This window comes from Loxodonta africana, chromosome 11 (assembly GCF_030014295.1).
Source record: "Loxodonta africana isolate mLoxAfr1 chromosome 11, mLoxAfr1.hap2, whole genome shotgun sequence".
Taxonomy (NCBI): Eukaryota; Metazoa; Chordata; class Mammalia; order Proboscidea; family Elephantidae; genus Loxodonta; species Loxodonta africana.
The window spans coordinates 19,345,685-19,417,202 of record NC_087352.1 but is presented as its reverse complement, the minus strand read 5'-3'; the positions used below and the strand labels follow the sequence as shown (position 1 = coordinate 19,417,202).

The window sequence follows — 71,518 nt, the reverse complement described above, 5'->3', positions numbered from 1 at the left end:
TAACTTTAAAGCCTATTTTGTCAGAAATTAATATTGCCATTCCTGCTCCTTTTTGATTGTTTTTTGCTTGATATATTTTTTTCCCATCCTTTGGGTTTTAGTTTGTTTGTGTCTCTAAGTCTAAGGTTTGTCTGTTGTAGACAGCATAAGATGGATCTTGTTTTTTAATCCATTCTGCCACTCCTTGTCTCTTTATTTGTGCGTTTAGTCTGTTTACATTCAGTGTAATTATGGGTAGGTATGAATTTTTTTTTTTTAAGTGCTATCATTTTGATGTCTTTTTTTGTGTGTTGTTGACAGTTTCTTTTTCCCACTTAATTTTTTGTGCTGAGTAGCTTATCTTTATATATTGTCCTTTCCTCATATTCATTGTTGTTAATTTTGTTTCTGCTGAGTCTCTATTTTTTTTCTTGTATTTTATTTTGATGTCTTAATTTCACCTTCATATTTAAGAGACAGTTTTGATGGATATATGATTCTTGGGAGGCAATTTTTTTCCTTCAATTTTTTAAATATGTCATCCCATTGCCTTCTTGCCTGCATGGCTTCTGCTGAGTAGTCCGAGCTTATTCTTATTGGCTCTCCTTTGTAGGTGACTTTTCGTTTATCCCTCGCTGCTTTTTTAATTTTCTCATTAACTTTGGTTTTGGCAAGCTTGGTTATAATATGTCTTGGTGACTTTCTTTTAAGATCTACCTTATGTGGAGTTTGATGAGCATCTTGGGTAGATATCTTCTCATCTTTCACAATATCAGGGAAGTTTTCTGCCAACAAATCTTCAACAATTTTCTCTGTGTTTTCTGTTATCCCTCCCTGTTCTGGTACTCCAATCACTTGTAGGTTATTTCTCTTGATAGAATCCCGCATGATTCTTAAGGTTTCTTCATTTTTTAAAATTCTTTTATCTGATTTTTCTTCAAATATATTAGTGCCAAGTGATTTATCTTTGAGTTCAGAATTTCTAGCCTCTACTTACTCAATTCTGTTCTTCTGAATTTCTATTGAGTTATCTAATTCTGTAATTTTATTGTTAATGTTCTGAATTTCTGATTTCTGTGTGTCTATGGATTTTTCCAGCTTATTAAACTTTTCATTATGTTCCTGAATAATCTTTCTGAGTTCTTCAGTTGCTTTATCTGTGTGTTCCTTGGCTTGTTCTGCATATTGCCTCTTTTCCTTCCTGATGTCTTGAAGGGTTCTCTATATTAAACTTTTGTATTCTGCATCTGGTAATTCCAGGAATGCACTTTCGTCTAGAAGATCCCTGGGTTCTTTGTATTGCGAGCCTGTTGAGGTGATCATGGTGTGTTTCTGTATGTGGCTTGACATTGACTGTTGTCTCCGAGCCACCTATAAGTTATTGTATTAGTTTATGTTTGCTTACTGTGTCATAGCTGCTTGCTTTGTTTTGTTTTGCCATACCCCATGGGTTGCTTGCGTGAGCTAGCTTGATTATTTTCACATTTGGAGCTCTGGTGTCCTGTCCCCAGCTGGCTAGAGCTGTTATGAGGTATATCAGTCTAGGAGTCCATTCAGTTTTCTTGTATGAATTCAGCTCAGGTTTCCAGGTAGCTGATATCAAGTGTGTGGTACAGGCTCTGTACTACAGTCTTAGAGGGGCAGGGGTGATTGGCGTATATACCCGTATCTGATTGCAGCAGGGGGTCACGCTCTGAACGGGGCAGGGGGCTGAGAACTGACCCCCAAGTGTCTCTGAGGAAAACGTGTCTCTGTCCCCTAGAGCATACTGGTGGGTGGGTTCTGCAGAGGAACCATGGGCACCCAAAGTTTTTGGTTGTAAGGACTGGGAGGTACCAGTTATCTTTGGACCCCTGTCGCCGGTGGCTTGGTGACCTGAGTGGAGCTACCAGTCCTTAGGTTCCTGATGTGGGTAGGTGAGGACCTTGTTTAATAGGCAAAGCAATGTCAAATGTCAAACACCCACCTTTCCACCACACCGCTGAAATGGTTGGAGTTTGCCAACAAGGGCCTATTCTCCCAAAATAGGCCCACACAGGTCCATGCAGAAGGGAAAGATGCTCAAGGTCCACAGACGGTTTATTCCTGGGCAGAAGTTGCTTCTGTACTGAGCTCCCCCAGTTAATGGAGCTAGCAAATTATCTTTTCCCCCCATTTGCAAATTTTTTCCTTTCCCAAGGCCAGGAGGACGGCTGCAGGTGCTCATCAGGGTGTATCTCAGGCCTGGGGATTCAGCTGCTGAAGCTGGCTTGGTGGTGGGAAGGCGTGGTAAAATATACGCAAGTACTTAGCTTTTGCAGAGAACGCCCTTCTGCTCAGGTTCCGGAGGTGTGAGTGGGCTGTGTGGCTGGCTGCTTCTCCCTGAGGAAACAGCGGCGGAATGCTAGGACCAGCCTGCCCCCGCCGCTGCCGCCGCCTCTGCCCCAGCTGTTCCAGGAATGGTGCCTGATGGCTCCCCGTGATTCAGGTCCGGTAACTCCTCTCTGCTTCTGAATGGTCTGTCCTTCCCCTGCCCTTCAGTTCATTGTCTAAGCTAGCCTTTGAAGCTCAGGGCTCCCAGCTTGTCACAAATATACTCCTTTCACTTGTTTTTTCAGGTCTTTGTTGTAAACAGGGCTCCAAGGAAGCGTCTGTCTATTCCGCCATCTTGGCTCTGCTTCCTGGCCTGTTTTTTCTAGCTAATGATCCTGGACTTTCAATCTTAGTAAACTTCCCTCTCATCTATTCCTCTGTCCATACTCACACATACTAAAATTTTTCCAGTTGATCTCCAAATATCCTTTACTGCATTTGTCCAATCCAATAAGGAATCCAGGACCACGTATTGTGTTCAGTTGTTGTCTTCATTAGGTCTCTTTTACACACTTTTGACGTAAACATCAAACAAATGTGGAACAGTGGACCTGGGGCACATTCACTCCCCCCTTAGCAACACAAAGACCCAGAATTATCCTCTCTGAGCATCAGATTTTCCATGATGTGGAAAAGTAGGGCACACTCCTTTTAGATGGAGAGACATTTTGTGAAATATAGTTTCAAATATATGACACTGTCTCTGGATATGATAAGTAGTGAGGGGCCCCAGGAAAAATCCCTAGAGAGAGGAGGTATTAGTTTCCTAGGGCTGCTATAACAAAGTTCAACAAACGGATAGCTTAAAACAACAGAAATGTGTTGGCTCGCAGTTCTGGATGCTGGGAGTCCAAAATCAGGGCGTTGGCCATCTTGATTCCTTCTGAGGCTCTGAGAATCTGTTCCATGACTGTCTCCTGGATTCTGGTGATGGCTGGCTACTTTTGACATTTCTTAGCTCATAGATATATCACTTCAATGTCTGCCTCCATCTTCAGGTGGTCATCTTCCTTCTGTGTCTCTCCATGTCTCTTCCTCTTTTCTGTATGGACAACATCCCTACTGGATTAGGACCCACCCTATTCCACTATGACCTCATGGGAATATAAATGATAACATCTTCAAAGACCCTATTTCCAAACAATGCCAGGTTCTTAGGGAACAGAGGTTTGGAGTTCAAGATATCTTTTTGGGGAAAACAATTCAGTCCATAACAAGCCCCTAGTTTGTGAATGAATGAATGCAGTGAGTGAAGCATTGCTTCCCTCACCTCATCTAAATTCTTCTCCTATGCCTCTGACACTCAGACAGGCCATCCTGAGTCCCACCCCGGCAGGCTGACCTTCACGAGGGTCCAGAGGCTGTGACTCCCAGGCATCTGGCCAGGTGATAACTACTTCCCCAGAACAGACCATCGTGCACAAGACCAGGAGACAGGACTTGGGGGCTCTTGTCTTTCATTCCTGCCTTATGCAGGACAAGCCTCTTGCCTTCCCTGAACCTCAGGGTTCAAATGTGATGTGCAGAAATGGAATTGGATAATCTGAAACAACCAGTCCCAACAGAGTCTAAAGTTCCTTCTCTGCAGGTTTTTCTTTACATTTTGTTATCATCACTGTCTTCCTACCTCAGCTTTCTCTGCCCCCCTGCATCTTTGGCTTTACTTTTCCCTTTCGGAGGGACTCCACACGGCAGACTGTCTTAGGGAGGGGCCAGAGATGCTGGCGCCGCCAGTGCTGCTGCCCCCGCTGTGGGGAGGTGAGTGGGCTGAGGGGGTGATGGGTTCTGCTCAGGGGAGGTCCTGGAGCTTGAAGCTGAGTCTATCTCTCTCCTAGGATCCCTGACTCAGAGTTGGAGAATCAAGCTGGAAACACAGGAACCTGTGACAGTGCAAGACGGCCCGTGTTTCCTTGTGACCTGTAAATTTTCCTACCCTAGGGGTTCCTATGGATACCACTCCGTGTTTTGGTTCTGGTAAGGGTCAGATACACACTGTGATCTTCCAGTGGCCACAAACCAACAAGGACGAAAGAAGCAGGAAATGACCCAGGGGCGATTAATCCTCCTCAGTGACTCCCTGGTCAACAACTGCTCCCTGAGCATCAGAGACGCCAACATGGCAGACAATGGGATGTACTTCCTTGTAATGGACAGTTACTTTTAGAGATACTCATATAAAGATAAGATGTTCTCTCTGAAGGTGACAGGTATGGTAGGGGCGCAGGAAAAGGCCCTAGGGTGTGGTGCACCAGAAGTAGAAAAAAGATGGTTCTGCTCCTTATGGGGGTAGAGACAGTCATGACAAGACCCTGGGGGCTGGCTGACAACATACTGAGGGGCTCTGATCTCTCTCTCTTTCCTAGCCCTGACTCAATCACCCAACATCCAGATCCCAGGAATCCTGGAGTCTGGCCACCCCAGGAATCTGACCTGCACTGTGGCCTGGGCCTATGAGCAGGGGACATCCCCCATCTTCTCCTGGAACTCAGCCACCCTCACCTCCTTGGGTCTCCGGACCCATCTCTCCTCAGTGCTCACCCTCTCCCCAAGACCCCGGGACCATGCCACCAGCCTCATCTGTCAGGTGACCCTCTCTGCAGTTGGTGTGACTCTGAAGAGGACCATCCACATCAATGTCTCCTGTGAGCACTGGGTGGGGATGCCTGGGTTGCTGAGGGTGTGGGGCCATGGTGGGGCTGTGCCTGGGCTTGGCACCTGGGACCAGGTAGCCAAGCAGGAAGGAGCCTTCTTAACTGTTTCCATGGCTTCTGAGGGAAAGGCCCAATGCCCACTCATTTCTCACCATGGATGATGAGGCTGCCACATCTTCTATCCCAGATGCTCCACAGAACATGGTCATCACAGTCTTCCAAGGAAACAGCACAGGTAGGAAGGAGCCACTCCTCTCCAGGGCTGGGGTAGAAGTGAAGTCTCTGGCAGCTCTGGACAGACCTTAGGTCTCAGAGCTCCAACTAACCAAGAATTGCGTGTCGTGTGAGAAACCAACTGTCTTAATTACTTAGCACTGCTATAACAGAAATACAAGTGAGTGCCTTTAATAAACAAAAATTTATTTTCTCACTATTTAGGAGGCTAGAAGTACACATTCAGGATGCCGGCTCCAGGGAAAGGCTTTTTCTCTCTTGGCTTGGCTCTGCTCATGTCCTTTTCTCTTCGAGCTTCTGTTCCTGGGCAATCTTCAAGTGACTTGGCATCTCTCTTCCCCCATCTCCGCAACTTAGGTTGCTTGTTTAATCTTTTTTATATCTCAGAAGAGCTTGATTCCAGATACACCCTAATCCAGCCTCATTAACATAACAAACATAACCTAGGCCCCATGGACATAACCTAATTCTGCCTAATTAATATAACAAACACAGCCCACTCGCAAATGAGATTATAACCACAGGCAAAGGTTAGGATTTTCAAGACATATATTTGGAGGACACAATTCAATCTATAACATCAGCTGATGAAGGAGAACAGAGGGAGAAAGCCCCCAATCCTGTCAACTCCTGGAAGTCAACCTTTTGCTCACCTACAATTCTCTTTTGCCAGTTCCAACGGAAGCTGTCCTATCCCTCTCACTTCACCCGGTTCTCTGATGTTTTTCTTCCTCCTGATGTTTTTGGTTTTGATGTTTCTTAAGTTCTTTCTTAGCCCATTAACTGCATTTGTTTACTGTATGCCTGTTCTAGGCACTCTGTCCTACACCAGTCGAACAGCTAGGGAAACCCTAGGAAAATGATCCTGACCTCTCCTGAAGGCCTGAGGCCTCCCCAGGGTTAGTGTGGACATCATGGGAGGAGAAAGACAACAGGCTTGACCTGGGCATAGAGGGGAGGACAAGGCTGTCAACATCCCATAGTACTCAGTCCTCTGTCTCTCCCTATATCTCTCTCCACGTCTCTCTCCGTATTTCTGTCTTCTTTCATCTCTTTCTCTCTCCATGCCTCTCTCTCTATTTTTCTCTCTGGAAGTCAGTCTTTTGCTCATCCACAATTCTCTTTTGCCAGTTCAAACAGAACCCGTCCTACCCTCTCACTTCACCCTCTTCTCTAATGTTTTTCCTTCTCCTGGTGTTCCTTGAGTTTTTCCTTAGCCCATTAACTGCATTTGTCTACTGTATGCCTGTTTGAGGTCCTCTGTCCTCCATCAGTCAGACAGCTGTGGAAACTCTAGAAAAATGATCTGGGCCTCTTCTGAAGGCCTGAGGCCTGGATTCTACCCACGCCCCCAGGGCTAGTGTGGGTACCACAGAGGGAGAAGGACACTAGGCTTGATCCTGGCAGAGAGGAGGACAGGGCTGTCAGCATTCCATAGTGCTCACTTTCTATCTTTCCACATCTCTCTCTACCTCTCTCTCTCTCCATATTTCTCTCTTTCTTCATCTCTCTCTCTCTCTCTCCATCTCTCTATCTCCGTATTTCTGTGTTTCTTCATCTCTCTCTCCATATTCCTCTCTCTCTCTCTCTCCGTATTTCTTTTTCTCCCTTTCCATATTTTTCTCTCTCTCCCAAAGCCCTCAAGATCCTGGGAAATGCCTCATCTCTTCTCATACTGGAGGGCCAGTACCTGTGCATGGTCTGTGTTACTGACAGCAATCCCCCTGCAGAGCTAAGTTGGATCTGAGAGTCCTCAACCCTGAACACCACCCTCATCTCCAACACTGGATACATGGAGCTGGCTCAACCAGGGACTGCAGAAGAAGGCGTGCTCACCTGCTGAGCTAAAAACCAGCTGGTCTCCCAGCAGGTTCTTCTGAATGTCTCTTTTCACTGTCAGATTGGAGGCATCTGGGGAAGGACTCCATGTCCTTAGAGGTCCCCTGCTGAGCCCTCTCCTTCATCCCCAAAGATTCCCCACAGCATCTCAGTCCCTTCTGCTCCTGGAAGGCCGAGGATCTGTGCTGCAGCTGCTCTGTTGGAGCCTAGCCCGGCCCCCTCCTTGCACTGGAGGGTTGGGGATGGGACGGTAAAGGGAAATAGCAGCAACACCTCCTTCACAGTCACCTCCAGCTTGTCTGGGCCCTGGGCCAACAGCACCTGAGCCTCAGTGCTCAACTCAGCCTTGGCCTCAGACTCTGCTGTGAGGCCCAGAATGTCCATGGAGACCAGAGCATCACTGTCCTGCTGCCACCAGGTCAAGTGCCTTCAAGGGAAGAAGAGCCTCATCCCTAGAGAGATGGAGCATGGAGGAGAGGCACCCAAGGCCAATACAGAAGTGGCTGGGGATAAGACCCTCAGTCCTTTGGCTGGTGGGAATGTGTGGTGTGCTGTGAAGAGGCTGCTCAGGGTCTACAGAGCAAAGGGATGCCAAGTGACTGAGTCCTGGGTGGGCATCAGACACACTAACTGAGGGCAGAGAGGAGTGGGTGGTTGGGAGGATAATGTGCATTGGGATTGGCATTTAATTGAACCTCAAATTATCTGTAGGGAAACCAGAACCCAGGTCAGGTTCAGAAGTCCTAGGAGTTTGTGGAAGAGCTTGCAGCATGGCCCTGCTTTGTCTCTGCCTTTTCTCATCTTCAGGTGAGAGTGAATGGGCTCCTGGGGTGGAGGGATACATCTGGGTTGGAGAGGATGCGTAGGTTGTACGATTTCAGAAAACCTGTTCTGGAAGAACCTGAAGTGTTTGGAAGGGAAGGAAACTTCCACCTGTAATCAGTTGGGCCAATGTGGGGTCTCTCCCAAACTTCTAGTCCAGCTCTTGAGTTAGGAGCAGCACCTGGAGACTAGACCCTCCTCCATCTATCCCAGTCACCATTTCCATGTTCGTCACAGGTACTAGAGGGATGGTCTTCCTACTCCAGGTCCCAAATTGCAAGGCTGAAAAGCCCTGGGATCTTCCCTCAGAGTGAAGACTCAGAGGGAGAAATCAGCTAAGACAGTGGAAGCCAAGAATGAAATGAACCTGGTCTTGGGTTCAGGATCATGGGTGAGTGATAGGGAAACCTCCCATTCAGCATTACCCCTTTTGGACACCACCCTTAGGCCCTTACCTATTAGCATTCACATTTAGCATTCTCTACCTAAGAGTTCCACATCTGGAGTCTGGGAGTTATTTTCCCTTTAGTCTCATTCCTTGGAACTCATAAATTATCAAATTCTGTCTATCCTTCTTTCTAGATAGAAGTCAGACTGGTCTCCTTCAGCTTATCTTACTCCTTTGCTCACTGAAGTTTCATCAACTCTCTCCTGGATCCCTCAGCCCACCTCACATTCTTACCGCCATCTCTTCTCAACACAGGTCACTGGGAAAATCTTCTGGAAATAATTATTGTTTAGTCCCTCCATCATTTGTATACTTTAGATGTCTCAGCTAGCTCCCTATGTTTGGAGAAAGCACCAAATGCTTTGGCGTGGTATCACGCCCTTTCCCATCTGTTTCCTCCCCTCCATGCCTTTGCATTGTGGTCCACCTCACTGTTCTTCATTTCCCTAAACAGGTCCCGAACAGCAGTGACAATGTTCCCTCCTCTGGATTTGCCACTAACTAGGTCACTACTTCTACTGGCAAAATCATGCTCATTATTCAAGACGCAAATGAAATATTATCCTTTCCCTGTGAAAACCATGACCACCCCTTCCCAGCAAGATGCTGTTACCCTCTCCTCTGTGTCCCCACATCCCAGGGTACATCCCTGTTTTGTGAGGTTCACCATGTCATAATTGCAAACACAGGGCTGTCCCCTGCCACCGTAGCGTCTCCCCGAGAGCAAGGGCCAGGTCTGATACAGGCTCCTGCTGGTCTCCCTCAATGCACCCTGTTCCCATCACCTCTCGTATGTGTTCTTGTTGTAGGATACCATCGAGTCAGTTTCAATTCAACGTGACAGAGTAGAGCTTTCCCATAGGGTTTTCTATGGTGTAATCTTTATGGGAGCAGAGAGCCAGGTCTTTCTCCTGCAGAGCTGCTGGGTGGGTTCGAACTTCCAGCCTTTTGGTTAGCAGCTGCGTACTTAACCATTTTGCCACCAGGGCTCCACCTCTTAGGTGAAGAAACACCCATTGCCATTGAGTTGATTCTGACTCGTAGGAACTCTATGGGAAAGAGTAGAACTGCACTTATAGGATTTCCAAGGATGGCTGGTGAATTTGAACTGCCGACCTTTTGGCTAGCAGCTGAACTCTTTTTTTTTTTTTTTACTTTTTATTGTGGTTTAAGTGAAAGTTTACAAATCAAGTCAGTATCTCATACAAAAATTTATGTACACCTTGCTATATACTCCTAGTTGTTCTCTCCCTAAGGAGATAGCACACTCCTTCCCTCCACTCTCTCTTTTCATGTCCATTCTGCCAGCTTCTGATCCCCTCCACCCTCTCATCCTTCCTGCAGACAGGAAATGTCAACATAGTCCCATGTGTCTACTTGATCCAAGAAGCTCATTGCTCACAAGCATCATTTTCTATCCCATTGTCCAGTCCAATCCCTGTCTGAAGAGTTGGCTTTGGGAATGGTTCTTGTCTTATGCTAACAGAAGGTCTGGGGACCATGACCACCAGGCTCCTTCTAGCCTCAGTCAGACCATTAAGTCTGGCCTTTTCCCGAGAATTTGGGGTCTGCATCCCACTGCTCTCCTGCTTCCTCAGGGGTTCTCTGTTGTGTTCCCTGTCAGGGCTGTCATCAGTTGTAGCCAGACACCATCTAGTTCTTCTGATCTAAGGCTGATGTAGTCTCTGGTTTCTGTGGCCCTTTCTGTCTCTTGGACTCAAAATTACCTTGTGTCTTTCATGTTCTTCATTCTCCTTTGCTCCGGGTAGGCTAAGACCAATTGATGTATCTTAAATGGCTGCTTGCTAGCATTTAAGACCCCAGACACCACTCTCCAAAGTGGGATACAGAATGTTTTCTTAATAGGTTTTATTACGCCAGTTGACTTAGATGTCCCCTGAAACCATGGTCCCCAAATCCCCACTACTGTTACGCTGGCCTTGGAAGTATTCAATTTATTCAGGAAACTTGTTTGCTTTTAGTTTAGTCCGGTTGTGCTGACCTCTCCTGTATTGTGTGTTGTTTTCCATTCACCCAAAGTAGTTCTTACCTGCTATGTAATTATTGAATACCCTTGTCCGTTTCTACGTCCTTCCTCCCTCTCATAACCATCAAAGAATATATTCTTTGTTTAAACTATTTCTCGAGTTCTTATTGTAGTGGTCTTATACAATATTTGTCCTTTTGCAACTGACTAATTTCACTCATCATAATGCCTTCCAGATTCCTCCATGTTATGAAATGTTTCACAGATTTGTCACTGTTCTTTATTGATGCGTAGTATTCCATTGTGTGAATATACCATAATTTATTTTTCCATTCATCCATTGATGGACACCTTGGTTGCTTCCATCTTTTTGCTATTGTGAACAGTGAGGCAGTGAACATGGGTTCGTGTAACTGCTCTTATTTCTCTAGGATATATTCCAGGAAGTGGGTTTGCTGGATCATATGGTAGTTCTATTTCTAGCTTTTGAAGGAAGTGCCAAATCAATTGCCAAAGTGGATGTACCATCTTACATTCCCACCAGCAGTGTATAAGTGTTCCAGTCTCTCCACAACCTCTCCAACATTTATTATTCTGTGTTTTTTGGATTAATGCCAGCCTTGTTGAAGTGAGATGGAATCTCATTGTAGTTTTGATTTGCATTTCTCTAATGGCTAATGATCGTAAGTATTTCTTTATGTATCTGTTAGCTACCTGAATGTCTTCTTTAGTGAAGTGTCTGTTCATATCTTTTGCCCATTTTTAATTGTTTTTTTTTGTCTTTTTGTAGTTGAGTTTTTTGCAGTATCATGTAGATTTTAGAGACCAGACACTGATCAGAAATGTCATAGCTAAAAACTTTTTCCCAAGCTGTAGGTAGTCTTTTTACTCTTTTGGTGAAGTCTTTGGATGAACATAGGCATTTGATTTTTAGGAGCTCCCAGTTATCGAGTTTCTCTTCTGTATTTTTAGTAACGTTTTGTACACAGTTTATGCCATGTATTAGGGCTCCTAACATTGTACGTATTTTTTCTTCCATAATCTTTATCATTTTAGACTGTATATTTAGGTCTTTGATCCATTTTGAGTTCGTTTTGTGCATGGTGTGAGGTATCAGTCTTTTTTTCATTTTTTTGCAGATGGATATCCAGTTATGCCAGCACCATTTGTTAAAAAGACTGTCTTTTCCCCATTTCACTGACTTGGGGCCTTTGTCAAATATCAGCTACTCATATGTGGATGGATTTATGCCTGGATTCTCAATTCTGTTCCATTGGTCTATGTATCTGTTGTTGTACTAGTACCTGGCTGTTTTGACTACTGTGGCAGTATAATTAGGTTCTAAAATCAGGTAGAGAGAGGCCTCCCACTTTGCTCTTGTTTTTCATCAATGCCTTACTTATCCGGGGACTCTTTCCCTTCCTTATGAAGTTGGTGATTTGTTTCTCCATCTCTTTAGAGAATGTCATTGGAATTTGGATCGAATTGCATAAAATCTATAGATCACTTTCGGTAGAATAGACATTTTTACAGTGTTAAGTCTTCCTATCCATGAGCAAGGTATGCTTTTCCACTTATGTAGGCCTCTTTTGGTTTCTTACAGAAGGGTTTTGTAGTTTTCTTTGTGTAAGTCTTTTACATCATTGGCTAGATTTATTCCTAAGTTTTTTTTTTATCTTCTTGGGGACTACTGTAAATGGTATTGATTTGGCGATTTTCCCTTCGAAGTTCTTTTTTGTTGGTGTGGAGGAATCTACCTGATTTTTGTATGTTTATGTTGTATCCCGATACTCTGCTGAACTCTTCTATCAGTTTCGGTAGTTTTCTTGAGGGTTCCTTAGGGTTTTCGGTGTATAAGATCCTGTCTTCTGCAAACAGAGATACTTTTACTTCTTCCTTGCCAATCTGGACACCCTTTATTTCTTTATCTAGCCTAATTGCTCTGGCTAGGACCTCCAGCACAATTTTGAATAAGAGTGGTAATAAAGGGCATCCTTGTCTGGTTCTCGATCTCAAAGGGAATGCTTTCAGACTCTCTCCATTTAGGATTATGTTGGCTGTTGGCTTTGTATAAATGCCCTTTATTATGTTGAGGAATTTTCCTTCTATTCCTATTTTGCTGAGAGTTTTTATCATGAATGGGTGTCGAACTTTGTCAAATGCCTTTTCTGCATCAATTGATGAAATCATGTGATTCTTGTCTTTTGTTTTATTTATATGACGGATTACAGTAGTTGTTTTTCTAATGTTGAACCATCCTTGCATACCCGGTATGAATCCCACTTGGTCATGGTGAATTACTTTTTTAATATGCTGTTGAAATCTATTGGCTAGAATTTTGTTGAGGATTTTTGCGTCTGAGTTAATGAGGGACATACGTGTGTAAGTTTCTCTTTTTGTGGTGTCTTTACCTGGTTTTGGTATCAGTAGCAGCCAAACTCTTAACCACTATGCCACTAGGGCCCCTTCTCATAGGTACATGTGTATATTTAATTCATCTCAGGTCAATTACATCAGTCATTAAATTAGCAGTGATCCTTGGTTCATGATATTCTTTCATGATTGATCTACTCATGGACCTTTTCTATTTTCTTTCCTATTTTGTTTATAATAGAAGCCATTAATCCGTTACTCAATCCAAGAATGGGGATGCTGATAATAGCTTACATTTACCGGTGTGTTTCTTTTCTTACCAACCCTCTTGCTATCTCCATCTTGAGTAGCCTCTATCCTGAATTCTGTTTATTATTCCTTAGGTGTTACCTCTTGTTTTTCTCCCAACTCATGGAATTACACCTAAGCAATATATTGATCACATTTGCTTATTTTGGGACTTTCTAAAAAGGGCATTATGTTCAATGTAGTCTTTTGGGACTTGATTTTTCCACTGGAGGTTACATTATTAAGATCCATTCACAGTGTCATATGTATATGTAGTTCATTAATTTTTCCTGCCATATAATAAATCTATCATGTTATTACAACACAGTTTATTTATCTGGTCTCATGTTGATGATCATTTAGATCATTTCCAGCTATGGGTGTTATGAACTTTATTGTTTAATGTTGCCGTGTGTTCATATGTAGGAGTTTCTTGGTTATATATCTAAGAATTGAATTGCTAGATCACAGTAAAAATGTACATCTTAACAAGGTAACACCCAATGGTTTTCCAAAGTGGTGGACCAATACACCTTGCCGCAACTATGTCTGAGTCGTTTTGTTGATTCACATTCCTTTCTATGCTTGATTTCCCCAGACTTCTCTTTTTGGAAATAAAATTGGGATAACACATTGAGGTTTTCACTTACACTTTCCTGATTACTAAATTTTTTGCAATTATTTGTGTGTTTTTATGGAGTCAAGAATACATAAATGTTGATCTCTTCTAAGGAATGGCTGTTCACCGCTATCACCCATTTTTAGCCTTAGTAGTTTATTCTTTCCTTACTAATCTATGTGTAGGAAGTCATTACATGGTTTTAATGCCAGTTTATTTTAGCTACGTGTATTATAAATAACTTTTTTTTCCAGTGCGTAGCTTGTCATTTTGCTTTTCTTAAGGTGACTTGCTGAACCTAAGTCTTTAATTTTGATACAGTCATATTAGTTAAACCTCTTATATAGAGTGATTTTGTGTCTTTTAAAGAAAATATTTTCTGCTCTAAGATCAGAATCATATTCACCTATATTTTATTCAGAAATTTAAAATTTTTTTGCTTTTGACATTTAGGCAATTTAAGTCTAAATTATTCCAGAGTTGAGTTCTCTGTATTGCATGAAGTGGGCGTCTGATTTCATGATTTATGTATGGAGCTTCTGCTTCTGTTTATTCCTTGAACATATTTATTAATAGGTATTTTAAAAATTTTGTCCTTAAAGTCCTTCATTTCTGAAATTTTGGGCCCTGTTTCTATTGACTGCTTTTCTCCTTGTCATAGCTCACATTTTGTAGCTTCTTTCCATATTAAGTAATTTTGGGAAGGATGCTGGACATTATGTTATATTGTTGATTATCTGGATATTCTAGTATTCCTTTAAAGGTTGTTGAGCTTTCTACTGGCAGGCAGTTAATTTACTTGTGGATCACCTTGACCCATTCAAAGCTTTTAGTAAAAGCTTTATTAGTGTGAGTTTATATTAATCTTTCCTCTATCTTCCCCATAATTGTTCTTTCTCAAATAGCATGTTTTTTCCTCAGATTTATAGCAACTCATAGTATACATATGCAGCTGAACATTCAGCCAAAGACTCAAGGAAATCACTGTACAGATTTTTTCTGAAGCTGTTTCACCAGAGTTTCTATCAATTCTTTTGTAAAGTACTAAAGGATGGGCAAATATAAGAGAGGGTGTCTGGCTATCAAGTATACTGCAGAGCCTGGTCTCTGTCTGTCTTCTAGTATCTGTCCAGGAACCACCTATGTGACCCCTAACCTTGATTTACGTTTCAAATATCTACCATCACAAACTTAAAGCTTGAAATGCGTTTATTTTCTACGTATTTGATAATTGCCTCTCCTAGAAAGCCATCAGTTGCACAATATCTGGGACTGTGTCTACTTTCATCAGCACTCTACATCCAACACTGAGCGTACTACCAGGCAATTAGTAAGATGGCAGGTCCTGTAGTTGGAAAAGGCTGGTTTTGACTCTGGACTCAGTTGTGCATTTATATATGTGTGTGTCTTCAAGCAATGTATATAACCTCTCTTGGCCTCATGTTTTTTCATTTGTAAGGTGACTATGATAAGATTATCCTCTGTACGGCATTTTTTCAGAACATGTGATTAGTATAAGCACACACTAAGGGCTGGCCAATCTGAATTATTAGGTGTTTTTGAATAAACGAAAGGATAAATGTCAAAAGTTTCATTAGTCCCCATTCCATTCAGGTCGTTGGCTGCTTTATCCTAGACCTACTGCCTTGATCTGAATCCATTCTCTTCATTCCACTCAAGGACACCAGCACCAGTTCAGGGTAGGCATCCCTTCAGACCACCAAGCCCCTGATGGGGCTGGCCCTATCTCAAGAGAGAAACAAGAGCTGCACAATGCATTCCTCAACTTTAGGAAGCTGAGGCTGCAGGAATGGGAGGACACGGACACTGAATCATACGCACAGATAAAGACACACGTATTAGAAAGTGCTCAAAGTCACAGACTTGAGTGTGAAGTGCATGGTCCCTCTCAGGTTTTAATTCTTTAAAACTGAATGGACTTCTTGGTGATGGATTATATGAATGTTCTGGCATATGTGGATTTCTGTCCAGGAGATCTGAGTTCAAATCCATCAATGTCACTTATTGAGCAAGTCACTTTGTATCTCTGTGCCTCACCTTGCTGCTCTGTAAAGCAGGAAAATAAGTTTTATATAATCAGGTTATTTGGAGTCCCTGGATGGTGCATAAACTTTTTGACTACTAACCAAAAGGTTTGTGATTCAAACACGCCCAGAGGCACCTCGCAAGAAAGTCCTGCCGATCTGCTTCCAAAATTGACGGCCTTGAAAACCTACGAAGTGGAGTTATATTCTGCACACATGGTGTCACCGTTAGTTGGAATCACCTTGACGGCAACAGGTAACCGGCTCCTGTGAAAGATCAATGAAAGAGTACATATGACATCTCACAAAATTCCTGACACAGAGCATGTGGTCAGTGAATGCCAGATTTTTCTTCCCTGAACAGAAAATTTATGGTGGCAATTTTTCCCTAGTTTCACAGGGGTAAGTCCCAGAGGCCATAGCACCAGCTGTCTGTGTCACTCCCATCTCAAAACTCTTCCATTACTCACCCCAAGTAAAGTTCCTGTCCTTCATCTTTGTATTCAAGACTACATGCATGGCCTTGACCATGCAGACCTCTCCAACCTCATTTCTGACCAGTCACCTATATTCCACGTCAATACTAGCAGCTTCCTTTTAGATCTCCTAGCTTCTGTTCCTTCAGTGAAACTGAAGAACACCGATGAAAAACAATGACTAAGGGAAATTCTTAAGATTAGCTGGGCAGGGAAGGGCAGATTATGTTGAAAAGACCACAGTAAGACTGACAGCTGATTTATCAGTAGCAATATTGAAAGTCTGAATACAATAGAAAGTTATCTTTAATGTCCTGAGAGAAATAAATGTTAGTTTACATCATACTTAATGAAAATATTTTAAGACTCAAGGTGAAATTAAGATATTAAAAAAAAAAGTATCCATGCAGTGCAATGGACTGCTCTTTCTATGGCACTTCTCACCATAGTCTTGTATCTCCTACCCAACTCATTGGGCAGGACCATGCCAATAAGGTCTACGTGACCCTAACAAAGAGATTGGTCAGTTTTCCTATCTTGCTAGGCTTGCAATGAGCCATCCCAGAGGCAGGAAATAGAGGATCGCACCACCACCAAGGAAGAACAACCAGGAATGGAGTATATTCTTTGGACCTGGGATCCCTGTGCTGAGAAGCTCCTGGAACCAGAAGACAGACAGAGAGAGAAAGGGCTGTAACACTGAAGACAGCAAGATGGTGAAAAGCAGCAGCAGAGAAATGGTAGCAGCAGAGGCAGCAGAACCAGGAGACTGGCAGGAGACCAGCAGGAGATGGAGTGGGGGCTTCCTGGTCCACAGGGTGAGAAAGCTGAGTGCCTTCAGGCAGGAGGCTTGCTGGAGTGGTAGGGTGCCTTAGACACTTGACTGAGCTAGGTTTACTGACCCATGGAGCTTCCGGCTGAGGTTTACTGGCGGAGTGGGGTGCCTCAGGGCACCTGTCAGCAGAGCTAAAAGGGCTTTCTAACACTTGTCTGAGTAAGGTAGAATTCAAGGGACCAGAGAGAGGCAAACCTGTGGGCAGAGCTGAGAAGAGGCTGTCCTGATGGAAGAGCTGGATCCTTATCCCTATTAAACCCCATAGCTGTAACTATTGTCTGTGGGTTCTGTGTGGCCATTGCAATGAGTTATTGAATTCAGTAGAGAAGTAGAGAGTGCCGTGGGAGGAATGGTTGGTTTCAGAATTGGTAAGACGGTGGAGAGAAGAGGCATATCTGACCTCTGCCTCATAGAAATTGGTCTTGGGTTGTTGATCTTGATTCTCCTTCTCCCTTGTGAAGTTAGAGGAAGTCAGACACTGCTGTCACACCATTTTTACATTTCGCTTTCATAAATGTGATATTTTTACAAAATGGAAAAATATGTTACCCACATCTTTAGCCGTGGTTCAGTGTAGATCTGTATTTCTTGCCATCTCTGAGTTCAGAGGAAAAGAACAACCAAATGTACTAATGAAATTCTGCCACTAGGATAATTTCCCTTCAGCACTGTCTTTCAGGTTTACTGTGCTTGAGCTTGTAACAGCCCACTTCCAGCTGTGCCAGCATATTGTGAGGAGCCATTTGCAAACCAGGATGGAATGTTTTCCTCCTCAGACAGTGGTCATAAAGAACTGTCCATGAGATTGTAGGTGCTTTTTCACATAAATAGGATGGTACACCAGGAGCAGACTATGTAGGAATCTGTGCCACCTACTCATGTGACTTATTTGTGCTTTCAGAACTGCTGAAGCCCAGTGTCATATACACATTTCACTTGATAATGGATTTCTGCTGTAGATGCCCAACCTTTTGGCTCGGTGAGTCATGTAACACCTAGTTCATGATGGGTCGTTCAGATCATATATTCATTTGGTATCCTAAGGCCAGGCGTTCAGTCTCTACCAGGGTCAGGGACTTTATCAAAAGGACCTCTGTGTTCTAAAAACAAACAAAAGAGAACATGACTTTTAAAAAAGATCCCAGAGACTGCATACGGCATTCTTAATTGTCACAGGCACTGCAAGTATGATTTGATTTTCTGACTTATAAACCCCAGGTTGTAAAGTTTCTTACGCTACAGGCTTGAGCTGTTTCAGAGCTTTCCCTTGCAGTGCAATTAACTCAAAACTTGAAGCCTTAAGTTGGTATTTGGTAAATAGTTTAGAGCACCTGATCAAATATAGTATATAAAAAATCTCCGCAAAAATCCAAATTATGTAGTTTTTGACTATGACGTGACCTAAGGGATAAGAGCAGAACTTATAATTTGCTTTGTGTCTATTTTTCCAGTAGAGTTAGGATCAAACAGTGCACCGCTTAGTCTTTGTAGTCATTATTGCCACCATAGCAATGAGTAACAGTAGTCACTTTGCCCTTCAAGGTATATGCTTCACAATCTCTTCATCACAATCAACCACAGGTGATAATTGAATTAATCAGGATGTCATTGCCTGTGGAATTGCATGAAAATACTTAAGGAAGAAATAATGCCAAAGTTTCCCAAGTTTTCTTAGTAAATAAAGGAAGAGGGAACCTCATTTCATGAGGCAAAGTATACACCTGATACAAAAACCTGAACATTAGAGGAAAAGAAAATTGCAGACCAATACTCTTCATGAACATAGGAAAATTCTTACTTAAATATTAGTAAATTTAATTCAACATGTATAATGTATATGGTACATCATGACCAAGTGGGGTTTAACATTCAAAAATCAGTATCATTCACCACCTTAACATCATAAAACAGAAAAGTCATATGTGCCTGTCAATTACTGCAGAAAGTGTATTTTAGTAGACATTTTTGATTCCTTAAAAACTCACCAAGTTAGAACTGGGGGAGGGCTTCTTCAATCTGATCAAGGGCATCTATGAAAATCCTGCTTCTAGCATCATAGTTATTGGTGAAATGTTGAAAACTCTCCCCCTAAGGATGGGGTCAAGGCAAGAATATCAGTTCTCACTTCTTCTGTTGAACATTTTTCTCTTATTTACAGTGAAGTATGTGAAGAAAGGCAGTCTGTTTAGAAAAAAAAATGAAAACTTCCTTTATTTTGCAGGTGACATGGTTATGGTTGTAGAAGATTCTGAAGAATCTACAAAAAAAAAGTTGTATGCAAATTAGACATCAGAGAAGAAAAACCCAGAGAGTGAGGACAGTGACACTGTAACATCCAAGGACAGGTCACAAGAAGCTTTGAAGCTTTTGCCTGGGTGTCTTGGAATGCTCGGTCTTTTGATGCCCCCTCTCACAGCCCAGCCACCATGCTGAGAGAAGTCCAAGACACACAAAGAGCCCATGTGTAGCCTCTCTGGTCAAATTCTAGCTGAGCTCCCAGCTGATAGGAGCATTAACTGCCAGCTACTTGAATAGGCAGTCTTGAATGTCTCACCCAGCTGATTTATCCCCAGCTTCCATCTTGAGACCCCAAGTGACAACCACCCAGCTAAGCCCAGTCAACTCAAAGAACTTGGGGGGGGGGGTTTGTTATATAACAATAGATGACTAAAACGACCATATCCTGATGACAGGAACGTAACTTTTCACAAGCACTTTGGAAAGCTTTTTGGAAAACTTTACTAAGTGATTCTGTTCCTACATATTTTGTAACAGAAATGCATATATATGGGTATCAGAGAGAAAGTACAAGAATCTTCATAGCAGTTTTCTTTATAAGAGCCCAAATTAGAAATAACCAAAATGTCCATCAAAAGTAAGTAGGTCAGTATCTATCTATCATCACCTATCTATCTGTCTGTCTGTCTCTGTCTATCTATCTATCTACCTGTCTTTCTACCTGTCTATATATCTATCTATCTTGTTTATCAGGTACACACATACCTACTTATTGGGAATACTTCACAGCATTAAGAATTAGCAAATTACTGGTACACACAGGAGCACAGATGAATCTAGGAAATAAAATGTTGATCACTGGAGGCCAGACACAAGTGTATGTACTGTAATATTCGAATTACATAACGTATTCTCCGCAGAACAAAGGGAGGAGCCACCTCAAGGGCTGGAGAAGATGTAGCTCCCAGGGGCATGCACAGGGGTTCTGTATCTCTTCCCCTAGCTACTCATTTGTTGAACTCTGTTATGGCAGCTCTAAGGTGACCATTCCTGCTGAAGGCTAAATTTGCAACAGAAGCCGTAAATTTTAATCCAGAACAAGGCCCCAGCTCTCTTAGTGCTTCACAGTTGTCCCCGGCTTCCAAGAAGGAACAGGTGAATCAGATGGTGCCAGGGGACTCTAGACTATTCATTTCAGCCCAGAGATGCTGTTGCTGCCTGTTGCCCCATGGTGAAGGCGACAGAGGCCCAAGGAAGCGGGGGCTGGTGGGGCTGCAGTCAGCGCTTCTGTCTCCCTCAGTGGTCCGTGGAGGACTGTGCAGATACAATCTGTGCCTCCTTCAGTCGGTGATGGCAAAAGAGGGTCTGTGCGTCCTATACCTGCCCATTCTCCAGCCCGATCCCTGGATTCTCTACACTGACTTTAACCCACTCTACACCTTCAGATCCTGGAGATGGCCAAGAGACTCCATAATCCCCTGTGACCACAAACAGATCATGTCAAAACCTGGAAGAGTGGTATCTCCTGAACTATAAATATTGGATTTCAGTTATTTTATTGGTAATAGCTTATTAAGAAAGTCCCTGGGTGGTGCAAGCAGTTTGCATTTGACTAATAACCTAGGGGATGGAGTATTAACCACCCCCCGCCAGTAGCACCACAGAAGAAAGGCCTGGGAATCTGCTTTAAAAAATACTACAGCCAAGAAAACCCTATGGAGCAGTAGTTCTACTCTGTAAGGTGTGGCATCACTATGAGTCAGAATAGACGCCATGGTAACGGGTTATTTTTATTACAGAGACATGCATTGTATAAAAATAGAAAATGTACGACAGCAACAACAAAACATTCTCGACACTCAAAGGTCACTACTGTTAATACCCTAGTGCATATCCATTTAGATTTTTTTCCAGAAACATACAAACTTTTAAAAAAATGTGATCATCTAGCACATACACTTTTGTAACCTGCTTTTTTGTAGTTAATGATCTTGAACTTTCCATCTTAGTAAACTTCCTTCTCATCTAATCCTCTGTCCGTATTCACACATATTTGAATTTTTCCAGTTGACCTCCAAATGTCCTTTACAGCATTTGCCCACACCAATGAAGGATCTAGGACCATGCCTTGTGTTCAGTTACTGTCTTCATTAAGTCTCTTTAACACATTTTTTCTTAAAAATCAAACAGACCTGGAAGAGAGAATCTGGGGATCATTCAGCGCCCTTAGCAACTCAAAACCCAAACAGAACGCATTGACGTGGAGTCGATTCCAACTCACAGCGCCCCTACACAGGACAGCGTAGAACTGCCCCATAAAGTTCCCAATGAGCACCTGGTGGATTTGAACTGCTGAACTTTTGGTTAGCAGGCATAGCACTTAACCACTATGCCACCAGCGTTTCCTCAGCAACTCAAGGATCCATAATTGTTCTCTCTAAGCATCAGATTTTCCATGATGTAGGAAAGAGGGGAATACTCCTTTTGGATGGAGACATATTACGCGAAATATAGTTTCAAATATATGACACTGTCTCTGAATATGATAAGTAGTGACGGGCCCCAGGAAAAAGTCCTAGAGAGAGGAGGTATTAATTTCCTAGGGCTGCCATATCAAAGCTTAACAAATAGGTGGCTTAAAACAACCAAAATGTGTTGTTTCACAGTTTTGGATGCTGGGAGTCCAAAATCAGGGCGTCAGCCAGTTTGGTTCCTTCTGAGGCTCTGCGAGAGAATCTGTTTCATGCCTGTCTCCTAGATTCTGGTGATGGCTGGCTATCTTTGGCGTTTCTTGAGTGGTGGATATATCACTTCAATCTCTCCCTCCATCTTCACCTGGTTGTCTTCCCTCTGTGTCTCCCCTCCTTTTTTATATGGACTCCACTTCTACTGGATTAGGACCCACACTACTCCAGTATGACCTCATGTGAACTTAACGGATAACATCTTGAAAGACCCTATTTTAAAACAAGTTCACGTTCTCAGGGAACAGAGGTGAGGAATTGAAGATATCTTTTGGGGGAAAATAATTCAGTAGATAATAAGCCCTTAGTTTGTGAATGAATGAATGAAATGAGTGAAGCATTGCTTCCTTTACCTCATCTAAATCTTTCTCCTATACCTCTGATACTCAGATGGGCCATCCTGAGTCCCACCCCTGGCAGGCTGACCTTTACCAGAGTCCAGAGGCTGTGACTCCCAGGGGTCTGGCCAGGTGGTACTTGCTTCTCCAGAACAGACCATTGTGCACAAGACCAGGAGGCAGGACTTGAGGGCTCTTGCCTTTCCTTGCTGCCTTACAGAGCAAGGCTCTTGCCTCCTCTGAGCCTCAGGGGTTGCCTGTGACGTGCAGAAAGGGGATGGGATAATCTCAAACAACCCATCTTTGGCTGAGTCTGAAGTTCTCCTTCTCTGGGTTTTTTTTTTTTTTTTTTACATTTCGTTATCACCACTGGCTTCCTGCCTAGGCTTCCTCTGCCCTCCTACATCTGCAGCTTTCCTTTCCTTTTCAGAGGCGCTCTGGAAGGCAGGGTGTCTTAGGCATGGGCCAGAGATGTTGCTGCCGCTGCCGCTGCTCTGCCCCTGCTGTCAGGAGATGAGTAGGCTGAGAGGGTGAGAGGTTCTCCTCAGGGGAGGTTCTGGAGCTTGAAGCTGAGTCTCCCCCTCCCCCAGGGTCCCGGACTCAGAGCTTGAGAGTCAAGCTGGAGCTAAAGGAATCCGTGACAGTGCAGGAGAGCCTGTGTGTCCTTGTGCCCTGAAAATTTTCCTACCTTAGGGGTTCCTATGGATACCGCCACATGTTTTGGTTCCGGGAAGGGGCAAATAAAAACCAGTGTCTTCTGGTGGCCAGAAACAAACCAGAACAGAAGGTGCAGGAAAGGACCCAGGGCCGATTCTTCCTCCTCAGTGATTCCCGGGTCAACAACTGTTCCCTGAGCATCAGCGATGCCGACATGGAAGACAGTGGGATGTACTTCTTTCAAACGGATAATGCCTTTCAGGGATAGTTATATGGAGATAAGATGTTCTCTCTGAAGGCAACAGGTATGGTAGGGATCCAGGAAAAGACCCTAGGGTGTGGTAGACCAGAAGTAAAAAAAAGATGGTTCTACTCCTCGTGGGGGTGGAGACAGTCATGACAAGACCCTGGGGATGGCTACAACATGCTGAGGGGCTCTGATTTCTCTCTTTTCCCTAGCCCTGACTCAATCACCCAACATCCAGATCCCAGGAATCCTGGAGTCTGGCCACCCCAGGAATCTGACCTGCACTGTGCCCTGGGCCTGTGAACAGGGGACACCCCCCATCTTCTCCTGGAACTCAGCCGCCCTCACCTCTTTGGGTCCCCGGGCCCACCTCTCCTCAGTGCTCACCCTCTCCCCAAGACCCCAGGACCATGGCACCAGCCTCACCTGTCAGGTGACCTTCCCTGCAGTTGGTGTGACTGTGAAGAGGACCATCCAGCTCAATATCTCCTGTGAGTGCTGAGTGGGGTCAGCTGGGTGGCTGAGAGTGTAGGGCCATGGTTGGGCTCGGTCAGGGATTGACAATTGGGACCTGGTAGCCAAGCAGGAAGGCTTCTGAGAGAAAGGCCCAATGCCCACTCATTTCTCACCATGGATGATGAGGCTGCCACATCTTCTGTCCCAGATGCTCCACAGAACATGGTCCTCACAGTCTCCCAAGGAAACAGCACAGGTAGGAAAGAACTTCTCCTCTCCAGGGCTAGAATAGAAGCAGAGTCTCCGGCAGCTCCGGACAGACCTTAGGTCTCAGAGCTCCAACTAACCAAGGACTGCATAGTGTAGAAGAAACCAGTTGTCTTAGTTATCTAGTGCTGCTATAACAGAAATACCACAAGTGGGTGGCTTTAACAAACAAAAACTTGTTTCTCATGGTTTAGGAGGCTTGACGTCCAAATTCTGATTTTGGCCCTAGGGGAAAGCTTTCTGTCTCTCTTGGCTTGGCTCTGTTCATGCTCTTTATCTTTGAGGTTCTGCTCCTGGGCCATCTTCATGTGACTTGGCATCTCTCTTCCTCCATCTCGGGTACTTAGCTTGCTTGTTTAATCTCTTTTACATCTCAAAACAGATTGACTCAAGATATACACTAATCTAGCCTCATTAATATAAAAAACATAACCTAATTCTCATTATTGTAACCTAATTCTGCTTCATTAATATAAAAAACATAGCAAACTCACACACGGGATTATAAACACAGGCAGAGGTTAGGATTTACAAGACATCTTTTTGGGGGACACAATTCAATCCCATAACACCAGCTGACGAGGGAGAAAGCCCCCATTCTTGTTAACTCCTGGAAGTCAGTCTTTTGCTCACGCACAATTCTCTACTGCCAATTCCAATGGAAGCCATCCTATCCCTCTCACGTCACCCTCTTCTCTGATGTTTTTCCTCCTCCTGATGTTCCTTAAGTTCTTTCTTGGCCCATTAAGTGCATTTGTCTACTGTATTCCTGTTTGAGGCCCTCTGTCCTCCATCAGTCAGACAGCTGGGGAAACTCTAGGAAAATGATCTGGGCCTCTTCTGAAGGCCTGAGGCCTCCCCAGGGTTAGTGTCGACACCAGGGGAGGACAGGGACAACAAGCTTGACTCAGGCAGAGAGAAGAGGACAGGGCTGCCAGTGTCCCATAATGCTCACCTTCTTTGTCTCTGTCCGTATATCTTGCCATGTCTCTCTCCATATTTTTTTCTTCATCTCTCTGTGTTTCTGTCCCACCATATTTTTTTCTCTCTCTCTCTCCATATTTCTTTTCCTCCCTTTCCGTGTATTTCTGTCTCTGCCAAAGCTGTCAAGATCCTGGGAAATGCCTCATCTCTTCCCATCCTGGAGGGCCAGTCACTGCGTCTGGTCTGTGTTGCTGACAGCAATCCCCCTGCACAGCTCAGCTGGTTCCGGGAGTCCCCAACCCCGAACGCCTCCCTCATCTCCAGCACTGGATACATGGAGCTGCCTCAAGCAGGGACTGGAGAAGAAGGAGTGTTCACCTGCCAAGCTGAAAACCAGCTGGGCTCCCAGCATGTTCTTCTGAATGTCTCTGTTCACTGTGAGTTTGGAGGCAGCTGGGGAAGGACTCCATGGTATTAGAGACACAAGAGGTCCCCTGCTGAGCCCTCTCCTTCCTCCCCACAGATCCCCCACAGCTTCTCAGTCCCTTCTGCTCCCGGGAGGCCGAGAGTCTGTGCTATAGCTGCTCTGTCCACACCTAGCTGGCCCCCTCCTTGCACTGGAGGGTTGGGGACAGGCTGGTGGAGGGGAATAGCGGCAACACCTCCTTCATAGTCACCTCCAGCTCCTCTCAGCCATGTGCTAACAGCACCTGAGCCTCAGTGCTGGGCTCAGTCCTGGCCTCAGACTCTGCTGTGAGGCCCAGAATATCTGTGGAGCCCAGAGATCACTGTCCTGCCACTGCCAGGTTAAGGGTCTTCAAGGGAAAAGGAGCCTCGTCCTTAGAGAGATGGAGCTTGGAGGAGAGAAACCCAAGGCCAAGACAGGAGTGGCTGGGGATAAGACCCTCAGTCCTTTGGCTGGTGGGCATGTGTGATGTGTTGTGAAGAGGCTGCTCAGGACCTAAAGAGCAAAGGAATCCCAAGTGACTGAGTCCTGGGTGGGCATCAGACACACTAAATGAGGGCAGAGAGGAGTGGCTGGTTTGGAGGATGCTGTGTGTTGGAATCGGCATTTAATCAAACCTCGAATTATCTGTAGGGAAATCAGAACCCAGGTCATGTTCAGAAGTCCTGGGAGCTGCTGGAGGTGCTAGCAGCATGGCCCTGCTTTGTCTCTGCCTTTTCTTCATCTTCAGGTGAGAGTGAGTATGCTTGTGGGGTGGAGGGAGACACCTGGTGCGGAGAGGGTACGCAGGTTGTACGATCTCAGAAAACCTGAGCTGGAAGAACCTGGAGTGGTTGGGAAGTCCAGGAAACTTCCACCTGTAATCAGTTGGACCAATGCAGGGTCTCTTCCCAACTTCTAGTCCAGCTCTTGGGTTAGGAGGAGCACCTGGAGACTAGACCCTCCTCCATCTATCCCAGTCACCATTTCCATGTTCTTCATAAGAAGTAGGGGGATGAGGTACCTACTCCAGGTCCCACGTACAAAGCTGAAAAGCCCTGGGCTGTTCCCTCAGAGTGAAGACTCAGAGGAAGAAAGCAGCTAGGACAGTGGAAGGCATGAATGATACGAACCCAGTCTTGGGTTCAGGATCATGGGTGAGTGATAGGGAAACATCCCATTCAGCATTACCCCTTTTGGATACCACCCTTAAAAAACAAAGCTGTAACATTAATTTTTATCCTCAGTTTCCATTATTTGGCTTTCAAGGAACCAAGATGAAATCAAAATTTCAAAAACATGATTGTAAGTGAAGTTTTTCTATCAACTGAGAATTGAGAATTTAGCTTTTAATCTTCTTCTTAATGAGCTACTTGACAGAACAAAAAGTAAAGAAAAAGCTGAAATCCTATTAACCTCTGTGCTCTAGAGTTTAAAAAAATACTGATTACAACTCCTCCTACTACAGAATCATTATTACCCCCCAAAAGGTTATCCACAATAAAAACAAAAAATTAGGAAAATCAGAAAGCAGCTTGATTGTCAGTAGTATCAGTTTCCATGTTTAACCCAAGTGAACCACCCTTAGGCCCTTCCTTATTAGCATTCAGCACTTAGCATTCTCCACCCAAGAGTCCCACATCTGGAGACCTGAGTATTGTTTTCATTTTAGTCTCATTCCTTGGAGCATTTAAATTATCAATTTCTGTCTCTCTTTCTTTCCACATAGAAGTCAGACTGGTCTTCTTCACCTTATCTTACTCCTTTGCTCACTGAAGTTTCATTATCTCTCTCTTGGACCCCTGTGCCCACCTCACGTTCTTGCCCCCATCTCTTCTCAACACAGGCCACTGGGAAAATCTTTCAGAAATAATTATTGTTTAGTCCCTCCATCATTTGGAAGGTTTAGATGTCTCAGCTAGCTCCCTATGGTTGGAGAAGGCACCAAATGCTTTGGCATGGTATCATGCTGTTTCCTATCTGTTTCCTCCCCTCCAAGCCTTTGCCTTGTGCTCCGCCTCACTATTCTTCATTTTCCTAAACAGGTCTCAAACAGCAGTGACAATGTCCCCCTCTGGATTTACCACTAACTAGGTCACTAGTTCTACTGGCAAAAATCATACTCATTATTCAAGGTTCAAATGAAATATTATCCTTTCCCTGTGAAAACCGTGACCAACACCTTCCAAGCAAGACGCTGTTACCCTCTCCTCTGTGTTCCTACATGGCAGGGTACATCCCTGTTTTTTGAGGTTTGCCATGTCGTAATTGCAAACAGAGGCTTGTCCCCTGCCACGCTAGGGTCTCCGCAAGAGCAAGGCCAGGTCTGATACAGGCTCCTGTTGCTCTCCTTCAATGCACCCTTTTCCCATCACCTCTCTTATGTTTTGTTGTTGTAGGATGCCATTGATTCAATTTCAACTCATTGGGACCCCATGTAACAGAGTAGAACTTCCCCATAGGGTTTTCTAAGCTGTAATCTTTATGGGAGCTGACCATCATGTCTTTTTGCTGCAGAGCCACCGGGTGCGTTCGAAACTCCAACCTTTCTTTTAGCGGCTGAGTACTTAACCATTTCGCCACGAGGGCTCCTCCTCGTAGGTGAAGAAACAACTGTTTCACCGAGTCGATTCTGACTCATAGGAACCCTATAGGGCAGAGTAGAACTGCCCCATAGCGTTTCCAAGGATGGCAGGTGAATTTGAACTGCCGACCTTTTGGTTAGCAGCTGAACGCTTAAGCACTGTGCCACTAGGGCCCCTTCTCATAGGTGCATGTGTATATTTAATTCATCTCAGGTAATTACATCAGTCATTCAGTCCGTGGGATGCTTGGTTCATGATATTCTGTCATAGTTGATTTACTCATGGACCTCTTCTACTTTCTTTTTTTGTTTATAATATAGAGCATTAACCCATTACTCAATCCAAGAATGAAAATGCTGACAATAGCTTACATCTACCTGGGTGTTCCTTCTCTTCCCAACCCTCTAGCTATTTCCATCTTGAGTAGCCTCTATCCCGAATTCTGTTTGTCATTCCATAGCCATTACCTCTCCCCACTCCCCAACTCATGGAATTACACCTAAGCAATATATTCGCTGGAAACCCTGGTGATGTAGTGGATAAGAACTATGGCTGCTAACCAAAAGGTCAACAGTTCGAATGCACCAGGCACTCCTTGGAAACCATATGGGGCAGTTCTACTCTGTCCTACAGGGTCGCTGGGAGTCGGAATTGACTTGACGGCAACCATAATATATTGATTAAATTTGCTTATTTTGGACTTTCTAAAAAGGGCATTATGTTCAATGTAGTCTTTTGGGACTTGATTTTTCCACTCTATGTTACATTATTAAGATCCATCTGCATTGTTATATGTAGATGTAGTTCATTAGTTTTTACTGCCATAAAATAAATATATCATGTTATTACCACACAATTTCTTTATCTAGTCTCATGTTGATGATCATTTAGATTATTTCCAGGTGTGGCTGTTATGAACATTATTATTTCATATCTCAGTGTGTTCATAAGCGGGACTTTCTTGGTCATATACCTAAGAATTGAAATGCTAGATTACAGTAAAATTGTCCATCTTAACAAGGTAATGCCCAGTGGTTTTCCAAAGAGGTAGAGCAATATACATTCCCACCAGCTACCTCTAAGAAATTCTATTGATTCACATCCTTTCCAACACTTGATTTCCCGAGACTTCTCATTTTTGCTAATAAAATTGGGATAGCACATTGAGGTCTTCATTTACACTTTTCTGATTACTAAATGTTTTGCTTTTATTTCTGTATTTTTATTGAGTCATGAATACATAAATGTCTACCTCTTCTATGGAATACCTGTTCACCACTCTTGCCTATTTTAGTCTTGGTAGTTTGTCCTTTCCTTACTAATCTGTAGGAAGTCATTATACAGTTTTAATACCAGCTTCCGTTAGTTATGTGTAGTATAAGCAACTTTTTCCAGTGTGTAGCTTGTCATTTTATTTTTCTTAAGGTGACTTGCTGAATCTAGGTCTTTAATTTAAAAAAAAAATTTTATCGTGCTTTAAGTGAAATTTACAAATCAAGTCAGACTCTCATACAAAAATTTATACACACCTTGCTATATACTCCTAATTGCTCTACCCCTAACGAGACAGCCCACTCCTTCCCTCCACTCTCTCTTTTCGTGTCCATTCTGTCAGCTTCTGACCCCCTCTGCCCTCTCATCCCACCTCCAGATAGGAGATGTCAACATAGTCTCAAGTGTCTACTTGGTCCAAGAAGCTCACTCTTCACCAGCATCTTTTTCGATTCTATTGTCCAGTCCAATCTCTGTCTGAAGAGTTGACTTTGGGAATGGTTCTTGTCTTGTGCTAAGAGAAGGTCTGGGGACTATTACCACTGGGGTCCTTCTAGTTTGAGTCAGATCATTAAGTCTGGTCTTTTTGTAATAATTTGAGGTCTGCATCCTACTGCTCTCCTGCTCCCTCAGGGGTTCTCTGTTGTGTTCCCTGTCAGGGCAGTCATCGATTATAGCTGGGTACCATCTAGTTCTTCCGGTCTCAGGCTGATGTAGTCTCTGGTTCATGTGGCCCTTTCTGTCTCTTGGGCTCATAATTACCTTGTGTCCTTGGTGTTCTTCATTCTCCTTTTCTCCAGGTATGTTGAGACCAATTGATGCATCTTAGGTAGCCGCTTGCTAGCTTTTAAGACCCCAGACAACACTCTCCAAAGTGGGATACAGAATGTTTTCTTAATAGATTTTATTACGTCAGTTGACTTAGATGTCCCCTGAAATCATGGTCCCCAAACCCCTGCCCGTGCTACCCTGGCCTTTGAAGCATTCACTTTATTCAGAAAACTTCTTTCCTTTTGGTTTAGTCCAGTTGTGCTGACCTCTCCTGTATTGTGTGTTGTCTTTCCCATCGCCTAAAGTATTTCTTATCTACTACTTAGTGAATACCCTTTCCCTCCTTCCCTTCCTCCCCCTCGTACCCATCAAAGAATATTTTCTTCCTTGTTTAAACTATTTCTGAAGTTCTTATAGTAGTGATCTTATACAATATTTGTCCTTTTTCAACCGACTAATTTCACTGCACATAATGCCTTCCAGATTCCTCCATGTTACGAAATGTTTCACAGATTCATCACTGTTCTTTATCCATGCATAGTGTTCCATTGTGTGAATATGTTGTTGTTGTTGTTAGGCGCCATCGAGTCAGAAATGTCACAGCTAAAAACTTTTTCCCAATCTGTAGGTAATCTTTTTACTCTTTTGGTGAAGTCTTTGGATGAGCATAGGTGTTTGATTGTTAGGAGCTCCCAGTTATGTAGTTTTTCTTCTGCATTGTTAGTAATGTTTTGTATACTGTTTATGCCATGTATTAGGTCTCCTAACATTGTCCCTATTTTTCTTCCATGACCTTTACAGTTTTAGATTTTATATTTAGATCTTTGATCCATTTTGAGTTCGTTTTTGTGCATGGTGTGAGGTATGGGTCTTGTTTCATTTTTTTGCAGATGGATATCCAGTTATGCCAGCACCATTTGTTAAAAAGACGGTTTCCTCCCCCTTTAGCTGATTTGGGGCCTTTGTCAAATATCAACTGCTCATATGTGGATGGATTTATGTCTGGACTCTCAATTCTGTTCCATTGTTCTATATATTTGTGGTTGTACCAGTACCAGGCTGTTTTGACAACCATGGTGGTATAATAGGTTCTAAAATCAGGTATAGTGAGGCCTCCCACTTTGTTTTTCTTTTTCAGTAATGCTTTGCCTATCTAGGGCCTTTTTCCTTTCCATACGAAGTTGCTGATTTGTTTCTCCATCTCATTAAAAAATGTCCTTTGAATTTGGAGCAGAATTGCCTTAAATCTATAGATCGCTTTTGGTAGAATAGACATTTTTACAATGTTAAGCATTCCTATCCATGAACAAGGTATGCTTTTCCACTTATTTAGGTCTCTTTTGGTCTTGCAGAAGTGTTTTGCAGTTTTCTTTGTATAAGTCTTTTACATCCCTGGTGAGATTTATTCCTAAGTATTTTACCTTCTTAGGGGCTAATGTAAATGGTATTGATGTGATGATTTCCTCTTCAATGTTCTTTTTGTTAGTGTAGAGGAATCTAACTGATTTTTGTATGTTTATCTTGTATCCCGATACTCTGCTGAACTCTTCTATTAGTTCCAGTAGTTTTCTGGAGGATTCCTTAGGGTTTTCTGTGTGTAAGATCAAGTCATCTGCAAATAGAGGTACTTTTACTTCTTCCTTGCCAGTCTGGATGCTCTTTATTTCTTTATCTAGCCTAAGTGCTCTGGCTAGGACCTCCAGCACAATGTTGAATAAGAGTGGTGATAAGGGCATCTTTGTCTGGTTCCTGAGCTCAAGGGGAATGCTTTCAGACTCTCAATTTAAGATGATGTTGGCTGTTGGCTTGTATAAACGCCCTTTATTATGTTGAGAAATTTTCCTTCTATTCCTATTTTGTTGAGAGTTTTTATCATGAATGGGTGTCAAAATTTGTCAAATGCCTTTTCTGCATCAGTTGATAAAATCATGTGATTCGATTCTTGTCTTTTATTTATAGGATGGATTACATTAATTGTTTTTCTAATGTTGAAACATCTCTGCATACCTGGTATAAATCCCACTTGGTCATGGTGAATTATTTTATTGATATGTTGTTGAATTCTATTGGCTAGAATTTTGTTGAGTATTTTCACACCTGAGTTCATGAGGGATATAGGTCTGTAATTTTCATTTTTTATGGTATCTTTATCTGTTTTTTGTATCAGGGATATGCTGGCTTCAAAGAATGAGTTTGGGTGTATTCCGTCCTTTTCTATGCTCTGAAATACCTTTAGTAGTAGTTGTGTTAACTCTTCTCTGAAAGTTTGGTTGAACTCTGCAATGAAGCCGACCGGGCCAGGGCTTTTTTTGGGGGGGCGGGGGGGGGGAGTTTTGATTGCCTTTTCAATCTGTTCTTTTGTTATGGGTCTATTTGGTTACTCTACCTCTGTTTGTGTCAGTTTAGGTAGGTAGTGTGTTTCTTCTAGGTTTTCAAATTTGTTAGAGTACAATTTTTCATAGTAATCTGATACAATTCTTTTAATTTCAGTTGGGTCTGTTGTGATATTGCCTATCTCATTTTTTATTTGGGTTATTTGCTTCCTGTCCTGTTTTTCTTTTTGTCTGTTTGGCCAATGCTTTATCAATTTTGTCGATTTTTTCAAAGAACCACCTTTTGGTCTTGTTAATTCTTTCAATTGTTTTTCTGTTCTCTAATTTATTTAATTTAGCTGTAATTTTTATTATTTCCTTTCTTTTGGTGCCTGAGAGTTTCTTTTGTTGCTCTTTTTCTATTTGTCCAAGTTGTAGGAATAATTCTTTGATTTTGGCCCTTTCTTCTTTCTGTATGTGTCATTTATTAATAGAAATTGACCTCTGCGCAGTGCTTTCGCTGTGTCCCAAAGGTTCTGATAGGAAGTGTTTCCATTCTCATTGGATTCTATGAATTTTTTTATTCCAACCGTAATTTCTTCTATAATTCAGTCTTTTTTGAGCAGGGTATTGTTCAGTTTCCATGTGTTTGATTTCTTTTCCCTGCTTTTTCTGTTATCAATTCTCACTTTTATGGCCTTATGGTCAGAGAAGATGCTTTGTAATGTTTCCATGTTTTGGATTCTGCTAAGGCTTGCTTTATGACCTCATATGTGGTCTATTCTAGAGAATATTCCATGTGCACTAGAAAAGAAAGTATAGTTGGTTGCTGTTGGGTGGGGTGTTCTGTATATGTCTACGAGGTCAAGTTGGTTGATTGTGGCATTGAGATCTTCCGTGTCTTTATTGAGCTTCTTTCTGGATGTCCTGTCCTTCACCAAAAGTGGTGTGTTGAAGTCTCCTACTATTATTGTGGAGCTGCCTTTCTCACTTTTCAATGCTGATAGAGTTTGTTTTATGTATCTTGCAGCCCTGTCATTGGGTGCATAAATATTTAATATGGTTATATCCTCCTGGTATATTGTCCCTTTAATCATTATATAGTGTCCTTCCTTATCTTTTATGATGGATTTAACTTTAAAGTCTATTTTGTCAGAAATTAATATTGCCACTCTTGCTCTGTTTTGATTGTTGTTTGCTTGGTATGTATTTTTCCATCCTTTGAGTTTTAGTTTGTTTGTGTCTCTAAGTCTAAGGTGTGTCTGTTGTAGACAGCATAAGACGGATCTTGTTTTTAATCCATTCTGCCATTCCCTGTCTCTTTATTTGTGCGTTTAGTCCATTTACATTCAGTGTAGTTATGGGTAGGTATGAATTTGTTTTACACTTTTATGAATTTAGTGCTATCATTATGATGTCTTTTTTTGTGTGTTGTTGACAGTTTCTTTTTCCCACTTAATTTTTTGTGCTGAGTAAGTTTATCTTTGTATATTATCTTTTCCTCATATTTGTTGTTGTTTTGTTTCTGCAGAGTCTCTATTTTTTTCTTGTATTTTGTTTTGATGTGTAGGATAGTTTGTCTCCTTTGTGGTTACCTTAATATTTACCCTTATTTTTCTAAATTTAAACTAAACTTTTATTTCTTTGTAACGCCTTTTCTTCCTCTCCATTTGAAAGATCTGTGACTACATTTCTTAGTTCCTCTTTATTGTTTTAATGTTTAATGTTCTCTTCTTTTACGTAATGACATCACTGTTTCCCCGTATTGAGCATTCTTTTTTTAATTTCGATTTATTTCCGTGATTCTCCTGTCTGGGTTGACATCTGATTGCTCTGTCTAGTGTTCAAGTCTTGGGCTGATACCTGATATTATTGATTTTCTAAACAAAGAACTCTCTTTAGTATTTCTTGTAGTTTTGGTTTGGTTTTTATGAATTCCCTAAACTTCTGTTTATCTGGAAATGTCCCAAATTCACCTTCATATTTGAGAGACAGTTTTGCTGTATATGTGTGGGTAGGCGAGAACCCTGTTTAACAGGCAAAGCGGTGTCAAACATCAAACACCCACCTCTTTACCACACAGCTGAAACAGTGGTATTCTGCCAATAGGGGCCTATTCTCCTCAAATAGGCTCACACAGGTCCATGCAGGGGGGAAAGGTGCTCAAAGTCCATGGACCACTTTTGCCTGGACAGGAGCTGCTTCTGTCCTGAGCTTCCCCAGTTAGTGGAGCAGCCAAATTACCTTTTCCCCCAACTGTGAATTTATTCCTTCTCCAAGGCTAGGAGAATGGCTTTAGGTGCTCAACAGGACCTATCTCTGGCCCAGGGAAATCAACAGCTGCTGAAGCCAGCTTGGGGGTGGGTGGGAGCAGTAAAATATACGCAAATACTTAGCTTTTGCTGAAAGCTCCGCTCTTTTCTGCTTCAGAGGTGTGAGTAGGCTGTGTGGCTGGCTGGCTCTCCCTGAGGAAATTGCAGCCCAATGCTAGTACTAGCCCGCTGCAGCTGCTCCGGGGAATGGTGCCTGAGGCCTCCCAGGGACTCAGGTTCGATAACTCCTCTCCGCTTCTGAACCATTTCTTCCTCCCCCGCCTCTCGGTTTGTTTTCTAACTTTGTCTTTGATGTTCAGAGCTCCTAGCTTGTCATAAATATATTCGTTTCACTTGTTTTTGGGGGGTCTTTATTTTTATTTATTTATTTTTTAATTGTAAGAGGGCTTGCCAGAAACATCTGTCTATGCCGCCATCTTGGCCCCGCCTCCTAAGTCTTCAATTTTGGTACAGTTGTATTAATTAAACCTTTTCTATCAAGTGATTTTGTGTCTTTTTAAAGAAAATATTTCCTACTGTAGAACAGAAAAATATTCACCTATGTATTATACAGAAAATTAAAATTTTTGCTTTTGACATTTAGATAATTTAGGTCTTAGTTATTCTAGAGTTGAGTTGTCTAAATTACATGAAATGGGTATCTGATTTCATGATTTCTGTATGGAGCTTCTGCTTCTGTTTATTCCTTGGACATATTTATTAGTGGGTATTTCAAAAATTGTGCCTTCAAATTGCATCATTTCTGAAATGTTTGGGCCTGTTTCTATTGACAATTTTTCTCCTTGTCATGGCTGACATTTTGTAGCTTCTTTGCATATTTAATAATTTTAGGAGGATGCTGAATGTTATGTTATATAGTTGATTATCTGGATATTCTAGTATTCCTTTAAAGATTCTTGAGCTTTCCACTGGTAGGCAGTTAATTTAATTGTGGATCATCTTGACCATTCAAAGCTCTTAATAAAAGTTTTGTTAGGGTGAGTCTAGGTTAACCTTTACTCTATCTTCCCCATAACTGTTCTTTCTCAAATAGCATGTTTTTTTCTCAGATTTTTGGCATCTCATGGTATGCATGCACAGTTGAATATTCAGCCAAAGACTCAAGGAAGTCACTATACAGGTTTTCTGAAGCTCTTACTCCACAGTTTCCATCCATTCTTCTGCAAGGTACTAAGTGATGGGCAAATATAGGAGAAGGTATGTGGTTACCACCTTACTGCAGGGCTTGGTCTCTGCCTGTCTTCTAGTACCTGCCCAGAAACCAGTTATGCCACCTCTACCCCTGATTTCTGTTTCAAAATATTTACCCTCACAAACTTACAACTTGAAATGCATTAATTTTCTATTTATTTAATATCTGCCTCTCCTAGAAAGCCATCAGCTGCACAATATCAGGGACTGTGTCTACTTTCATCATTGCTCTATATCCAACACTGAGCACACTACCAGGCAATTAATAGGATGGCAGGCTCTGTCGGAAAAAATTAGTTTTGATCCATGACTCTATGGTGCATTTATATATGCAAGTGTCTTCAAGCAATGTGTATAAACTCTTAGTCTCAGTTTTTTTTTTTTTAATTTTTAAGATGACAATGATAAGACTATCCTCTCCACAGCATTTTTTGAGGACATAATGTGATTAGTATAAGCACTCACTGAGGGCAGGCCAATCAGAATTATTAAGTATTTTTGAATAAATGAATGGATAAATGACAAAGGTTTCATCAGTCCCAATTTCTTTCTGATCCTTGGCTGCTTTATCCCAGACCTCACTGCCTTGATCTGAATCCATTCTCTTCCTTACCCTCAGAGACAGCAGCACCAGTTCCAGATAGGCATTCCTTCAGATCACCGAGCCCCTACTGGGGCTGGACCTATCTCAAGAGAGAAACAGGAGCTCCACTATGCATTCCTCAACTTTAAGAAGCTGAAGCTGCAGGAACAGAAGGACACCGGCACTGAATACGAAGATATAAAGACATACAAATGAGAAAGTGCTCAAAGTCACAGCCTTGAGTGTAAAGTGCATGGCCCCTCTCAGGTTTTGAGCCTTTAAAACTGAATGGACTTCTTGGTGATGGATTATATGAATGCTCTGGCATATGTGGGTTTCTATCCAAGAGACCTGAGTTCAAATCCATCTATGTCACTTATTGAGCAAGTCACTTTGTATCTCTGTGCCTCACCTTGCTGCTCTGTAAAGCAGGAAAATAAGTTTTATATAACTAGGTTATTTGGAGTCCCTGGATGGCGCAAATGATTAAGTGTTTGACTACTAACCAAAAAGTTGGTGATTAAAACCATCCCAGAGGTACCTCACAAGAAAGCCCTGGCAACCTGCTTCCAAAAGTTGACAGCCTTGGAAACTGTATGAAGTGGAGTTCCATTCTGCACACATGGTGTCACCACGAGTTGGAATCGGCTTGATGGCAACAGGTAAACAGGTTACTGTGAAAGATCCATGAAAAAGTACATATGAAACAGCCCACAAAAGTCCTGACACAAAGCGTGTGGTCAGTGAATGCTAGTTTTTTCTTCCCTGAACAGAAACTTTATAGTGGCAATTTTTCCTAACCCTTGGAGGGGCAAGTCCCAGAGGCCATAGCACCAGCTGTGTGTGTCACTCCCTTCTCAAAACTCTTCCATGACTCACCCAAATAAAGTTCCTGTCCTTCATCTTTCTATTCAAGACTCCATGACCTTGTCCATGTAGATCTCTCCAACCTCATTTCTCACCAGTCACCCATATGCCATGTCAATTCTAGCAGTTTCCTTTAAGATCTCCTAGCTTCTATTGTTTCAGTGAAACTGAAGAACACCAATGAAAAACAATGACTAAGGGAAATTTTTAGGATTAGCTGTGGGGGAGAGCGGCATAGGGAGGGGAGGGACAGATTATATTGAAAAGAGCACAGTCAGACTGACAGTTGATTTATCAATAGCAATATTGTAAGTCTGAATATATTATGAAGTTATCTTTAACGACCTGAGAGAAATAAATATTATTTTAGATAATACTCAGTGAAAATGTTTGAAGACTCAAGGTGAAATAAAGATATTTTTAAAAAACTATGTGGTTCAATGGATTGCTTTTTTATGGTGTTTCTAGCCAAAAAATTGCAACTACCACCCAAGTGATTGAGCGGGACCATGCAAATAAGGTCTATGGAACCCTAACAAAGGGATTGGTGAGTTTTGCCATCTTGCTAGGCTTGAAATGAGCCATCCGAGAGGCGGAAAGAGAGAGTATCTCACCAACATCAAAGAAAAAAAAGCAGGAATGGAATGCGCCCTTTGGCCCTGGGATCCCTGTGCTGAGAAGCTCCTGGCACCAGGAGACAAACAGAGAGAGAGAGTTGTAACACTGAAGACAGCAAGATGGTGAAAAGCAGCAGCAGAGAAATGGTAGCAGCAGAGGCAGCAGAACCAGGAGACTAGCAGGAGACCAGCAGGAGATGGTACGGGGGCTTCCCAGTCCACAGGGTGAGAAAACCGAGTGCTTTCAGGCAGAAGGCTTGCTGGAGGGGTAGGGTGCCCCAGGTCACCTGGTGGAGATAGGTTTACACACCCATGGAGCTTCCAGCCGAAGTTTACTGGTGGAGGGGGGTACCTCAAGGCACCTATCAGCACAGATAAAAGAGCTTTGTAACACTTGTCTGAGCAATGCAGAATCCAAGGGGCCAGAGAGAGGCAAGCCTGTCGGCACAGCTGAGAAGAGGCTGTCTTAATGAAAGAACTGGATCCTTATCCCTGATAAACCCCATAATCGTTAGTATTGTCTGTGAGTTCTATGTGTCCATTGCAATAAGCCACTGAATTCAGTAGAGAAGTAGAGAGTGCCATTGGAGGGATGGTTGGGTTGGTAAAGATGGTGGAGAAAGGAGGCATATCTGACCTCTGCCTCATAGAAATGGCCTTGGGTTGTTGATCTTGATTCTCCTTCTCCCTTGTGAAGTTAGAGGAAGTCAGACACTGCTGTCATGCCATTTTTACAATTCAGATTCATAAATGTGATATTTTTCCAAAATGGAAAAATATGTTACCCAAATCTTTAGCCATGATTCAGTGTGGATCTGTATTTCTGGCCATCTCTGAGTTAAAAAAAAAAAAAAAAAAAATTTTTTTTTTTTTTCTGATTTCAGATGAAAGGAGCAACCAAAGGTACTAATGAAATTCCGCCACTAGGATAACTTCCCTTCAGCACTGTCTTTCAGGTTTACTGTGCTTGAGCTTGTAACAGCCCACTTCCAGCTGTGCCAAAATATTGTGAGAAGCCATTTGCAAACCAAGATGGAATGTTTTCCTCTTCAGACAGTGGTCATAAAGAACTGTCCTTCAGATTGTAGGTGCTTTTTCACATAGATAGGACAGTACACCAGGAGCAGGTGATGTAGGAATCTGTGCCACCTACTCGGGTGACTTATTTGTGCTTTTGGAACTGCTGAAGCCTGGTGTCATCTACACATTTCATTTGGTAATGGATTTCTGCTGTAGATGCCCAACGTTTTGACTCGGTGAGTCATGTAACACCTATTTCATGATGGGCAGTTCAGATCATATATTCATTTGATATCCTACAGCCAGGCATTCAGTCTCTACCAGGGTCAGGAGCTTTTTTCAAAAGGACCTCTGTGTTCTAAAAACAAACAAAACAGAATGTAAATTTGAAACAAAGATCCCAGAGACTGCATAGAGCATTCTTAATTGTCACAGGCACTGCAAGTATGACTTAATATTCTGACTTATGAACCCCAAGTTCTAAAGTTTCTTGCTCTACATTCTCAGTTTGTTTCAGAGCTTTCCCTTGTGCTGCAATTACCTCAAAACTTGAAACCTTAAGGTTTTATTTGGTAAATAGTTTAGAGCACCTGATGAAATATAGCATGTATCTCCTCAAAAATTCAAATTATGTAGTTTTTGACTATGACATGACCTAAGAGATAAGAGCTGAACCTATAATTTGCTTCATGTCTATGTTTCCAGTACCGTTAGCATCAGAGAGTCCACCACTTAGTCTTTGTCGTCATTATTGCCACCATAGCAATGAATAACAGTAGTCACTTTGTCCTTCAAGGTATTTGCTTCATAGTCTCTTCATCACAATCAGCCACAGGTGATAATTTAACTAATCATGATGTCATTGCATGTGGAATATTATGAAACACTTAAGGAAGAAACAATGCCAAACTTTCCCAAACTTTCTTAGTAAATAAAGGAGGAGGGGGTCTCATTTCATAAGGGAAAGAACAAGCCTGATACCAAAACCTGACCAGGACATTACAAGAAAAGAAAATTGCAGGCCAATACTCTTCATGAACATAGAAAAATTCTTACTTAAATATTAGCAAATTTAATTCTACATGTATAATGTATATGGTACATCATGACCAAGTGGGGCTTAACATTCAAAAATCAATATCATTCGCCACCATAACATCATAGAAGAAAAAAGTTGTATATGCCTGTCAATTACTGCAGAAAAAGCATTTGAAAAAAATGAGTAGACGTTTATGATTTTTTAAAAACTCAGCAAATTGGAGCTAGAAGAGAACTTCTTCAATCTGATCAAGGGCATCTATGAAAAACCTGCTTATAGCATCATAGTTATTGGTGAAATCTTGAAAACTCTCCCCCAAGGATGGGATCAAGGCAGGAATATCAGTTCTTACTTCTTCTGTTGAACATTTTTCTCTTATTTACAGTGAAGTACAGAAAGAAAGAAATAAAAGGTTCTGTATCTCTTCCCCGTCTACCTGTTTGTTGAACTTTGTTATGGCAGCCCTAGAAAACTAAGGCGGCCACTCCTGTTAAAGTATAAATTTGAAAAAGAAGCCATAAATTTTAATCCAGAAAGAGTCCCCAGCTCTCTTAGGACTCCACAGTTGTCCACGACTTCCAAGAAGGGTCAGGCTAATCAGATGGTGCCAGGGGAATCTAGACTATTCCCCTCAGCCCAGAGATGCTGTTGCTGCCTGTTGCCCCACCGTGAAGACGACAGAGGTCTAAGGAAGAGGGGGCTGGTGGGGCTGGAGTCAGTGCTTCTGTCTCCCTCAGTGGTCCCTGGAGGACTGTGGAGATAAAATCTGTGCATCCTTCGTCAGTGATGGCAAAAGAGGGTCTGTGCGTCCTATACCTGCCCATTCTCCAGCCGGATCCCTGGGTTTTCTACACTGACTTTAACCCACTCTACACCTTCAGATTGTGGAGGTGGCCAAAAGACACCATAATCCCCTGTGACCACAAACAGATCATGTCAAAATCTGGAAGAGTGGAATCTCCTGAATTGTAAACATTGGTGCTCATTTATTTTATTGGTAATAGCTTATTAAGAAGGTCCCTGGGTGCTGCAAGCAGTTTGGACTTGACTAACAACCTAAGGGTTGGAGGATTAAACCCACACAGCAACACCACAGAAGAAACGCCTGGAAATGTACTCCCAAAAATATTACAACCAAGAAAACCTGATGGAGCGGTAGTTCTACTCTGTAACATGTGGGATCACCAGGAGTCAGAACTGACTTGAAGGTAACAGGTTATTTTTATTAAAGAGACATGCATTGTATGAAAATACAAACTGTGTGCCAGCAACAACAACAACAAAACATATTCTCAACACTCAAACATCACTACTGTTAATACCCTGGTGCATAACCCTTTAGATCTTTTTTTTTTTTTTTTTTCAGAAACCTAATAGACTTTTTAAAAAAAATGTTATCATCTAACATATATGGTTTTGTAACCTATAATTTTTTAGTTAATGATCTTGAACTTTCAATCTTAGTAAACTTCCCTCATATCTAATCCTCTGCCCATATTCACACATACTCAAATTTATCCTATTGACCTCCAAATATACTTTACAGCATTTGTCGAAAGCAATAAGGAATCCAGGACGACCCATTGTGTTCAGTTATTATCTTCATTAGGTCTCTTTAACACATTTTTGACTTAAACATCAAACAAATATGGAAGAGACTACCTGGGGCACATTCAACCCACTTGGCAACACAAAGATCCACAGTTATTCTCTCCAAGCATCAGATTTTCCACAATGTGGGAAAGTAGGGCATGCTCCTTTTAGATGGACAGACATCTTGTAAAATATAGTTTCAAATATATGACACTGTCTCTGGATATGATAAGTAGTGAGGGACTCAGGAAAAAGCCCTAGAGAGAGGAGGTATTAGTTTCCTAGGGCTGCCATAACAAAGCTCAACAAGCAGGTGCCTTAAAACAACAGAAATGTGTTGTCTCACAGTTCTGGATGCTGGGAGTCCAAAATCAGGCCATCGGCGATTTTGATTCCTTCTGAGGCCTTGAGAGAGAATCTGTTCCATGCCTGTCTCCTAGATTCTGGTGGTGGCTGGCTGTCTTTGGCATTTCTTGGCTCTTAGATATATCACTTCAATGTCTGCCTCCATCTTCACATGGTCATCTTCCCTCTGTGTCTCTCTATGTCTCTTCTCCTTTTTTATATGGATACCACTCTTACTGAATTAGGACCCACCCTACTCCAGTAGGAACTCATGCGAACTTAACTGATCACTTCTTCAAAGACCCTATTTCCAAACAAGATCACATTCTCAGGGAACAGGGTTAAGAGTTCAAGAAATCTTTTGGGGGAAAACAATTCAGGTGATAATAAGCCCCTAGTTTATGAATAAATGAATGAAGCATTGCTTCCCTTACCTCCTCTAAATCCTTCTCCTATATCTCTGATACTCAGGACATCCCGAGTCCCACCACTGGCAGGCTGATCTTCCAGAGGATACGACTCCCAGGGGTCTGGCCAGGTGGTCCCTTCTTTCCCAGAACAGACCATCGTGCACAAGACCAGGAGGCAGGACTTGGGGGCTCTTGTCTTTCATTGCTGCCTTACGCAGGACAAGCCTCTTGCCTCCTCTGAGCCTCAGAGTTCATCCGTGATGTGCAGAAATGGAATTGGATAATCTCGAATAACCAATCTCAACAGAGTCTAAAGTTCCTCTTCTGAGGTTTTTCTCATTTTTACATCTTGTTATCACCACTGTCTTCCTGCCCAGGCTTCCTCTGCCCTTCAATATCTGTGGCTTTCCTTTTCCCTTTCAGAGGGACTCTGGAAGGCAGACTCCCTTAGGCAGGGGCCAGAGATGCTGCCACTGCTGCTGCTGCCCCTGCTGTGGGGAGGTGAGTGTGCTGAGGGAGTGAGGGGTTCCATTCAGGGGAGGCTCTTGAGCTTGAAGCTGAGTCTCTCTCTCTCCTAGGATCCCTGACTCAGAGTTGGAGAACCAAGCTGGAAACACAGGAATCTGTGGCAGTGCAAGAGGGCCTGTGTTTCCTTGTGCCCTGTAAATTTTCCTACTTGGAAACCCTGGTGGCATAGTGACTAAGGGCTACGGCTGCTAACCAAGAGATCAGTAGTTCGAATCTGTCAGGTGCTCCTTGGAAACTCTATGGGGCAGTTCTACTCTGTCCTATAGGGTCGCTATGAGTCGGAATCAACCTGAAGGCAGTGGATTTGGTTTTTTTTAGGGGTTTCTATGGATACTGCCACATGTTTTGGTTCTAGGAACGGGCAAATAAAAGCCAGGGTCTCCTAATGACCACAAACAAAGAGAGAAGGTGCAGGAAAGGACCCAGGGCCGATTCTTCCTCCTTGGGGATCCTCAGATCAACAACTGCTCCCTGAGCATAAGAGATGCAAACATGGCAGAGAATGCCTATCAGGGATACTCATATGGAGATAAGATGTTCTCTCTGAAGGTGGCAGGTCTGGTAGGGGCCCAGGAAAATGGTGTGGTGTATGAGAAGTAGAAAATAGATGGTTCTGCTCCCCATGGGTGTGGAGGCAATTATGACAGGACCCTGGGATGGCTGACAACATGCTGAGGGGCTCAGATCTCCTCTCTCTCCTCCCTAACCCTGACGCAATCACTCAGCATACAGATCCCAGGAATTCTGGAGTTTGACTGCCCTAGGAATCTGACTTGCACTTTGTCCTGGGCCGGTGAGCAGGGGACGCTCCCCAACTTCTCCTGGAACTCAGCTGCCCTCACCTCTGTGGTCCCCAGGACCCACCTCTCCTCGGTGCTAACCCTCTCCCGAAGGCCCCAGAACTATGGCACCAGCCTCACATGTCAGGTGACCTTTCCTGCCGTTGGTGTGACTGAAAAGAGGACCATCCAGTTCAATATCTCTTGTGAACGCTGGGTGGGGTTGCCTGGGTGGCTGAGGGTGTGCCACTGGGCCACTGCTTGACAACTGGGACCTGGAAGCCAAGCAGGAAGGAACCTCCTACCTGTGTCCACGGCTTCTGAGGGAAAGGCCCAATGCCCACTCATTTCTCACCATGGATGATGAGGCTGCCACATCTTCTGTCCCAGATGTGTCACAGAACATGGCCATCACAGTCTTCCAAGGAAATAGCACAGGTAGGAAAGAACCTCTCTTCTCCAGGGCTGGGGTGGAAGTGGAGTCTCTGGCAGCTCTGGACAGACCTTAGGTCTCAGAGCTCCAACTAACCAAGGACTGCATGGAGTAGGAGAAACCAGCTGTCTTACTTACCTAATGCTGCCTCAACAGAAATACCACAAGTGGGTGGCTTTAACAAATGAAAATTTATTTCTCATGGTTTAGGAGGCTAGAAGTCCAAATTCAGCTTTTGGCTTTAGGGGCAGGCTTTTTCTCTCTTTTGGCTTGGCTCTGGTCATGACCTTTTCTCCTTGATCTTCTGCTCCTGGGCAGTCTTCAGGTGACTTGGGATCTCTCTTCCCCCATCTCTGCTACTTAGTTTGCTTGTTTAATCTCTTTTATTTCTCAAAAGAGATTGATGCAAGATACACCTTAATACCCAGGGACATAACCTAATTCTGCCTCATTAATATAACAAACATAGCCCACTAACAAATGGGGTTAAAACCACATGCAGAGGTTAGGATTTACGAGACATATTTTTGGGGGACACAATTCAATCCATAATACCAGGTGACGAAGGAGAGCAGAGGCAGAAAGCCCCCACTCCTGTCAACTCCTGGAAGTCAGCCTTTTGCTCACCCACAATTCACTTTTGCCAGTTCCAACAGAAGCTGTCCTATCCCTCTCACTTCACCCTCTTCTCTGACGTTTTTCCTTCTCCTGATGTTCTTTAAGTTCTTCCACGGCCCCGTTAACTGCATTTGTTTACTGTATGCCTGTTCTAGGCACTCTGTCCTCCATCGGTCAGAGAGCTGGGGAAACCCTAGGAAAATGATCTCGACCTCTCCTGAAGGCCTGAGGTCTCCCAGGGTTAGTGTGGACACCACAGGAGGAGAGAGACACTGGGCTTGACCTTGGCAGAGAGGGGAGGACAGGTCTGTCAACATCCCATAGTGCTCACTCCTCTGCCTCTCCCCACATCTCTCTCTACCTCTCTCTCCATATTTCTCTCTTTCTTCATCTCTCTCTTCCCATGTCTCTCTCTCTCCATACTTTTCTCTCTGGAAGTCAGTGTTTTGCTCACCCACAATTCTCTTTGGCCAATTCCAACGGAAGCTGTCCTATCCCTCTCACGTCACCCTCTTCTCTGATGTTTTTCCTCTTCCTGATGTTCCTTAAGTTCTTTCCTGACCCATTAACTGCATTTGTTTACAGTATCCCTGTTTCAGGACCTCTGTCCTCCATCAGTCAGACAGCTGGGGAAACTCCAGAAAAATGATTTGGGCCTCTTATGAAGGTCTGAGGCCTGGACTGTACCTGTCTCCCCAGGGCTAGTGTGGATACACGGAAGGATAGGGACACTAGGTTTGACCCTGGCAGAGAGAGGATGACAGGGCTGTCAGTGTCCCATAGTGCTCACTCTCTCTGTCTCACCATATCTCTCCCTACCTCTCTCTCTCCATATTTCTCTCCCTCTTCATCTCTCTCTCTCTTCTCTTTCTCCATCTCTCTATCTCGGTATTTCTGTGTTTCAACTCTCTGTCCATATTTCCCTCTCTCTCTCTCTCCGTGTTTCTTTTTCTCCCTTTCCAGATTTTTCTCTCTTTCCCAAAGGCTTCAACATCCTGGGAAATGCCTCATCTCTTCCCATCCTGCAGGGCCAGTCCCTGCATCTGGTCTGTGTTGCTGACAGCAATCCCCCTGCAGAGCTAACCTTGTTCCGGCAGTCCCAAACCCTGAATGCCTCCCTCTTCTCCAACCCTGGATACGTAGAGCTGCCTGAAACAGGGGCGGCAGAAAGAATGTTTACCTGCCGAGCTCAAAACCAGCTGGCCTCCCAGCATGTTCTTTTTTTTAAAAAAAAAATAATTTTTATTGTGCTTTAAGTGAAGGTTTACAAATCAAGTCAGTCCCTCACCCAAAAACCCATATACACCTTGCTACACACTCCCAATTACTCTCTCCCTAATGAGACAGCCCACTCTCTCCCTCCACTCTCTCTTTTCATGTCCTTTTCACCAGCTTCTAACCCCCTCCACCCTCTCATCTCCCCTCCAGGCGGGAGATGTGAACATATTCTCAAGTGTCCACTTGATCCAAGAAACTCACTCCTCACCAGCATCCCTCTCCAACCCATTGTCCAGTCTAATCCATGTCTGAAGAGTTGGCTTCGGAAATGGTTCCTGTCCTGGGGCAACAGAGGGTCTGGGGGCCATGATCACTGGGGTCCTTCCAGTCTCAGTCAGACCATTAAGTCTGGTCTTATGAGAATTTGGGGTCTGCATCCCACTGCTTTCCTGCTCCCTCAGGGGTTCTCGGTTGTGTTCCCTATCAGGGCAGTCATTGGTTGTAGCTGGATACCATCTAGTTCTTCTGGTCTCAGGATGATATAGTCGCTGGTTCACGTGGCCTTTTCTGTCTCTTGGGCTCGTAATCACCTTGTGTCCTTGGTGTTCTTCATTCTCCTTTGATCCAGGTGGGTTGAGAACAATTCATGCATCTTAGATGGCTGCTTGCTAGCGTTTAAGACCCCAGACGCCACTCTTCAAAGTGGGATGCAGAATGTTTTGTTAATAGATTTTATTATGCCAATTGACTTAGATGTCCCCTGAAACCATGGTCCCCAGACCCCTGCCCCTGCTACACTGGCCTTCGAAGCATTCAGTTTATTCAGGAAACTTCTTTGCTTTTGGTTTAGTCCAATTGTGCTGACCTCCCCTGTACTGTGTGTTGTCTTTCCCTTCACCTAAAGTAATTCTTATCTACTATCTAATTAGTGAATGCCCCTCTCCCACCCTCCCTCCCTCCCCTCTCTCATAACCACAAAAGAATGTTTTCTTCTCAGTTTAAACTATTTCTCAAGTTCTTATAATAGTGGCCTTATACAATATTTGTCCTTTTGCAACTAACTGATTTCACTCAGCATAATGCCTTCCAGGTTCCTCCATGTTATGAAATGTTTCACAGATTCCTCACTGTTCTTTATCGATGCGTAGTATTCCATTGTGTGAAAGTACCATAATTTATTTATCCATTCATCCTTTGATGGGCACCTTGGTTGCTTCCATGTTTTTGCTATTGTAAACAGTGCTGCAATAAACATGGGTGTGCATATATCTGTTTGTGTAAAGGTTCTTATTTCTCTAGGATATATTCCAAGGAGTGGGATTGCTGGATCATATGGTAGTTCTATTTCTAGCTTTTTAAGGAAGTGCCAAATCAATTTCCAAAGTGGTTGTACCATTTGACATTCCCACCAGTAGTGTAGAAGTGTTCCGATCTCTCCACAGCCTCTCCAACATTGATTATTTTGTGTTTTTTGGATTAACGCCAGCCTTGTTGGAGTGAGATGAAATCTCATTGTCGTTTTGATCTGCATTTCTCTAATGGCTAATGATTGCGAACATTGCCTCATATATCTGTTAGCTACCTGAATGTCTTCTTTAGTCAAGTGTCTATTCATATCTTTTGCCCATTTTTTAATTGGGTTATTTGTCTTTTTGCAGTTGAGTTTTTGCAGTATTATGTAGATTTTAGAGATCAGGCGCTGATCAGAAATATCATAGCTAAAAACTTTTTCCCCGTCTGTAGGTAGTCTTTTTACTCTTTTGGTGAAGTCTTTGGGTGAGCATAAGTGTTTGATTTTTAGGAGCTCCCACTTATCTAGTTTTTCTTCCACATTCTTTATAATGTTTTCTATACTGTTTATGCCATGTATTAGGGCTCCTAATGTTGTCCCTATTTTTTCTTCATGATCTTTATCGTTTTAGATTTTATATTTAGGTCTTTGATCCATTTTGAGTTAGTTTTTGTGCATGGAGTGAGGTACGGGTCTTGCTTCATTTTTTTGCAGATGGATATCCAGTTAGGCCAGCACCATTTATTAAAAAGACTGTCTTTTCCCCCATTTAAGTGACTTTGAGCCTTTGTCAAATATCAGCTGCTCATATGTGGATGGATTTATGTCTGGATTCTCAATTCTGTTCCATTGGTCCATGTATCTGTTGTTGTACCAGTACCAGACTGTTTTGACTACTGTGGCGGTGTAATAGGGTCTAAAATTAGGGAAAGTAAGGCCTCCTACTTTGTTCTTCTTTTTCAATAATGCCTTATTTATCCGGGGCCTCTTTCCCTTCCATATGAAATTGGTGATTTGTTTCTCCATCTCATTGAAGAATGCCATTGGGATTTGGATCGGAATTGCGTTAAATGTATAGATCGCTTTTGGTAAAATAGACATTTTTATAATCTTAAGTCTTCCTATCCATGAGCAAGGTATGTTCTTCCACTTATGTAAGTCTCTTTTGGTTTCTTGCAGAAGTGTACTGTAGTTTTCTTTGTATAAGTCTTTTACAACTCTGGTAAGATTTATTCCTAAGTATTTTACCTTCTTGGGGGCTACTGTAAATGGCATTGATTTGGTGATTTCCTCTTCGATGTTCTTTTTGTTGGTGTAGAGGAATCCAACTGATTTTTGTATGTTTATCTTGTATCCCAATACTCTGCTGAACTCTTCTATTAGTTTCAGTAGTTTTCTGGAGGATTCCTTAGGGTTTTCTGTGTGTAAGATCATGTCATCTGCAAATAGAGGTACTTTTACTTCTTCCTTGCCAATCTCGATGCCCCTTATTTCTTTATCTAGCCTAATTGCTCTGGCTAGGTCTTCCAGCACAATGTTGAATAAGAGTGGTGATAAAGGGCATCCTTGTCTGGTTCCTGACCTCAAGGGGAATGCTTTCAGGCTCTCTCCATTTAGAATGATGTTGGCTGTTGGCTTTATATAGATGCCCTTTATTATGTTGAGAAATATTCCTTCTATTGCTATTTTGCTGAGAGTTTTTATCATGAATGAGTGTTGAACTTTGTCAAATGCCTTTTCTGCATCAATTGATAAAATCATGTGATTCTTGTCTTTTGTTTTATTTATGTGGTGGATTACATTAATTGTTTTTCTAATATTGAACCATCCCTGCATCCCTGGTATGAATCCCACTTGGTCATGGTGAATTATTTTTTTGATATGTTGTTGAATTCTATTGGCTAGAATTTTGTTGAGGATTTTTGCATCTACATTCATGAGGGATATAGGTCTATAATTTTCTTTTCTTGTGGTGTCTTTACCTGGTTTTGGTATCAGGGATATGGTGACTTCATAGAATGAGTTTGGTAGTATTCCATCTTTTTCTATGCTTTGAGATACCTTTACTAGTAGCGGTGTTAACTCTTCTCTGAAAGTTTGGTAGAACTCTGCAGTGAAGCTGTCTGGACCAGGACTTTTTTTTTGTTGGGAGTTTTTTGATTACCTTTTCAATCTCTTTTTTTGTTATGGGTCTATTTAGTTGTTCTACCTCTGTTTGTCTTAGTTTAGGTAGGTAGTGTGTTTCTAGGAAGTTATCCATTTCCTCTAGGTTTTCAAATTTGTTTGGGTATAGTTTTTCACAGTAATCTGATATCCTTCTTTTAATTTCAGTTGGGTCTGTTGTAACATCGCCCATCTCATTTCTTATTCGGGTTATTTGCTTCCTCTCCTGTTTTTCTTTTGTCAGTTTGGCCAATGGTTTATCAATTTTGTTGAGTTTTTCAAAACACCAGCTTTTGGTCTTGTTAATTCTTTCAATTGTTTTTCTGTTTTCTATTTCATTTAGTTCAGATCCAATTTTTATTATTAGTTTTCTTCTGGTGCCTGTGGGTTTCTTTTGTTGCTCTCTTTCTATTTGTTTAAGTTGTAGGGATAATTCTTTGATTTTGGCCCTTTCTTCTTTTTGGATGTGTGCATTTATTGAAATGAATTGGCCTCTGAGCACTGCTTTTGCTGTGTCCCAAAGGTTCTGATAGGAAGTGTTTTCATTCTCATTGGATTCTATGAATTTCTTTATTCCATCCTTAATGTCTTCTATAATCCAGTCTTTTTTGAGCAGGGTATTGTTCAGTTTCCAAGTGTTTGATTTCTTTTTCCTGCTTTTCCTGTTATTGATTTCCACTTTTATGGCCTTATGGTCAGAGAAGATGCTTTGTAATATTTCAATGTTTTGGATTCTGCTAAGGCTTGCTTTATGACCTCATATGTGGTCTATTCTAGAGAATATTCCATGTGCACTAGAAAAGAAAGTATAGTTGGTTGCTGTTGGGTGGGGTGTTCTGTATATGTCTATGAGGTCAAGTTGGTTGATTGTGGCATTGAGATCTTCCGTGTCTTTACTGAGCTTCTTTCTGGATGTCCTGTCCTTCACCAAAAGTGGTGTGTTAAAGTCTCCTACTATTATTGTGGAGCTGCCTTTCTCACTTTTCAATGCTGATAGAGTTTGTTTTATGTATCTTGCAGCCCTGTCATTGGGTGCATAAATATTTAATATAGTTATATCTTCTTGGTGTATTGTCCCTCTAATCATTACCTAGTGGCCTTCCTTATCCTTTATGATGGATTTAACTTTAAAGTCTATTTTGTCAGAGATTAATATTGCCACTCCTGCTCTTTTTCGATTGTCGTTTGCTTGATATATTTTTTTCCCATCCTATGAGTTTTAGTTTGTTTGTGTCTCTAAGTCTAAGGTGTGTCTCTTGTAGGCAGCATATAGACGGATCTTGTTTTTTGATCCATTCTGCCATGTTCTGTCTCTTTATTGGTGCATTTAGTCCATTTAGATTCAGGCTAATTATGGATAGGTATGAATTTAGTGCTATCATTTTGATGTCTTTTTTTGTGTGTTGGCAGTTTCTTTTTCCCACTTGATTTTATGTGCTGAGTAGATTTTCTTTATGTATTGTCCTTTCCTCATATTTGTTGTTGATTTTGTTTCTGCTGAGTCTGTATTTTTCCCTTGTATTTTATTTTGATGAGTAGGATATTCCTTTGTGGTTACCTTATTGTTTACCCTTATTTTTCTAAATTTATAACTAATTTTTATTTCTTTGTATCGCCGTTTTTTATCTTCCTCTCCATATGGAAGGTGTATGATTACATATCTTAGTCCCTCTTTATTATTTTAATGTTGTCTTCCTTTATATAATAATATTGCTGTTACCCTGTGTTGGCCTTTTTTATTTTTTTAATATATATTTTTTTTATTTCCCTGGCTGGGTTGACTTCTGGTTGCTCTGCCCAGTGTTCTAGCCTTGGGTCGATACCTGATATTATTGATTTTCTAACCAAAGAACTCCTTTTAGTATTTCTTGTAGTTTTGGTTTGGTTTTTACGAATTCCTTCAACTTTATTTTATCTGGAAATGTCTTAATTTCACCTTCCTATTTAAGAGACAGTTTTGATGGATATATGATTCTTGGCAGGCAATTTTTTTCCTTCAATTTTTTAAATATGTCATCCCATTGCCTTCTTGCCTGCATGGTTTTTGCCGAGTAGTCCGAGCTTATTCTTATTGGCTATCCCTTCTAGGTGACTTTTATTTTATCCCTCGCTGCTCTTCTAATTGTCTTCTTATCTTCGGTTTTGGCAAGCTTGATTATAATATGTCTTAGTGACTTTCTTTTAAGATCTACCTTATGTGGAGTTTGATGAGCATCTTGGATAGATATCTTCTCATCTTTCACAATATCAGGGAAGTTTTCTGCCAACAAATCTTCAACAATTTTCTCTGTATTTTCTGTTATCCCTCCCTGTTCTGGTACTCCAATCACTTGTAGGTTATTTCTCTTGATAGAGTCCCACATGATTCTTAAGGTTTCCCGATTTTTTTTCTATTAACTTTTATTGAGCTTCAAGTGAACTTTTACAAATCAAGTCAGACTGTCACATATAAGTTTATATACACCTTACTGCGTACTCCCACTTGCTCTCCCCCTAATGAGTCAGCCCTTCCAGTCTCTCCTTTCGTGACAATTTTGCCAGCCTCCAACTCTCTCTATCCTCCCATCCCCCCTCCAGACAGGAGATGCCAACACAGTCTCAAGTGTCCACCTGATATAATTAGCTCACTCTTCATCAGCATCTCTCTCCTACCCACTGTCCAGTCCCTTTCAAGTCTGATGAGTTGTCTTCGGGAATGGTTCCTGTCCTGGGCCAACAGAAGGTTTGGGGACCATGACCGCCAGGATTCCTCTAGTCTCAGTCAGACCATTAAGTATGGTCTTTTTGTGAGAATTTGGGGTCTGCATCCCACTGATCTCCTGCTCCCTCAGGGGTCCTCTGCTGTGCTCCCTGTCAGGGCAGTCATCAGTTGTGGCCGGGCACCAACTAGTTCTTCTGGTCTCAGGATGATGTAGGTCTCTGGTTCATGTGGCCCTTTCTGTCTCTTGGGCTCTTAGTTATCGTGTGACCTTGGTGTTCTTCATTCTCCTTTGATCCAGGTGGGTTGAGACCAATTGATGCATCTTAGGTGGCCACTTGTTAGCATTTAAGACCCCAGATGCCACATTTCACAGTGGGATGCAGAATATTTTCATAATAGAATTATTTTGCCAATTGACATAGAAGTCCCCTTAAACCGTGGTCCCCAAACCCCCGCCATTGCTCCGCTGACCTTTGAAGCCTTCAGTTTATCCCGGAAACTTCTTTGCTTTTGGTCCAGTCCAACTGAGCTGACCTTCCATGTATTGAGTATTGTCCATCCCTTCACGTAAAGCAGTTCTTATCTACTAATTAATCAGTAAAAAACCCTCTCCCACCCTTCCTCCTTCCCCTGCCTCGTAACCACAAAAGTATGTGTTCTTCTCAGTTTATACTATTTCTCAAGATCTTGTAATGGTGGTCTTATACAATATTTGTCCTTTTGCCTCTGACTAATTTCGCTCAGCATAATGCCTTCCAGGTTCCTCCATGCTATGAAATGTTTCACAGATTCCTCACTGTTCTTTATCGATGAGTAGTATTCCATTGTGGGAATATACCACAATTTATTTAACCATTCATCCATTGATGGACACCTTGGTTGCTTCCAACTTTTTGCTATTGTAAACAGAGCTGCAGTGAACATGGGTGTGCATATATCTGTTTGTATGAAGGCTCTTGTGTCTCTAGGGTATATTCCGAGGAGTGGGATTTCTGGGTTGTATGGTAGTTCTATTTCTAACTGTTTAAGATAACGCCAGATAGATTTCCAAAGTGGTTGTACCATTTTACATTCCCACCAGCAGTGAATAAGAGTTCCAATCTCTCCGCAGCCTCTCCAACATTTATTATTTTGTGTTTTTTGGATTAATGCCAGCCTTGCTGGTGTGAGATGGACTCTCATCGTAGTTTTAATCTGCATTTCTCTAATGGCTAATGATCGAGAGCATTTTCTCATGTATCTGTTAGCTGCCTGAATATCTTCTTTAGTGAAGTGTGTGTTCATATCCTTTGCTCACTTCTTGATTGGGTTGTTTGTCATTTTGTAGTTGAGTTTTAACAGAATCATATAGATTTTAGAGATCAGGCGCTGGTCGGAGATTTCATAGCTGAAAATTCTTTCCCAGTCTGTAGGTGGTCTTTTTACTCTTTTGGTGAAGTCTTTAGATGAGCATAGGTGTTTGATTTTTAGGAGCTCCCAGTTATCTGGTTTCTCATCGTCATTTTTGGTAATGTTTTGTATTCTGTTTATGCCTTGTATTAGGGCTCCTAACGTTGTCCCTATTTTTTCTTCCATGATCTTTATCGTTTTAGTCTTTATATTTAGGTCTTTGATCCACTTGGAGTTAGTTTTTGTGCATGGTGTGAGGTATGGGTCCTGTTACATTTTTTTGCAGATGGATATCCAGTTATGCCAGCACCATTTGTTAAAAAGACTATCTTTTCCCCAATTAACTGACACTGGGCCTTTGTCAAATATCAGCTGGTCATATGTGGATGGATTTATCTCTGGGTTCTCAATTCTGTTCCACTGGTCTATGTGTCTGTTGTTGTACCAGTACCAGGTTGTTTTGACTACTGTGGCTGTATAATAGGTTCTGAAATCAGGTAGAGTGAGGCCTCCCACTTTCTTCTTCTTTTTCCGTAATGCTTTGCTTATCCGAGGCTTCTTTCCCTTCCATATGAAATTGGTGATTTGTTTCTCTATCCCCTTAAAATATGACATTGGAATTTGGATCGGAAGTGCATTGTATGTATAGATGGCTTTTGGTAGAATAGACATTTTTACTATGTTAAGTCTTCCTATCCATGAGCAAGGTATGTTTTTCCACTTAAGTATGTCCTTTTGAATTTCTTGTAGTAGAGCTTTGTAGTTTTCTTTGTATAGGTCTTTTACATCCTTGGTAAGATTTATTCCTAAGTATTTTATCTTCTTGGGGGCTACTGTGAATGGTATTGATTTGGTTATTTCCTCTTCGATGTTCTTTTTGTTGATGTAGAGGAATCCAAGTGATTTTTGTATGTTTATCTTATAACCTGAGACTCTGCCAAACTCTTCTATGAGTTTCAGTAGTTTTCTGGAGGATTCGTTGGGGTTTTCTGTGTATAAGATCATGTCATCTGCAAACAGAGATGATTTTACTTCCTCTTTGCCAGTCCGCATGCCCTTTATTTCTTTGTCTAGCCTAATTGCTCTGGCTAGGACTTCTAGCACAATGTTGAATAAGAGTGGTGATAAAGGGCATCCTTGTCTGGTTCCCGTTCTCAAGGGAAATGCTTTCAGGCTCTCTCCATTTAGAGTGATGTTGGCTGTTGGCTTTGCATAGATGCCCTTTATTATGTTGAGGAATTTTCCTTCAATTCCTATTTTGGTGAGAGTTTTTATCATAATAGGTGTTGGACTTTGGCCAATGCCTTTTCTGCATCAATTGATAACATCATGTGGTTTTTGTCTTTTGTTTTATTTATGTGCTGAATTACTTTAATGGTTTTTCTAATAGTAAACCAGCCTTGCATAAAAAAAAAAAAAAAACCAGCCTTGCATACCTGGTATAAATCCCACTTGATAGTGGTGAATTATTTTTTTGATATGTTGTTGAATTCTATTGGCTAGAATTTTGTTGAGGATTTTTGCATCTATGTTCATGAGGGATATAGGTCTATAATTTTCTTTTTTTGTGATGTCTTTACCTGGTTTTGGTATCAGGGAAATGGTGGCTTCATAGAATGAGTTGGGTAGTATTCCGTCATTTTCTATGCTTTGAAATACCTTTAGTAGTAGTGGTGTTATCTCTTCTCTGAAAGTTTGGTAGAACTCTGCAGTATAGCCATCCGGGCCAGGGCTTTTATTTGTTGGGAGTTTTTTGATTACCGTTTCAATCTCTTTTTTTTGTTATGGGTCTATTTAGTTGTTGTACTTCTGATTGTGTTAGTTTAGGTAGGTAGTGTTTTTCCAGGAATTCATCCATTTCTTCTAGGTTTGCAAATATGTTAGAGTACAGTTTTTCGTAATAATCTGATATGATTCTTTTAATTTCATTTGGGTCTGTTGTGATGTGGCCCTTCTCGTTTTTTATTCGGGTTATTTGTTTCCTTTCCTGTTTTTCTTTAGTCAATGTAGCCAATGGTTTATCAATTTTGTTAATTTTTTCAAAGAACCAGCTTTTGGCTTTGTTAATTCTTTCAATTGTTTTTCTGTTCTCTAATTCATTTAGTTCAGCTCTAATTTTTATTATTTGTTTTCTTCTGGTGCCTGATGAATTCTTTTGTTGCTCACTTTCTATTTATTCAAGTTGTAGGGACAGTTCTCTGATTTTGGCTCTTTCTTCTTTTTGTATGTGTGCATTTATCGATATAAATTGGCCTCTGAGCACTGCTTTTGCTGTGTCCCAGAGGTTTTGATAGGAAGTATTTTCATTCTTGTTGCATTCTATGAATTTCCTTATTCCCTCCTTAATGTCTTCTATAACCCAGTCTTTATTCAGGAGGGTATTGTTCAGTTTCCAAGTATTTGATTTCTTTTCCCTAGTTTTTCTGTTATTGATTTCTACTTTTATTGCCTTGTGGTCTGAGAAGATGCTTTGTAATATTTCAATGTTTTGGACTCTGCAAAGGTTTGTTTTATGACCTAATATGTGGTCTATTCTAGAGAATGTTCCATGTGCGGTAGAAAAAAAAGTATACTTTGTAGCAGTTGGGTGGAGAGTTCTGTATAAGTGAAAGAGGTCAAGTTGGTTGATTGTTGCAATTCGGTCTTCGGTGTCTCTATTGAGCTTCTTAGTGGATGTCCTGTCCTTCTCCGAAAGTGGTGTGTTGAAGTCTCCTACTATAATTGCGGAGGTGTCTATCTCACTTTTCAGTTCTGTTACAATTTGATTTATGTATCTTGCAGCCCTGTCATTGGGTGCGTAAATATTTAATATGGTTATGTCTTCCTGATCAATTGTCCCTTTTATCATTATATAGTGTCCTTCTTTATCCTTTGTGGCGGATTTAAGTCTAAAGTCTATTTTGTCAGAAATTAATATTGCTACTCCTCTTCTTTTTTGCTTATTGTTTGCTTGATATATTTTTTTCCATCCTTTGAGTTTTAGTTTGTTTGTGTCTCTAAGTCTAAGGTGTGTCTCTTGTAGGCAGCATATAGATGGATCGTGTTTCTTTATCCAGTCCGTGACTCTCTGTCTCTTTATTGGTGCATTTAGTCCATTTACATTCAGCGTAATTATAGATAAATAAGTGTTTAGTGTTGTCATTTTGATGCCTTTTTATGTGTGTCGTTGACAATTTCATTTTTCCACTTACTTTTTTGTGCTGAGACGTTTTTCTTTGTAAATTGTGTGTTCCTCATTTTCATAGTATTTGACTTTATGTATGCTGAGTTGTTATGTTTTTCTTGGTTTTTATTTTGAGTTATGGAGTTGTTATACCTCTTTGTGGTTACCTTAATATTTACCCCTATTTTTCTAAGTAAAAACCTAACTTGTACTGTCCTATATCACCTTGTATCCCTCTCCATATGGCAGTTCTATGCCTCCTGTATTTAGTCCCTCTTTTTGATTATTGTGATCTTTTACATATTGACTTCAATGATTCCCTGTTTTGAGTGGTTTTTTTTAATCAATCTTAATTTGTTTTTGTGATTTCCCTATTTGAGTTGATATCAGGATGTTCTGTTCTGTGACCTTGTGTTGTGCTGGTATCTGATATTATTGGTTTTCTGACCAAACAATTTCCTTTAGTATTTCTTGTAGCTTTGGTTTGGTTTTTGCAAATTCTCTAAGCTTGTGTTTATCTGTAAATATCTTAATTTGGCCTTCATATTTCAAAGAGAGTTTTGCTGGATATATGATCCTTGGCTGGCAGCTTTTCTCCTTCAGTGCTCTGTATATGTCATCCCATTGCCTTCTTGCCTGCATGGTTTCTGCTGAGTAGTCTGAACTTATTCTTATTGATTCTCCCTTGAAGGAGCCTTTTCTTTTATCCGTGGCTGCTTTTAAAATTTTCTCTTTATCTTTGGTTTTGGCAAGTTTAATGGTAATATGTCTTGGTGTTTTTCTTCTCGGATCAATCTTAGATGGGGTTCGATGAGCATCTTGGATAGATATCCTTTCGTCTTTCATGATGTCAGGGAAGTTTTCTGTCAGCAGATCTTCATCTATTCTCTCTGTGTTTTTTGTTTTCCCTCTCTGTTCTGGGACTCCAATCACACGCAAGTTATCCTTCTTGATAGAGTCCCACATGATTCTTAGGGTTTCTTCATTTTTTAAAATTCTTTTATCTGATTTTTTTCAGCTATGTTGGTGTTGATTCCCTGGTCCTCCAGATTTCCCACTCTGCGTTCTAATTGCTCAAGTCTGCTCCTCTGACTTCCTATTGCATTGTCTAATTCTGTAATTTTACTGTTAATCTTTTGGATTTCTACATGCTGTCTCTCTATGGATTCTTGCAACTTGTTAATTTTTCCACTATGTTCTTGAATAATCTTTTTGAGTTCTTCAACTGTTTTATGAGTGTGTTCCTTGGCTTTTTCTGCAGTTTGCCTTATTTCATTTCTGAGGTCATCCCTAATGTCTTGAAGCATTCTGTAAATTAGTTTTTTATATTCTGTATCTGATAATTCCAGGATTGTATCTTCATTTGGGAAAGATTTTTATTCTTTTGTTTGGGGGGTTGTAGAAGCTGTCATGGTCTGCTTCTTTATGTGGTTTTTTATCGACTGCTGTCTCCAAGCCATCACTAAGATATAGTAGTGATTTATTCTATATTTGCTCACTGAGTCTTATCTTGTTTTGTTTTCTTTCAATATACTTGGGTGGGGTACTAGATTGTGCTGTCTTGTTTGTTGTAGCCCTTGACTTACTTATGACCTATTACCAGCTGGTTTGGGCTGTTGCCAGATATATATGCCTGAGTCTATTCACTATTCTTGAGTAGAATCTGATTTTGGGTCATCAAGTGTGTGCTGCACCCTAACACCTATCCACCTCGAGAAGTAGTGGTGATACTTCTGTGCACCAGATTCTATTAGCAGCTGGGGTTCACACTCCAGGGCGGGCAGGATGCTGACAGGCTTCCCTCAAGTGTCAGTGAGGTAGGTGTGTCTCTATTCCTATAGTACCTTGGTGGGAGGGCTCTGCAGCTGTACCTTAGGCCCTCAATACAAGTACCTCTACTGATTGGTAGGTGTCACCCTCCTTAGACCCCTAAGGCAAGAGGCTAGGTGGTCTGGGGGGAGCTTCAGCCCTTAGTTCCCTGTTGTGGGTCAGTTAGGGCTCTGTTGAATAAGCAGAGATATCTGACTTGGGAAACTTGTTTTTCCAGTAAATGCGCTAAAAAAAAATGCAGTCAGATCCCTATCAGAACTGCCTTTGCATTATAACAGCCACCTTGTTCTCTGTAAGGATGAAAGCCCGAGATTTGGATCATATATGCTTGGTTGGAGCTGGTTCTGTGTTTTTAGTCCAATTAGGGAAGGATTTTTAGTCCCTGGGTTTTTTGTGGTTGCTTCTCTCAGGCCGGAAGAATGGGTTAGGAAAAGACCAAAAAAAAAAAAAAGGGAAAAGCAAAGCCACAGAGCCGGAGCCGTTCTCCCTCTGGCTCAGAAATTCCAATGTTAATGAAGCCGCCTGGGAAGGAGAGGGGAGGGTTCAGAAAAACAGGAGAGAGTACACCCCAGAATAAACCCAAAGTTGCTTGTCTTGCTTGGGATGACTATTTTATCTGAGATTCCCAAGGGGCGTGTCGCCTATGTGTGTTGGCTGTGTGGAGATTGTCACATCCTCCGCTGCCAGTGCAAAGCCCAGCATCAAGGTTCCCCTGCTGGGACGCTGCACTTCCGGCTCCAAAATCAGTCGCTGCCCCCCGGGGACTTCTCATCCCGCCAGCTGGGTTGCCGCGTTGCCCCCGCAGACCGGCTGGGCCCCCTGCCGGGGTTAGTTCAGGGGAGTAGGGCTGTGCCCCATGTTTGCACCGTCACAAGATGTTGTGTTCAGCTCCCCTACGCCCAGTCCAAACCTGGCACCAAGGTTCCCCAGCTGGGACGCTGCACTTTCAGCTCCAAAACCAGTCACTGCCTCCCGGGGACTTCTCCTCCCACCAGCCGCATCGTCACGCCGCCCGCGCGGACCGGCTGGGCCCCCTCCCGGGGTCAGTTCAGGCGGGTAGGGCTGCGCCCCGTGTTTGCGCCTTCACAAGATGTTGTGTTCAGCTCCCCTGAGCCCAGTCCTAAGCCCGGCGCCAAGGTTACCTGACTGGGACGCTGGCTCCAGGCTCCAAAAACAGTCGCTGCTTCCCCGTAGTTGTTCGTTCTCCGTCTCTGTCACTCAGGTCAACTCTTTAAATCTGTGCTTGTTTTTCAGGGTTCGTAGATTGTCATGTATGTGATCGATTCACTTGTTTTTCTGAGTCTTTGTTGCAAGAGGGATCCGAGGTAGCGTCTACCTAGTCAGCCATCTTCGTCCCCCTCTTTTCCCGATTTTTTAAAATTCTTTTATCTGATTTTTCTTCAAATATATTAGTGCCAAGTGATTTATCTTTGAGTTCAAAAATTCTAGCTTCTACTTGCTCAATTCTGTTCCTCTGACTTTCCATTGAGTTATCTAATTCTGTAATTTTATTGTTAATGTTCTGAATTTCTGATTTCTGTGTGTCTATGGATTTTTCCAGCTTATTAAACTTTTCATTATGTTCCTGAATAATCTTTCTGAGTTCTTCAGTTGCTTTATCTGTGTGTTCCTTGGCTTGTTCTGCATATTGCCTCTTTTCCTTCCTGATGTCTTGAAGGGTTCTCTATATTAAACTTTTGTATTCTGCATCTGGTAATTCCAGGAATGCACTTTCGTCTAGAAGATCCCTGGGTTCTTTGTGTTGCGAGCCTGTTGAGGTGATCATGGTGTGTTTCTGTATGTGGCTTGACATTGACTGTTGTCTCCGAGCCACCTATAAGTTATTGTATTAGTTTATGTTTGCTTACTGTGTCATAGCTGCTTGCTTTGTTTTGTTTTGCCATACCCCATGGGTTGCTTGCGTGAGCTAGCTTGATTATTTTCACATTTGGAGCTCTGGTGTCCTGTCCCCAGCTGGCTAGAGCTGTTATGAGGTATATCAGTCTAGGAGTCCATTCAGTTTTCTTGTATGAATTCAGCTCAGGTTTCCAGGTAGCTGATATCAAGTGTGTGGTACAGGCTCTGTACTACAGTCTTAGAGGGGCAGGGGTGTTTGGCGTATATACCCGTATCTGATTGCAGCAGGGGGTCACGCTCTGAACGGGGCAGGGGGCTGAGAACCGACCCCCAAGTGTCTCTGAGGAAAACGTGTCTCTGTTTCCTAGAGCGTGCTGGTGGGTGGGCTCTGCAGAGGGACCATGGGCACCCAAAGTTTTTGGTTGTAAGGACTGGGAGGTACCAGCTACACTTGGGTGCCTGTCGCAGGTGGCTGGGCGACTCAAGTGGCGCTACCAGTCCTTAGGTCCCTGTCATGGGTAGGTGAGGACCTTGTTTAATAGGCAAAGCAATGTCAAATGTCAAACACCCACCTTTCCACCACACCGCTGAAATGGTTGGAGTTTGCCAACAAGGGCCTATTCTCCCAAAATAGGCCCACACAGGTCCATGCAGAAGGGAAAGATGCTCAAGGTCCATGGACAGTTTATGCCTGGACAGGAGTCGCTTCTGTACCGAGCTCCCCCAGTTAATGGAGCTAGCAAATGATCTTTTCCCCCCAGTAGCAAATTTTTTCCTTCCCCAAGGCCGGGAGGATGGCTCCAGGGGCTCACCAGGGTCTATCTCAGGCCTGGGGATTCCGCCGCTGAAGCTGGGTTGCGGGGTGGGGGGGGCACGGTAAAATATACGCAAGCAGTTAGCTTTTGCCAAGAGTGCCCTTCTGCTCAGGTTCCGGAGGTGTGAGTGGGCTGTGTGGCTGGTTGCTTCTCCCTGAGGAAACTGCGGCCGAATGCTAGGACCAGCCTGCCACCGCCGCTGCCCCCTGCCGCCACCGCAGCCGCTCCAAGAATGGTGCCTGAGGGCTCCCTGTGATTCAGGTCCAGCAACTGCTCTCCACTTCTGAATGGTCTCTTCCTTCCCCTGCCCCTCAGTTCGTTGTCTAAGCTTGCCTTTGATGCTCAGGGCTCCCAGCTTGTCACAAATATACTCATTTCACTCGTTTTTTTCGGGTCTTTGTTGTAAAGAGGGCTCCACGGGAAAAAAAAAAAACAAAGCGTGTATCTATTCTGCCATCTTGGCTCCACTCTCCCAGTATGTTCTTTTGAATGTCTCTGTTCAGAAGTGGAGTTTGGAGGCACCTAAGGAAGGACTGCATGGTATTAGAGACTCAAGAGTTCCCCTGCTGAGCACTCTCCTTCCTCCCCACAGATTCCCCACAGCTTCTCAGTCCCTTCTGCTCCTGGGAGGCAGAGGGTCTGTGCTGCAGCTGCTCTGTCTGCGCCTAGCCGGCCCTCTCCTTGTGCTGGAGGGTTGGGGATGGAATGGTGAAAGGGAATAGTAGTAACACGTCCTTCACAATTACCTCAAGCTCCTCTGGGCTCTGGGCCAACAGCACCTGAGCCTCAGTGCTGGGCTAAGCCTTGGTCTCAGACTCTGCTCTGAAGCCTAGAATGTCCATGGAGCTCAGAGCATCAGTGTGTTGCTGATTCCAGGTCAAGGGTCTTCAAGGGAAGAAGAGCCTCGTCCCTAGAGAGATGGAGCATGGAGGAGAGGCACCCAAGGCCAAGACAGGAGTGGCTGGGGATAAGACCCTCAGTCCTTTGGCTGGTGGGGATGTGTGGTGTGCTGTGAAGAGGCTGCTCAGGGTCTACAGAGCAAAGGGATGCCAAGTGACTGAGTCCTGGGTGGACATCAGACACACTAACTGAAGGCAGAGAGGGGTGAATGGTTTGGAGGATGATATGCTTTGGGATTGGCATTTAATTGAACCTTGAATTATCTGTAGGGAAACCAGAACCCAGGTCAGGTTCAGATGTCCTGGGAGTTTGCAGAAGAGCTTGCGGGATGGCCCTGCTTTGTCTCTGCCTTTTCCTCATCTTCAGGTGAGGGTAGTGGGCTCCTGGGGTGGAGGGAGACGCCTGGGGTGGAGAGGGTACACTGGTTGTATAATCTCAGACAACCTGTGCTGGAGGAACCTGGAGTGGTTGGGAAGGCCAGGAAACTTCCACCTGTAATCAGTTCGACTAATGTGGGGTCTCTTCCCAACTTCTAGTCCAGCTCTTGGGTTAAGAGGAGCACCCAAAAACTAGACTCCCCTCCATTCTATCCCAGTCACCATTTCCACGTTCTTCATAGGGAGTAGGGGGATGGTCTACCTACTCCAGGTCCCAAACAACAAGGCTGAAAAACCCTGGGATCTTCCCTCCGAGTGAAGACTCAGAGGAAGAAAGCAGCTAAGACAGTGAAAGGCATGAATGATACGAACCTGGCCTTGGGTTCGGGATCTTGGGTAAGTGATAGGGTCATCTCCCATTCAGCATTACCCCTTTGGGACACCACCATTAGGCCCTTCCTGACTAGTACTCAACACTTAGCATTCTCCACCCAGGAGTCTCACATCTGGAGACCTGAGTGTTGTTTTCATTTTAGTCTCATTCCCTGGAGCGTTTAAATTATCAAGTTCTCTCTTTTCTTCTTTCCAGGTAGATGTCAGACTGGTCTTCATCTTATCTTACTCATTTGCTCACTGAAGTTTCATCAACTCCCTCCTGGATCCCTGAGCCCACCTCACATTCTTGCCCCCATGTCCTCTCCACACCACCCACTGGGAAATCTTTCGGAAATAATTATTGTTTATTCCCTCCATCATTTGGATGGTTTAGATGTCTCTGCTAGCTCCCTATGGTTGGAGAAGACACCAAATGCTTTGGCATGGTATCATGCCCTTTCCCATCTGTATCCTACCCTCCATGCCTTTGCATTGTGTTCCACTTCACTGTTCTTCATTTTCCTAAACAGGTCTGGCTCTGCAGTGAGTGACAATGTCCCCTCCTCTGGATTTGCCACTATTACTGACAAAAATCATGCTCATTATTCAAGATGCAAATGAAGTATCATCCTTTCCCTGTGAAAACCATGACCAACCCCTTCCCAGCAAGAGGCTGTTACCCTCTCCTCCATGTCCGTACATGTCAGGGTACATCCCTGTTCTGTGAGGTTCACCATATCATAATTGCAAACACAGCCCTGTCTCCCGCCATGCTAGGGTTTCCCCGAGAGCAAGGGTCAGGTCTGATACAGGCTCTTTTGGTCTCCCTCAATGCACCCTGTTCCCATCACCTCTCATATATGTGTTGTTGTAGGATGCCATCGAGTCGGTTTCAACTCTTAGAGATCGAACATGACACAGTAGAGCTTCCCCATAGGGTTTTCTAGCCTGTAAACTTTATGGGAGCAGAGAGCCAGGTCTTTATCCTGCCGAGCCACTGGGTGGGTTCAAACCTCCAGCCTTGCAGTTAGCAGGCAACCAGGGGTCCTCCTCATAGGTGAAGAAACACCCATTGGCATTCATCGATTCTGACTCATAGGAACACTATAGGACAGAGAAGAACTGCACTATAGTGTTTCCAAGGATGGCTGGTGAATTTGAATTGCTGAACTTTTGGCTAGCAGCTGAACTCTTTTTTTTTTTTTTAATTTTTATTGTGCTTTAAGTGAAAGTTTACAAATCAAATCAGTTTCTCATACAAAAATTTATATACACCTTGCTATATACTCCTAGTTGTTCTTCCCCTAATGAGACAAGCACACTCCTTCCCTCCACGCTCTCTTTTCATGTCAATTGCGCCAGCTTCTGACCCCCCTGCCCTCTTATCCCCCCCCGCAGACAGGAGATGCCAAAACAGCCCCATGTGTCTACTTGATCCAAGAAGCTCATTCTTCACCAGGATCATGTTCTATCCCATTGTCCAGTCCAATTCCTGCCTGAAGAGTTGGCTTTGGGAATGTTTCCTGTCTTGGGCTAACAGAAGGTCTGGGGACCGTGACCACCAGAGTCCGTCTAGTCTCAGTCAGACCATTAAGTCTGGTCTTTTTATGAGAATTTGGGGTCTGCATCCCACTGCTCTCCTGCTCCCTCAGGGGTTCTCTGTTGTGTACCCTGTCAGGGCAGTCATGAGTTGTAGCCAAGCACCATCTAGTTCTTCTGGTCTCAGGCTGATGTAGCCTCTGGTTTATATGGCCCTTTCTGTCTCTTGGGCTCCAAATTACCTTGTGTCTTTGGTGTTCTTCCTTCTCCCTTGGTCCAGGTGGGTTGAGACCCATTGATGCATCTTAGATGGCTGCTTGGTAAAGTTTAAGACCCCAGACGCCACTCTTCAAAGTGGGATGCAGAATGTTTTGTTAATAGATTTTATTATGCCAATTGACTTAGATGGCCCCTGAGACCGTGGTCCCCAAAACCCTGCCCCTTCTATGCCAGCCTTAGAAGCATTCAGTTTATTCATGAAACTGCTTTGCTTTTGGTTTAGTCCAGTTGTGCTGACCTCTTCTGTATTGTGTATTGTCTTTCCTTTCACCTAAAGTACTTCTTATCTACTATCTAATTAGTGAATTCCACATCCCTTCCTCCTTCCCCTTCTCGTAACCATTAAAGAATATATTCTTCTCTGCTTAAACTGTTTCTCGATTTCTTATAATAGTGTTCTATACAATATCTGTCCTTTTAAAACTAGTATCACTCATCATAATGCCTTCCAGATTCCTCCATGTTATGAAATGTTTCACAGATTCATCACTGTTCTTTATTGATGCATAGTATTCCATTGTGTGAATATACCATAATTTATTTATCCATTCATGCCTGGCTGGGCACCTTGGTTGATTCCACTTTTTGCTATTGTAAACAGTGCTGCAACGAACATGGGTGTGCATATATATGTTTGTGTAATGGCTCTTATTTCTCTAGGGTATATTCCAAGGAGTGGGATTGCTGGATCATATGGTAGTTCTATTTCTAGCTTTTGAAGGAAGTGCCAAATCAATTTCCAAAGTGGTTGTACCATTTTACTTTCGCACCAGCAGTGTGTAAGTGTTCCAGTCTCTCCACGACCTCTCCAGTATTTATTATTCTGTTTTTTGGATTAATGCCAGTCTTGTTGGAGTGAGATGGAATTTCTTTGTAGTTTTGATTTGCATTTCTTTAATGGCTAATGATCGTGAGCATTTCCTCCTGTATCTGTTAGCAGCCTGAATATCTTCTTAGTGAAGTGCCTGTCCATAGCCTTTGCCCATTTTTTAATTAGGTTATTTGTCTTTTTTTAGTTGAGTTTTTGCAGTATCCTGTAGATTTTAGAGATCAGATGCTGATCGGAAATGTCATAGCTAAAAACTTTTTCCAGGTCTGTAGGTAATCTTTTTACTCTTTTGGTGAAGTCTTTGGATGAGCATAGGTGTCAGATTTTTAGGAGCTCCCAGTTATCTAGTTTGTTCTCTGCCTTTTTAGTAATGTTTTGTATACGGTTTATGCCATGTATTAGGGGTCCTAACATTGTACCTATTTTTTCTCCCATGATCTTTATCGTTTTAGATTTTATGTTTAGGTCTTTGATCCATTTTGAGTTCATTTTTGTGCTTGGTGTGAGGTATGGGTCTCGTTTCATTTTTTTGCAGATGGATATCCAGTTATGCCAGCACCATTTGTTAAAAAGACTGTCTTTTCCCCATTTAAGTGACTTTGGGCCTTTGTCAAATATCAACTGCCCATATGTGGATGGATTTATGTCTGGACTGTCAATTCTGTTCCATTGGTCTATGTATCTGTTGCTGTACCAGCACCAGGCTGTTTTGACTAGTGGAGCAGTATAATAGATTCTAAAATCAGGGAGAGTGAGGCCTCACATTTCGTTCTCCTTTTTCTGTAAAGCTTTATTTATCTGAGGCCTGTTTCCCTTCCATATGAAGTTGGTGATTTGTTTGGCCATCTCATTAAAGAATGTCATTGGAATTTGAAACGGAATTGCATTAAATCTATAGATCAGTGTTGGTAGAATAGACATGTTTACAATGTTAAGTCTTCCTATTCATGAGCAAGCTGTTTTTCTGCTCATGTCCATCTCTTTTAGTTTCTTGCAGAAGTGTTTTGTAGTTTTCTTTGTATTAGTCTTTTACATCTCTGGTAAGATTTATTCCTACTTTTTTTTTTTATCTTCTTGGGGGCTGCTGTAGCTGGTATTGATTTGGTGATTTCCTCTTCTATGTTCTTTTTGTTGGTGTAGAGGAATCCAACTGATTTTTGTATGTTTATCTTGTATCCCGATACTCTGCTGAACTCTTCTATTAGTTTCAGTTTTCTTGAGGATTCCTTAGGGTTTTCTGTATATAAGGTCATGTCATGTGCAAATAGAGGTACTTTTATTTCTTCTTTGCCAATCTAGATGCCCTTTATTTCTTTATCTAGCCTAAGTGCTCTGGCTAGGACTTCCAGCACAATGTTGAATAAGAGTGGTGATAAAGGGCATCCTTGCCTGGTTCGCGATCTCAAGGGGGAATGCTTTCAGACTCTCTCCATTTAGGATGATTTTGGCTATTGGCTTTGTATAAAATGCCTTTTGTTATGTTGAAGAATTTTTCTTCTATTCCTATTGTACTGAGAGTTTGTATCATGCATGGGTGTTGAACTTTGTCTAATGCCTTTTCTGTATCAATCAATAAAATCATGTGATTCTTGTCTTTTGTTTTATTTATATGATGGAATACAGTAATTGTTTTTCTGATATTGAACCATCCCTGCATACCTGGTGTGAATCCCACTTGGTCATGGCAAATTATCTTTTTGATGTGTTGTTGAATTTTATTGGCTAGAATTTTGTTGAAGATTTTTGCATCTAAGTTCATGAGGGATATAGGTCTGTAATTTTCTTTTTTTGTGGTGTCTTTACTTGGTTTTGGTATCAGTAGCAGCCAAACTCTTAACCACTATACCACTACGGCCCTTCTCATAGGTACATGTGTATATTTAATTTATCTCAGGTCAACTACATCAGTCATTAAATCAGCAGTGTTGCTTGGTTCATGATATTCTGCCATGATTGATCTACTCATGGACCTCTTCTATTTTCTTTCTTTTTTTTATTTATAGTAGAAGCCATTAATCCATTACTCAATCCAAGAATGAGAATGCTGATAATAGCTTACATCTACCTGTGTGTTTCTTCTCTTCCCAACCCTCTAGTTATCTCCATCTTGAGCAGCCTCTATCCTGAATTCTGTTTATTTTTCCTTAGCTATTACCTCTTTTTTTTCTCCCAGCTCATGGAATTACACCTAAGCATTATACTGATTACATTTGCTTATTTTGGGACTTTCTAAAAAGGGCATTATATTCAACGTAGCCTTTTGAAACTTGATTATTCCACTGGAGGTTACATTATTAAGATCCATCCACAATGTTATATGTAGATGTAGCTCATTAATTTTTACTGCCCTATAATAAATCTATCATGTTATTATAACACAGTTTATTTATCTGGTCTCATGTTGATGATCATTTAGATTATTTCTAGCTGTGGCTGTTATGAACATTATTGTTTCAGGTCTCAGTGTGTTCATATGCAGGAGTTTCTTGGTCATATATCTAAGAATTGAATTGCTAGATCACAGTAAAAATGTCCATCTTAACAGGGTAACACCCAGTGGTTTACCAACGTGGTGGACCAATATACATTCCCAGGCACTACGTGGGAGTAGTTTTGTTGATTCACATCCCCTCCAATACTTGATGCCCCCAGAATTCTCATTTTTGCTAATAAAATTGGGATAGCACATTGAGGTTTTCACTTACACTTTCCTGATTACTAAATTTTTTGCATTTATTTATGTTTTTTTATGGAGTCAAGAATACATAAATGTCTACCTCTTCTATGGAATGCCTGTTCACCGCTATTGCCTATTTTTAGTCTTAGTAGTTTGTTCTTTCCTTACTAATCTGTAGGAAGTCATTACACAGTTTTAATGCCAGCTTATTTTAGCAACATGTATTATAAATTACTTTTCCCAGTGTGTAGCTTGTCATTTTGTTTTTCTTAAGGTGACTGGCCAAACCCAAGTCTTTAATTTTAATACAGTCATATTAGTTAAACCTCTCATATAGAATTATTTAGTGTCTTTTAAAGAAAATATTTACTGCTCTAAGATCAGAATCATATTCACCTATATTTTACACAAAAATTTTAAATTTTTTGCTTTTGACATTTAGGTAATTTAAGTCTTAATTATTCCAGAGTCGAGTTCTCTGTATTGCATGAAGTTGGTGTCTAATTTCATGATTTCTGTATGGAACTTCTGCTTCTGTTTATTCCTTGAACATATTTGTTAATAGCTGTTTTAAAAATTTTGTCCTCAAATTCCTACATTTCTGAAATTTGGGTCCTGTTTCTATTGACTGCGCTAATCCTTGTCATGGCTGACATTTTGTAGCTTCTTTGCATATTAAGTAATTTTGGGAAGGATGCTTGACATTATGTTATATTGTTGATTATCTGGATATTCTAGTATCCCTTTAATGATTGTTGAGCTTTCTACTGGCAGACAGTTAATTTACTTCTGGATCATCTTGACCCATTCAAAGCTTTTAATACAAGATTTGTTAGGGTGAGTTTAGATTAATCTTTCCTCTATCTTCCCCATAATTGTTCTTTCTCAAATAGCATGTTTTTTTCCTCACATTTATGGCATCTCATAGTATGCATGTGCAGCTGAACGTTCAGCCAAAGACAAGAGGAGATCACTATACAGATTTTCTGAAGCTCTTCCTCCAGAGTTTCTATCCATTCTTTCGTGAGGTACTAAGGGATGGGCAAATATTGGAGAGGGTGTCAGGATATCATCTTTACTGTAGAACCAGGTTTCTGTCTGCTTTCTATTATCTGTCCAGGAACCAGTTATGCCACTCCTACCCATGATTTATGTTTCAAATATCTCCCATCACAAACTTACAACTTGAAATGTGTCTATTTTCTATGTATTCAATAATTGCCTCTGCTAGAAAGCCATCAGCTGCACAATATCAGGGACTTTGTCTACTTTCATCAGCAGTCTACATGCAACACTGAGCACACTACCAGGCAATTAGTGAGATGGCAGTTTCTGTAGTTGGAAAAAACTGGTTTTGACTCTGGACTCAGTGGTGCATTTATATATGTGTGTGTCTTCAAGCAATCTATATAAACTCTCTTGGCCTCAGGTTTTTTCATTTGTAAGCTGATTATGATAAGATCATCCTCTGTACAGCATTTTTTCAGAACATGTGGTTAGTATAAGCACACACTAAGTGCTGGCCAATCTGAATTATTACATATTTTTGAATAAATGAATGGATAAATGATAAAAGTTTCAGCAGTCCCAATTTCTTTCTGACCCTTGGCTGCTTTATCCTAGACCCCACTGCCTTGATCTGAATCCATTCTCTTCCTTACCCTCAGGGACAACAGCACCAGTTCCAGATAGGGATACCTTCAGACCACCGAGCCCCTGCTGGGCCTGGCCCTATCTCAAGAGAGAAACAAGAGCTGTACAGTGCACTCCTCAACTTTAAGACGCTGAGGCTACCGGAATGGGAGGACACTGACACTGAATACACAGAGATAAAGACACATGAATGAGAAAGTACTCAAAGCCACACCCTCGAGTGGAAAGTACATGGCCTCTCTCAGGTCTCGGTTCTTTAAAACTGAATGGAGTTCTTGGTGATGGATTATATGAATATTCTGGCATATGTGGATTTCTGTCCAAAAGACCTGACTTCAAATCCGTTAATGTCACTTATTGAGCAAGTCACTTTGTATCTCTGTGCCTCACTTTACAGCTCTGTAAAGCAGGAATATAAGTTTTATATAACCAGGTTATCTGGAGTCCCTGGGTGGTGCAAAAAATGATTGTTTGACTACTAACCAAAGGTTTGTGATTCAAACACACCCAGAGGCACCTCGCGAGAAAGCCCGGCCAATCTGCATCCAAAAGTTGACAGCCTTGGAAACTCTATGGAGTGGAGTTCTATTCTGCACACGTGGTGTCACCATTAGTAGGAATCACCTTCACGGCAACAGGTAACCAAGTTACTGTGAAAGATCCATGAAAAAGTACATATCAAACAGCTCACAAAAGTCCAGACACAAAACATGTTGTCAGTGAAAGCTAGATTTTTCTTCACTGAACAGAAACTTTATGGTGGCAATTTTTCCTAATTCTTGGAGGAGTAAGTCCCAGAGGCCATAGCACCAGCTATCTGTGTCACTCCCATCTAAAAACTCTTCCATGGCTCACCCAAATAAAGTCCTGTCTTTCATCTTTCTATTCAAGACTCCATGACCTTGTCCATGCAGACCTCTCCAACCTCATTTCTCACCAGTCTCCTATATTCTGTGTCAATTCTGGCAGTTTCCTTTTAGATCTCTTAGCTTCTGTTCCTTCAGTGAATCTGAAGAACACCGATAAAAAACAATGACTAAGGGAAATTCTTAAGATTATTTGGGCAGGGGGAGGGACAGGAAGGGGGAGATTATGTTGAAAAGACCACAGTAGGTCTGACAGCTGATTTATCAGTAGCAATATTGAAAGTCTGAATACAATAGAAAGTTATCTTTAATGTCCTGAGAGAAAGAAATGTTAGTTTAGATAATACTCAATGAAAATGTTGTAAGACTCAAGGTGAAATAAAGATATTTTTAAAAAAAGTATTCATGCAGTGCAACGGATTGCTTTTTGTATGGCGTTTTTCACCATAGTCTTGTATCTCACACCCAAGTGATTGGGGGGGACCATACCATCTTGCTAGGCTTGAAATGAGCCATCTCAGAGGCAGAAAATAGAGGATCTCACCATCACCAAGGAAGAACAACCAGGAATGGAGTGCATCCTTTGGACTTCAGATCCCTGTGCTGAGAAGCTCCAAGCACCAGGAGGCAGACCAAGAGAAAGAGGTGTAACACTGAAGACAGCAAGAAGGTGAAAAGTGACAGAGAAACAGCAGCAGCAGAGGCAGCAGAGCCAGGAGACTGGCAGGAGACCAGCAGGAGATGGCTTGGGGACTTCCTGGTCCACACAGTGAGAAAGCTGAGTGCCTTCAGGCAGGAGGCTTGCCGAGGTGGTAGGGTACCTCAGGACACTTAATTTGGCTAGGTTTACTGACCCATGGAGCTTCCAGCAGGGGCTTACTGGCAGAGTGGGATGCCTCAAAGCACCTATCAGCAGAGATAAAAGAGCTTTGTAACTTATGTCTGAGCGAGCAGAATCCGAAGGGCCAAAGAGAGGCATGCCTGTGGGCACAGCTGAGAAGAGGCTATCTTGATGGAAGAACTGGATCCTTATCCC

The 71,518-nt window shown here is 42.2% G+C and overlaps 2 protein-coding genes and 1 pseudogene across 2 annotated transcripts; all 3 read left to right on the top strand.

Moving 5' to 3' along the window:
• The first annotated feature begins 4,049 nt into the window (after positions 1–4,049).
• Positions 4,050–7,152, top strand: LOC111747578 (sialic acid-binding Ig-like lectin 6; annotated as a pseudogene).
• A 15,519-nt stretch (positions 7,153–22,671) lies between these two features.
• LOC100665486 (sialic acid-binding Ig-like lectin 6) lies at positions 22,672–24,036 on the top strand. The gene is made up of 3 exons (XM_064293170.1): positions 22,672–23,178; positions 23,224–23,230; positions 23,385–24,036. Exons 1-3 carry the CDS (start codon positions 22,984–22,986, stop codon positions 23,672–23,674), a joined length of 492 nt encoding a protein of 163 aa, XP_064149240.1. The 5' UTR covers positions 22,672–22,983; the 3' UTR covers positions 23,675–24,036.
• On the top strand, positions 23,803–45,883 carry LOC100665198 (sialic acid-binding Ig-like lectin 6). Its single transcript, XM_064293169.1, has 7 exons — positions 23,803–23,884; positions 24,999–25,256; positions 26,016–26,066; positions 42,626–42,703; positions 43,407–43,715; positions 43,900–43,947; positions 45,545–45,883. The coding sequence occupies exons 1-7, from the start codon at positions 23,803–23,805 to the stop codon at positions 45,814–45,816; spliced, it is 1,098 nt and encodes a 365-aa protein (XP_064149239.1). The 3' UTR covers positions 45,817–45,883.
• Positions 45,884–71,518: the final 25,635 nt, after the last annotated feature.

Coding starts and splice junctions, on each gene's coding strand:
- LOC100665486 (XM_064293170.1), top strand. CDS start 22,984: ATGTTTTGGTTCCGGGAAGGGGCAAATAAAAACCAGTGTCTTCTGGTG.
- LOC100665198 (XM_064293169.1), top strand. CDS start 23,803: ATGGATGATGAGGCTGCCACATCTTCTGTCCCAGATGCTCCACAGAAC. Junction 23,885..24,998: donor CTCCCAAGGAAACAGCACAG/GTAGGAAAGAAC, acceptor TCTCTGCCAAAG/CTGTCAAGATCCTGGGAAAT. Junction 42,704..43,406: donor GCTGCCCCTGCTGTGGGGAG/GTGAGTGTGCTG, acceptor CAACATGCTGAG/GGGCTCAGATCTCCTCTCTC.